Source organism: Diceros bicornis, chromosome 11 (genome assembly GCF_020826845.1).
Source record: "Diceros bicornis minor isolate mBicDic1 chromosome 11, mDicBic1.mat.cur, whole genome shotgun sequence".
NCBI lineage: Eukaryota > Metazoa > Chordata > Mammalia > Perissodactyla > Rhinocerotidae > Diceros > Diceros bicornis.
In genome coordinates this window covers 81,657,163-81,729,251 of record NC_080750.1, presented here as the reverse complement: position 1 = coordinate 81,729,251, position 72,089 = coordinate 81,657,163, and positions in this window count along the sequence as shown.

Here is a 72,089-nt window from a genome sequence, read left to right as displayed (position 1 = left end):
CTTCTCTGGCCATACTGAGGCTGCATTCCACATACAGCAACTAGAAGGATGTGCAGCTATGACATAGAACTATCTACTGGGGCTTTGGGGCAAAAAATAAATAAGTAAATAAAATTAAAAATAAAAAGGAACAGTAGAAGAAACATGATGATAGAGCAATAGAAATTATCCAGTCTGAACAAAAGAATGTAAAAATTTTGAAGAAAAATGAAGAAAGCCTTACCTGTGAGATGATTGAGTCCCCAGCAGAGAGGGGAGAGACAGAAAAATTAAATGAGGCAGAAAGACAAATCAATAAGTAATAGCATAAAACTTCCAAAATTTGGTGGAAAATCTAAAATTTTAGATCCAAGGAAGTCAGCAAACCCAGAAAATAAAATACAAAATAAAACCATACCTGGGCACATGATAGTCAAGCTGCTAAAATCCAAAGATAAAAACAAAATCTTGAAAGCAGTCAGGGAAATACATATATACAGGGGAAGACATTACATACAGGGAGAAATAATGTCATTGATGGATGATATATTATCAAAAACAAAAGAGACAAATCAACAACAAAATGACATCTTTCAAGTGCAGAAACAAAACCCAAAAGTCAACACGAGATTCTATATTTAGCAGATCTCACTTTCAAAAAGGAGGCAGAAGCCACAATAATATTCCGCACACCCATTAGGTGGCTGAAATAAAAAATAAAATTGCAAATATCGAGTCCTGGTGAGGACAAGGAGCAACTAGAACTGGGAATGCAACATGATAGTTGCATTCGGATAATGGTTTAGCAGGTTCTTATAAAGTTAAACATACACTTATTATATGACTCAGATATCCCACTCCTAGGGATTTACTCAAGCAAATTGAAAACTAATGTTTAAACAAAATCTTTGGGTGAATATTCATAACCATGTTATTCATAATTGCCACAAGCTGAAAATAAACTAAATGTCCTTCGTCAGGTGAATGGAGAAAGAAATTGTGGTGAATTGTGACATTAGAATACTACTTGGCAATAAAAAGGATAAACTCTTGATTCACACAACAACATGGATGAATCTTGGCTGCATTTCTCTAAGTGAAGGAAGCCCGATTCAAAAGGCTGTACAGTATGTGGTTTCATTTGTATGACTTTCTAGAAAAGTCAGCATTACAGAGATGAAAAATGATCAGTGGTTGCCAAGGGATGGAATGGGGGAAGGGGTTGATTACAGAGGGACAGTATGAGAGAATTTTGGGGAGTGAAAAAAACAGCTCTGTATGCTACTGTGGAGGTGGATACATGACCATAAAGTTGTCAAAACCCACAGAACTGTACACTACAAAGAGTGAATTTTACTCTGCAAATTTTAAAAATCAATCAGGATGCTGGGGAACTCAGATGAAATGCAGTGACAAATGAATCTCACTGTATTACAAGCATGTGACATAGCCACACATAATGGGTGGGGATGAAAGGTCCTGACCTAAGTTACAGTGGAAGACAGTGTTTTGATGGGATACTGTAAAACTAAAGTAATGTACACAAACACTCTACTCTAGGTGGTAAGTTTGTTTTTCATAAGGGTATGGATTAGCAATTCTGAAACTAGTTGACACATTAGGAAATATATTGTAGCTAACTGGAGTTAAATTTCTCACTGTTGGTCAAAGAAGTTAAAAATAAACAAAAGGAGAATGCTAGAATAAACTCTGTGGTGCTGGATAGGAGTTGGAAGTATCAGTATGAATCCATGTCACTTCTAATATATCTATCCAGATAGATGGATAGATTGATAGATGAATAGATAGATGTGTATACCTGTGTTTATATTCATACATACATTTCCAGGCTCTGCTGAGAGGGTCCAGAAGCACTGACACCCTAGTATCAATGAGCACACTTAGCTCCCAGATCTTGGTTTCCAAATATCATTCTCCAATAAAAAGAACCAGGTTTTCTTGGAGAAATGGCTAATTCTAGGGTGGAGATGGAAAATACAATATGAACCTGGACCATCTTGTAGTGTCAGAAGTAGGAAAGTGCTTTAAATAAAACACAGCAAATGATGAGATGTGTCAAAAGGAATCAATCTGAAAGACTTCTCAATGGCTCAAGCTGGAAAACTGTGAGCAACATAATAAATAATGGTAGCATTGGATTATTATACAGAGAATAAAATAAATATCCATGAGTCTATACTGACATAAAATAGATTAAATAAGAAAGGAAGAAAGAAAGAGGAATAAAAAAGAATAAGAGAAAGAAAGGAAGAAGGACGGGAGAAGGAGGGAGGGAATCTTCCTCACAGAATTCCAAATAATAAATGTGGCTGGATAGCATGAAATAGAGAATCGCCACTAGAACACCACAGTAATAATTATTGTGGGTAAGGCTGACTGATGAATGCAAAAACTGTGGGTGAAATTAAAAAAAAAGAATACATTTGCAGAGCCTCAAATCATCTGCCTCAAAATATATAACTTTTTTATGTTAATTACTTTAAAAGACCTATGACTATTGAAAGCAAAAATTATAACACTGTATTGTGGGATTTATAACATGAGAAGATGTAAAATTTATGATAACAATAGCACAAAGGACAGACAGAGGTAAATGGAACTGTTCTGTAGCAAGTCTTCCATATTTTACATTGATTAAACTGGTGCACTATTAAGTCTAGGTAGGCTGTGATATGTTAAAGATTCATATTGTAATCTGGACCAACCACTAAAAAATGCAAAGGTGTGTCACTTAAATGCTAATAAAGGAATTAAACAGCATACCAAAAAACGTTTGTACAAGACTGTTCACAGGAGATGACCTGCACGTCCCCAGGACGAAGAAGAGCCCACTGCGACGCATCCACAGAGCAGAACGCCCTCAGCTGTGCCGAGGAGCAAACGCTGACACACACATGCTGGGAGAGACTCATCAACCTCGTGCCGAGGGAAGCAAGCTGGACAGAAAACAATACACGTGTGATGATTTCAGCCAAGATGAACCTATGCTGAAAAAACCAGAACAGTGGTTGCCTCGGGGGAAGGAAGAAATTGCCTAGGAAGGAACAGGAAGGGGTTTTCTGGGGGTGATGGAAATATCCTGTTCTTAAAGGGGTGAAGGTTATATGGGCATGTTTATTTGCCAAAAATGTAAGGTTGAGATTTGTGCCTTTCAGTGTGCGTACTTCTTACCCCCCCACACACACAAAGGACTAAAAGAATAATAAAGTGATGTGGGAATGGGATGGAGTGTGGAAGAAACAAAAATGGCAGATGATTAGTAGTTGTTGAAGCTGGGTGACGAGCCTACTATGCTGTTTTGTTTATTTTGTATATTGTTTAAATTGTTCTGTAATAAAACACTTGTATAAGAAGACAAACTCGATATATAGTGTTCGCTGGTAAGGTGTCAGCTACCTTCGGGGAGGAAGGAGGGAGAAAGGGATTGTCGGGGCCTGAGTGAAGCTGGTGCTAGTTCTTGGTCACACAAGTGTGTTCACTTTGTAATAATTCTTTGAGGTTTACATGGATGACTTCTGCGTATATTTCTATACGCATGTTATACATCAATAAACATTTTAAATCTGGTATATTTGCAAAAAGATCCTAACTCAATATCTCAGAATAACAGCAGTGTTTTGTTTTAAAGTGGAACACGTTCACTCATGATATCATCAGATGGATTTTAATACTCCCAAGTATCTAGTAATGCCCTCACCCTTGAGTGGCCCCCCTGGGTGGTTCCATTTTTGCCTCAATTTGGCAAGTGGCATGGCTTTGAGTTTTTATGATGGGTATGGGCCCTTAAGGTGGGTGGGTTCCAAGGGGAGGATCTCTGCAGCGACCCTGATCACGAGGTCCAGAGGGAGGAACATGGCAGGCTGGATGGATGGAGGGGATGGTAGGACAGATGGCCTTGAAAAGGCAAATTCCAGGATCCCATGCACCTGGTATTTCTATTTTAGATATTGAATTTACATTTCAAATACTGGCCAGGGAGCTTCCACCAGGGCTGCAAGCAACCTCAGCAATAGCCAGGCTGGTGAGCCCCACCCCTACCTGAGTACTGGCCCCAAAGGATGCAGCCCAACCACACTGCACAACTCTGGGGGATTGGCAAGGCATGGAGAGATGACATTGTATAGAGAAGAGGCGGAGTAGAAGGTGGGGTGTAGAAGCAGAGGGGCGTGGGCCAGGGGTGGAGGGACAGGTGGGAGTGGGGTCCCCTAGCTGTGTATGCTTGGTGCTTTTGTCTCTTAACCATTCCCTGCTGGGAGCTTGCAGGACAGCAGGACTACAACTCCCAAGATGCTCTGGGCACGGGGCGGTGTCTAGCCCTGGGGGGAGGAGCAGGGCTGTGAAGGCTTGCCTGAGGGCAAAACCGCCGTTGACTCAGGACTCTGGTCCTGCACCCGCTCCAACTGGACTGAGTCCCGGAGGGATGTGACGGGACGAGAGGGACCAGGGAGTTAGGAGGGTGTGGCAGCTGCATGGGCAGCTGCGGGCCTGCAGCGTGCAACTGCTTTTGTCCAAAATTGAAGCTGAACTCATGCCTCTTCCCCACCGCCTCCCTCCGTTGCTTGATTCCTCCTCCCCCCTGTGTGCCTGTGGGTCTTTCCACAGCCTCCTACCTAGTCCAAGGCCAGGTGCTTCTCTAAAGTGCTTATGGGAACTGGTTTGACATCCCAGAAACTTTCCACTTTGCCTGCTGCCCTCTGCCTTCTCCAGCCAAAGTGCCATCATTTCATCAGCTTTTGGGAGACATTCGCCCTTGTGGCCCCTCTTGCAAGCCCAACTGAAGAGTTTGCAGGGTGGTAACATTGGCTGTTGCTTGCCTTTTTCGCAGATGTGGAAGTTGAGGCATGTGTGAGGTTACTCACTGGTTTCCCCACAATCCACTAAGAGCAGAGGAGAACAAATCAATTCCCAGGCAAGTATCTAGTAGGCCGTTTTCACCAACCCATTCCAGTGCAGAGGCCTCCAAAACAGCATCCTTAAGATGAGAATAGCTTAAGTATTTTGCCCTTTAGATTGATCACCTAATCTCAGCTCAGGCCTGAGTGGCCAGTCTCTCAGGGACATGGGTGGTGATTCTGATCCCTCAGGAAGAGACCAGTGGTCCAGCTTTGCGAGAGGGATATTCGTGGTAGACAGCACCTGGGCAGCATTTGAAACCCGTCAGCTTTAACATCTCTGTTTTGGATTCAGGCAAGTTTCCCAGATAAACACACCTTGGGATAGTCAGATGTACCGTATTCTTTAAAAATTGATTACATCAGTGAAAAGAACAGAACATAAAATATCCTGCTCATTTGCAAAAGATAAAATGCAAGCAAGACTTTCTTGTTAATTTTTTTCTGCTCATTCTCTTGGCTGTACTGTACGCTTGAATGCAGAAACAAAAAACTTGAATTGCCGTATTCTCTTTTCCTGAGATTAGTAAATTAACTTAAAAGTCTTATTGAAACCTGTGGAGGAATGATTAGCAGTTTTTCTGATTTATGTCATCCTTAAAAGTCTGGGCGTTGATTTAAATGAGAACAAGTCCTTGTTTATTTCAAACACCCCAATAGGTTACATTTCCGATTCCTGAATGTGTAATATTATCAAAACAACTGGAAAACCTGTTCATCGAAACTAGACCCTGTCACTTTGTCAAGAATTTGCCTCTTTATGAATTAATGACACATGAATTCTTCAACATTTTTGTAAAGAAAGGATGAGAATCTCTGCAGTGTCTCTGAATGTGGCAAGACAGGGAATTCTCGTTAGACCGCAACCTCGGGTTCTTCTCTCGTGTTCAACAGGCCCGGGTGGTAGTCCGTGTGGTCAGGTGCAGCACCGCTCCCCAGCCCCCAGTGTTCCATCCTACTCTGGCCTGTGACCTCTTCAGGGGGTTCTGATGACACTCGTCCACAAGTGTTGGAAGGAGACATTGTAACGTGAGGATATTCCTCATCTTGAAACAAGAATTAATTGAGAGGAAAGTCTCTGGGTCTGTGTGCTCCGATGCACTGCTGTTGGGGTGTGGCTGCAGTGACCACTGTGCTCCCAGCAGTCCCCACAATGGCTGCCTCATACATTTGATCTTCTGGTGCAACCACAGCAGCTGTTGACAGAGCTGGGCGCTCACCATGGTTAAGTGTCTTCCATCAATTTTGTGGCTCTGACCCTCCTCTGATCAGCCCCTTCTCATTCCTAACTGCTGCATTGATTGCTTTGTAGTTGTTTCCTAGGAGCCACTGTGTGTAACTGGATTTCACAGTGTCTTTAGGGACCCACCTTCACTACACGAGTCACTGTACAACAGCCACTTATCCTGGTGTAGCCCATGTTCGTCCTCTAAAGTGGAGCTGTGAAGAACCCTGCTTACTCGGAGCTCCTCTCATTCTCATGCTGCTGGGGCTGCTTATGAAGCTGGGCATCTCGTCTTTGGTCTCATCACATTATTCTTTTCATCGATTATTCTGAAGTCGGATACGACTTTGTTAATAATGTGACACTGGCTGTCACAGGCACTTCTATGTATCTTCCTCAAACAGCTCTGTGAAGTATGCCTGTGATCCCCATTTTACAGGGGGGACACTGAGGCTCAGAGAGGTCGAGTAGCTTCCTTCACACAGTTTCTTGGTGCATTTTGAGTCTCCACCTGGAACTCCGCCTCTCAGGTGTGTGCACTTAGCTGGTGTTCCACTTTGTCCCTCTCTGCCAGCCTCACCAAAGGCACACGGCCCATCCTGAGTCCATTGTCTGCTAGTTGGCAGTCACCCTGCACAAACAGGCCCTGGGTGGGGAGTGGACTAGCAGGGCGTGGTCGTCCGGCCTACCCTGGGCAGATTCTAGGTTTATTGCAAGAGCTGGAGTAGTGGAAGATACTGACCGTCACTCACCTGCAAGGTTTCTTATGTAGAAATACTCCACTGACTTTTTACAGGTGTCATGTCTTTTTGTCTTCATTGCTCCTCTGGGCTTTCTCCTACAGTCCGTGTTGTGCAGTAACATACAGTACAGAGACTGGTGAACATCATATTGTTGCCCTGCACCAAACGGTCACATCATTCATTTTTCTAATTATGAAAGAATTACATACTTCGTAAAAAAAGGCAAATTACACAGATCTATGTAGAGTAAAGTGAAACCTTCCCCTTCCATCCCCTTCCCTGCACACTCACTCCCCTACTCAGAAGGAACTATTGTTAAGAGGTGGCAGCTTATTCTTCTGGACATTTCCTATGAATTTATAAATACACATAAAGATTTTTTTAACATAAATAAATTACATAACTACATCGTTTTGCAGCTTGCTGTTTCCCAAAACATATATCATAGACGTCTCTCCTTATCAGTGCACGTCCCTCTAACTTAGCTTTTTAGAAGTTTTAGAGCTACTCCAAAGAACAGGAATACCATGATCTGTTTATTTCTTCTTTGATAGAGATGGGGTTATTTCCAGTTTCACTATTATACATAATGCTGCAGTAAGATCCTTGTATGGAATTTACTACACTGCTATTCAACTGCTCAATTTGCTTTGTTCCCTTTTAGTCAGAGACTATGATATATTTTTAACAATTTTATGGGAATTGTTTTATAGGGAAATTAATTTTATCTCTGAATCAAGACATTTATGGGGAAACTGGAGTTCAAGGTCATCCATCTCAGTATTCTGGAGAAAAATCATGAAACTTAGAAGATATTATGCTAGCTGCATCACATTCTAACAAGTCACGTTAACAATTTAAAGTTGAATGTTTGGGCTGGCCCGGTGGCGCAAGCGGTTAAGTGCGCGTGCTCCGCTGCGGCGGCCCAGGGTTCGCGGCGGCCCCAGGTTCGCGGGTTCGGATCCCGGGCACTCACCGACGCACTGCTTGTCAAGCCATGCTGTGGCGACGTCCCATATAAATTGGAGGAAGATGGGCATGGATGTTAGCCCACGGCCAGTCTTCCTCGGCAAAAAGAGGAGGATTGGCAGATGTTAGCTCAGGGCCGATCTTCCTCACAAAGCAAAAATAAAAAACAAAATAAATAAAATTGAATGTTAGTATAGCCTTACAGTCTTTGTTCAGAAGAAGGATGACATTTTCTTGTCTTGAAAACTTCTGACTCCAGGGGCTCTCAGTTGGGCTTCAGAGAGGATAAGATGTTGGTGTTGTATCTGTTTCTCTTCAGCTGTAGGCTGCATCTTCTAAAGATCATAGAATTGAACATGGTCCAATCTATATATATGATTTGGGTCGAAAATTCAAAGCAATGAACCCAAGATAGGAATCTATAACTTTGGTTCATTTTTAAAGTTTTTTATTTATTTATTTTTTCCCCCAAATCCCCAGTAGATAGTTGTATGTTATAGCTTCACATCCTTCTAGTTGCTGTATGTGGGACGCGACCTCAGCACGGCCGGAGAAGCGGTGCGTCGGTGCGCACCCGGGATCCGAATCCGGGCTGCCAGCAGTGGAGTGCGCGCACTTAACTGCTAAGCCACCGGGCCGGCCCTATAACTTTGGTTCTTAATGAAGAATTTCCTTTGATATCCTCAAGTCTCTGTGATTACTAGTAAAAACTCACCTGTGGATGAAGAGATGTGGTTCTGCTGGCAATGTCTGGCTTGAACATCTATAGTTAAGGCTGCCACATCCCTAGGTAGATTAGACTTGACCTCTCCATGACCTCTGCCCTTGTTCTTTGACGTGGGAAAAATAAGAATTTAAAAAAACTGTTGTTACTAGCACTGAATGCTAGAAATGCCCATTAAAGAGTGAGTTTGATTTGGTAAACCAAAGGGAGTATAAGCAGAAGAAAATCTTTAATATCTATGAAATTTCAAGAAGTTCTAAATTTTTTAAATGTAACTCTATTTTTGCAACAATGCAAAATGTATATATATGAATGAAATATCCCTCTGTCTATTTCTTAACTTGTTTCCATTGATTTGATGGATTTATCCTCTAATCAGGATTCCAAGTGTGAAAGAACATCTTGGTATTTCAAAGAAAAGAAGCCATTGATATTTGATTTGCTTTTAGCTCGGCATCCTACAGGTTTGAGGAATAAATTATCATGTAATGATACAATGATTCTGAAATCTAATTGTTAATTAGAGGAGTGTAAGGGATGATTGAATAGTGGTTCATCTCCATGGTCAGGGGTATTGTACACATGGACATGTAAACACGAATCAGGAAGCTGCTTCAGCCCCGTGACATCGCTGAGAACCACAGTGCAGGAGGATCTAGGGGCACAGCCCTTTGCCTCGATCTCCTGGGTTACATGTAGATCCAGAGGTCTTGACAGTGGCTTCAGAGCAGCTAACTTTTGTCTATTTCTCCCCTTCCTTCTCTCCAGCTTATCTCAAACAGTCCTGACTACCATGTTTTAAAGTAAGGCCAATTATAGTTATTTACATGAGCTTCTTGTTCATTATTGAAGAGTAATAATCAGGCATAACATTAAATATCATTTAATCTACCTAAATAAATTTGTTGTACCTTTTAATTGATTAGAACACTAAAGTTGGTTCAGAGTTTGATATTCACCAAGTGCGTTAATCTGCTTACAACTGCCATGTGCCTCACTCCTCTTAGAAGTGTATCATTGGCCCATCACAAGATTTTAATGACTCAAATCATCATAAATTAAGATAATGCACTCTCTTTTTGATGACCGGGAAGCACATGGGTCCATTTTGGAAATATGCCCATCTGTCTTTTCTCCCCATGGGAAGTTTCTTGTCACTAGGTCTCCAGTGGCTTGCACAAGCCCTAGGTCTGTAATAGCTTGGTGCCTCTCCTTCTACTTGGGGTAGAAATAAAAGAGGTCAGAGAGACTTATTAAAGTTTTGGTTGCATGAAGTCTTCTATGAAGACCATCCATACATATTGTTCTGGATAGCTCTCTGTTCCTAAGACTACTAGTTATTTTAAGGGCTTGTCAGAAACCGTGAAAGATCTGATGTTTTACCTTACCTGCAAACCAATAAGTTAGCCTACAATGGTCTTACAGATGCTGGCAAAAGTCAAGAGACCCATGCGTCAGAGACAAAGGACTTAATGACACAACAATAGCGGTGGCTAGAGTATCAGCATTTGCACCAGTTCAATAAATCTCACTTCCTACAGGGTGATACACAGTGGGCCAGGTGACATGCAGAGAGATGCAAGATCTCAGAGCCTAAGGAACTCAAATCTTTGATAACGGGCAGGATGTCTGCTAACCTTTGCCCTGGGGGCGGGGGGTGTTATTTTTATTATACTGGGCAGTAAGCCAGGCTGCCCTTTGCTCCAGAGGAGGCCACTATTTCTATCTTCCAAGGCTGACAGCTCTACACACATCCTTGAAAAGACAGCCTGGTTTTACTGGCTTTCAAAGATAAGCTTGAGTGAGACTTGATCATCATTCAGTTCTTCTGTGTCCTGTTTTGAGATTGTGCAAATATGTTCTTTTCTCTGTAAAGTTCACTAACTTTATTCATACATAAGAGATGCTTTTTGTTTTATTTATTAAGTTGAAATTTTCTTATTAGAGAAAATGATGAAACTATTATGGGTTGGATGTGAAAGTATGTTTTTTCAGGAAAAATGTGAAAGTAGATCGGTGCTCGCAGAACTTTGCCACAAGGAGCTGATAGCAACTTAAATGATTTTAATTTGAATACTGTTTTGTACAACTTTCTTCCATCTTACATCATCCTCTCTGCTTCCTGTAATTCCCATATGGGAATGGGGCAGTTTCAGGGATTCACTGAACTCATATACAGTATTCAAATGGTTTTGTCTGTTGTGGTTTTTTAATTGAGATAAAGTTGACATACAACATTAAATTAGTTTCAGCGGTACGACATAATGATTCAATGTTTGTATATATGTTGAAATGATCACCACAATAAGTCCAGTTAACATCCGTCACCATATAGAGTTACAAATTTTTTCTCTTGTGATGAGGACATGGCATATTTCAAGGTGCAGAAGAATCAACGATGATGTCATACATTTCCATAGACAGCTTGATGAATTTGGACTTAAGCATACACCCTTGAGACTGTCACCACCATCAAGGCCACAAACATATCCATCATCTCCCAAAGTTTTCTCTCACCTCCTTTATTACTATCATTCTGTTGTAAGAACTCTTAATATCTACTCTATTAGCAAATGTAACGTATGCAATACAGTCTTGTTAGCTGTAGGCACTATGTCGTATCCTAGATTTCCAGAACTTATTTATCTTGATAACTGAAACTTTGTATCTTTGAACATCAGCTCCCCATTTCTCCATCTCCCCAGCCCCTGGCAACCACCATTCTAACCTCTGCTTGTGTGAGTTTGACTATTTTAGCTTCCACAAATAAGGGAATATTTGCCTTTCTCTGTCTGCCTTATTTCACTTAGCACAATGTCTTTTAGGTGCATTCATGTTATCAAATATAGCAACAATTCCTTCTTTTTTCAATGTTGAAGAATATGCCATTTCTTTATCCCTTCATCCATCAGTGACGTTTAGGTTACTTCCATATCTTGGCTATTGTGAATTTGCTGCAATGAACATTAGAGGGCAGATATCTCTTTGAGACCCTGATTTCAATTCCTGTGGGTGTCTACCAGAAGTGGGATTGCTGGATCATAAGCTAGTTTTCACTTTTGGAGGAAATTCCATACTGTTTTCCATAATGGCTGTACTAGTTTACATTCCGACGAGGTTTCCTTTTCTCCACATCCTCACCAACATTTGTCATCTTTAGTTTTTTTGATAATCGCCATCATAACAGGTGTGAAATGATAGCTCATTGTGGTTTTGATTTGCATTCCCTGATTTGTGATGCTGAACAACTTTTCATACACCTTCTGGCCACCTGTATGTCTTCACTGGAAAAATTTTACTCTGGTCCCTTGCCCATTTTTAAATTGATTTGTCTTTTTGTTTTTGAGCCAAACAAAAAAAGAGAACAAAATTTCCAGGCGTTATGGGTGCTTCCCAGTTGATGCAGATGGCTTTGTATTTACAGTGGTACAAAAAGATCGTGTTTCGTGCTTTTTCTTCAGCTTGTCATAAGACCAGCAGTAGCTGTGGCACGGCAGATAATCGGGATGTTCTGGGTTTGGAGGTTTACAAAATAAATGAGTGGTAAGGAATTTTTTATTTTTCCAAGGAAATTATTGTGATCATAGTCCATGGAATCCAGGATTGATAGGTGTAGGAGGAAATTAAGGTGAGAATCGTTGATCTGGCATTACTACTGATCTTGAGGGACAGGTATCTACTGTATGAATGTTTGAATAAAAATATTAGAGATCAGGCATCTGTGATGGGTGAATATGTTTTCTGAGTTGTTTACTTTTGAACATAACCATTTGGATTATGTGAACATCTGGGATATGGGAGTAAGTTGCTAACAGGGGGTGGTTGATAACGTCACTATTGATTTAACCTCTATGAACACAAAGTGGTCAATGGATTAAGCAAATGAGTAGACAGAAAACACAGAAATGGTAAGATTTGGGATTTAGTAAAGGACTGGGGGCCGACTGTCCTGAGAGGGAGTGCCAGGACTTGTGCGGTTGAGAGTGACAAGGAAAAGAAGAGAATAGACTAACACTCAAACAAGGAGGGCGTGTTAACAGGATGGAGGGGGAAATGATCTGGAGGAGCCTTGAGTTTTGACCTTGAGCTTTCTGTTCTTGATGCAAGTCTGCCTGATGACATCCCAGGACACAGGTCAGATATATCCCGAGTGCGTAGAGGGAGGGTGGAAGTACAAAACAGCCAGGATAATTGTCCTAAAAAGGCAGGCCTCTTTTATCATTTGACCCAGTTTCATGGTTTGTTTTTATAGGGTAAGAGGAAAAGAAGGATGATAAGTCACGTCTTCACAGAAGAAGCAGCGTAACTGTGGGAACCAGTCCAAACCAAAGCCTGGTTTAAGCATTTCCATTCTTTTGAGGTTGTCCAGTGACATATTCAAGAGGCCAGTTACTAGAATCCCATCCCATCCTGGCAATTTCTGGTCTCTGAGAGGACAACTTGGACCAGCCCCACCAGATCTGCTGGCCCGAGAGACCGCAAGGACTCCAGGCCTGCAGCAGTGCATGACAACACGTAAGTCCTTTCAATCTTGCCAAAACGTTGTAAAAACTTGCACCTAGTCACACAGGTGAATCCCTGCCAGGTGTGCTCGCAGGTGGTCTGCATTCCAGGTCCCATTCCCACTCCTGCTGGTCTTCAGATTTGGCAGAGATGATTCCAGGAACTGATCTGTGCATTCCACAGCTCCACTGTGGAGGTATCAGGAAGGAGGAAAGGGCAGTGAAGAGCACAGGAGCGAGACTGGTGATAGCACTGATGGCGGACACACTTGCTAGCAAGGCAGAGAAAGTGAGGGTCTAAGAAGGCTGTCCTGACAGCAGATTAAATGGAGCAGGCACCTCAGTGAGGTCTCTTGGCAGCGTCCCTAATGTTTCCTTGCTTTGAGCTCTTGAAAGTTTAAAATATATTGATACTTTTCTTTTATTAAACTCTGCTTCGAGACATAGAAAATATAGACAACAGTTTCTTTCTGAGGTGAGAGGTTGAGTTTCAGGTGAGGAGAGAAAGATCTTCCTTTTTCATGCTGTTCTCTCATTTTCCTTTACTATGTATATTATTTATTTGTACTTTAAAGTCAGCAGCGAGTTATCAATGTCACGGGATGACTCAGTTTTTCCCCTCACAGTCACAGTAAAACCTACTAAAAATGGATTATTCTTTTTGTATAATATTCCAATAGATTCCAAAATATTATTTCAAACGCACTTTTGTGTCTATGTTCTCAAATTAGATATTTACTTCTTGGTCTCCATTTTTCTGTTCTCTGTTGCATGCTAATTCAGAGTTGCATCTAAGGAAATACCAGATTTCCCTTAGTTTTTTAGATCCATATGTGTTGGAAATTTGATTCATGGAGATGAACATGGCAGTTGGGGGATCGTGCGATTATCAAAAGAGATCTTTTCAGCATCAATAATGCGGAAAGAACCCACTGCTTGTTGGGATTTAATTGTCTATTTGAGGGATCAAGCTTTCACTGTTGGCTCTTCTCTTTCTCTTTGGAGAGAAAGTACAGCCTTCCCAGTCTTTCCGTTACCAAATCACTTTCCTGGGTGGCTGTGCCATGTCAGGAAGGGCTTGGGATGCTGGGAACCAGGATTCATTTTCAGCTTCTGGTTGTCCTGAGAAGGCTTCCCTGGCAGAGTGCAGCCTGTGTGTCTGGGTGACACTTGCAGCCATCAGAAATGAGGGGATAACTCACAAATGCCAAGCGATTCATCTGGTCCTTGTCTTACAGGGTGTTCCCAAGGGATGAGGTTCAAAATGACACTTGGTAACCATTTGAAAGCTCCTAGTCATGGGGTGGGTTCTCGGTGCGAGCTCAGAGCAGTGTCTGTTCACCACCAGATGGGAAGCATTTCAGTATTTTAATTGGTAAGGCTGTGTTCATGCACGTCCATGGACCATCGGTTCAGTGGCATTCCCTGCTGTAGCCCCCCACACCTCTGTCGTGCGTCATCTTTGAAAGCTCCAAACAGTGTTCACACTCCAGCAGGTGGTGGTAATGTAACCACAGCACAGGACTGGGGACAAAAACACAAAAACCCAGGGGCAACACAGTTTATGGGCTCAGGCCCAATTGCCCCATTTGGACGAGTTGGTAACACCAACACTTAGTGTGTAAACTGGAGGATTGTCCAAGACCATGGACCTCAGAATGACACGGGCTCAGAAGTCACCTTGGACAGCAAGGGACAGTGTGAGGTCACTCACTGACCAGGATTATGGTCCCTTATACTGGCAAAGTAGAGCTCACCCGGGATCCATCGAGGGAGGAGGCTTGGGGCCTTCTGGGGAATTTCTGCCCTAAAGGGAATTGCATAAGGAAGGCAGGGGTGCTGAAAATCCTAGTTCACAGGGAGCAGTCATGTTTATGGAACGAGACCCAGCAGTAGCCTTAAAAGCTGCGTCACAAATCTTTCCGCCTGGATACAAAACAAGCAGGAGAAGGAATTCAGAGTCCTGGACAAGGATCCCAGCAGGATTCAAATCCAGGTCAGGGGTGAACAGGGAGCTCCTAGAGGGGCCTCAGGAGCGAGGTCCTGCCTGCCTTTAGTCCATTTGCAAATGAGCTTCCTTGGGCCTTGTCCTCTCAACGTGAAAGTTTTGATCTTTTTACATTGTTTTCATCACTTAGAGCTGATGCAATTCCAGAGATTGAACTAGAAAACTACAAGTTCCTAAAATTTAGTCAAAAGAAATCTCAAAAAGAGGAGCAGAAAAAGTTCCCTGTTCCTCAAGAATGGAGAAAGGCAGCCCCTGCCTGTGGCACGACGTTGTCCTGGGTAGTGCTATTTTAAAGACACCCACATTTCAGTGGTTGTTGCTCTGCCTGTGAAAGTACCTTCAACCTTAAAATCCCAAGAGAAAGGGTGGGGGCCATGTCTGCTCCTGGAGGAGCTGAATGATACTGAAATGAACTGATCTTCGGAATTATGGGGACTTGGGAGTGTCCCCACTAAGCAGGGAAGGGGCTGGCCCTTCTCCCTTCGCCCACAGACAATAAGCTGATGAACCCAGAAGAGTTCGTGATTCAAGGAGAAATGTGAGATTCAGTGTCTCACTTACATGCCTACAGAAAGCGACAGAACCACACCACAACTCCCAGCTCTAAAGGGAACAGGACTTTAATATAATATTCAAATAGGGCATTTATTATTTACAACAAATAACTACTGTCCCTCCCCAATGGGTGAATAGGTGCTGGGGTAGAGACATCAGGGAGCTGGGGTGGGGTCGTCCCCTCTCTCTTGGGTTTCAGGGGACCTCAGAGATCAGCTTACAATGCTCCCCTTCCCGTCAGGTGGGAGGAGCTGGCCCAGTGCATCGAAAGCCTCCCAGCTGTGTCCCCGCTGCTGAGGATGGGGCTGTGATCGGCCACTGGTACAGGGCTCGGTGTTGGGGCCTGGGGACTGAGTAGAAGAGTCGGGTTACCCTGGGGGACCTCCCTCAGAATCATGGCCCCCACCCTGTCCCCACTGCACTGAGTGCTCCAGACTCTGTGCTCAGTGCTGTCAGCCACCAGTACCCCATTTGTCCCTGCCACGCAAGAGATCATTTGGTATCACCTATTTCACAGAGGAGGAAACGGAGTCTCAGGAAGCTGAAGAGAGTCACCCCAGTCACAGGACTGCTCAGTAGTGGAGCTGGGATCCCAGTGCCAGCTGTCCAACTCCCCAAGGGCACGTTTAGCCCGAAGCTTTACTGAACCCCTGGGAGTCAGTCACCACGGCCCAGACACTCACTCACCCCTGACCTTAATGATGGCGGGTTCTTCTTATCCTTGAGTATTCTTCTGGCCAACTAGGTCTGGGGGGTCCAACTGGCAGGACAGGCTGTAGCTCCAGGACAGAAAGGCACCTGTGAGCCTACCAGGAGACACACCTCAGGTGTCCCCCCACTGCCTGCCCAGCAGCTGGAGTCTAGGAGTCCCAGAGGTCGCCATGCAATAAGACCTGGGGCTGAGTGGGGGGCCACAGAGACAGGCTCTCTGGACTGGCCAACAGGGAGCGTCCACCCCTGCCCTCACCCAACTCCTGCCCGGCCTCACCTATCATTCTCGTTGAGCAGCTCCATGTCCTAGAACCAGGCCCCAAATCGCTCCTCGGGCTCTAGGTTGTAATTCTTTGCGGCCACCTGGAGCAGAAGGATCGCCCTCATGACTGGGTATTCCTGGGACCAGAGGGAAGGAGAGGATGCAGATAGGGCCTGGGTGGGGGATGCTTCATGGACCTTGTGGGTGGTGAGGAGTGGGGCAGGGGACCATCCTGGGAACCCTCCTTCCCTCCAGTTCCATCCAGGCTCTACCTGTTCTCAGAATGGGAATAATCAGCCCCTCCTCCAGGATGTTTTCCTTGATGTCATCTTCCCCTCAACCCACCCGCCAATTGGTTGGGTCTCCCACTTCTCTGTTATCAAACTCTTCCACTAAATGTAAGATACAGGGGGTGGAGCCAGGGACTGTTCTGCCCAGAGGGTCTCTGATTTCCTCCTCCTTCCCCTCCCCTGCAGGCAGTGCGGCAGCTGTTCACTTCAGTCCTCTTCTCAGGTTGATCTCATTCCCCTGGAAGGCAGAGAGCCAGAGTCCATCAGACAGGGCCCTCTAGCCTGACTAGACCCCTAGGCCCACCCCTTCTCATGTTGCACTACTGCCAGGTCCCCAGAGGGGGCCGGGCATGCACAGAAAACAGGACTTGGACCTAGGCTGGGATCTGGGCTCCAGAGAAGCAGGACATGGGGGAGAGGCTGAGGGACCTGGCAGCACAACCCTCTCTGATGACAGACTTGGAGGCTGAGGCCTCAGGCAGAGGGGACTGCTCAGCCACTTATGTGCTGCCTGACTTGGAGGGGTCTGACATCTCTCTCCCTCCATGGGCAGCGTGGGAGGGAGAGGCTGCGTCCAGCTCAGATAAAACCTCAAGCAGCTGTGCCGTCAGGCAGATCTGAGCTTCCCCAGCCTGAGGAACCGGAATGGGTGTCTCAGGTGGAGCCTCTGTTCACTCATCCCTAAGATGTGCCTGATGCCCCAGCTCCCAGGGGTGGCTGAGAGGCTCTTATGACAGGAGATGTGCCAAGTGCTGAGAGCTCAGAGCTCAGTTCGGGGGCTCCCCATCCCAAGGCTCAGGATCCTGGTCCTCCCTGCCTGGTCCTCAGGTGCACCCATCTCGAGATTATCACCCATCAGCAGGTGCAGCATCAGCAGGTGACCAAGGAAAGTGCCAAGATAGGGGACGACACTTTGTGATATCGGGGTGTGGGTGGGATGAGTCCTTGCTCTCAAGTCAGCCCCCTGCAGAGCCTCCCCTGAAAAGTCCTCACCCTCAGCCTCCTGGCCCACCCCAGGGTTCCCACGGGGAGCAGCCAAGACCCTTAGCAGCCTCCCCTCAACTCCTCCTCCTTTCACAGCCCAAGAAAACCACACTCCTCCTCCTCACCTCCCAGGGCCGGCTTCTGGCAAATCACAGGGTGTGCAGTCCCTGGCCCTCCCCACAACAAACCCATCCTGCACCAGCTCTTCCAGGCCCTCACCCCGGTCACTTCTACTGGGGGATTCAGGCACTGTAGCAGCAAGAGGAAGGGGCCTCCTCTCTTGATTTGAGGGCCTCCAGCTGGGAGGGCAGAACCCCTCCCCCACAGGCACACTCACCTGCTGCTGCTGCTGCTTCTCCTGCACTCTCTGGGGGCTGATCTGTGGGGGGGCAAACGTGGAGGGCCTCTGCTGCCAGGGTCGAGGTGAGTGTCAGTAAGACCATAGTCCCCTCACTCCATTTCTCTCCAGCACCGCTGGCCTCTGACCGTGGACATCTGACTCCAGGCATCTGGTACCAATAGCACTCCATCCTCCAAGGTGTTGTGATCCTAGAACAAGCCAAGCTCCAACTCTCACTCTGGGTGTGAGCTTGGGCTTTGGGCCAGGCCTCCCCGAGGCTGTTTCCTCATCTGGAAGGTGTGAGAATTCCAGCTACCTCACAGGTTCTCCTGAGGACTCAGTGTCACATGACACTGTTCTCGCCCTCACTCTTCCAGGTGGATCAGGCAGAAAGCTCCCACAGTCCTTTCTTCCCTCTTACCTCATCACCCCCTTGTGTGGCCTGCAACTGAGGCTCAACTTGGGGAGGACTGGCCCCCAAGTTCACTCTCAGCTTTCAGGGTTCAGTTTGGACTGAGAGCCTGAGTTTCTTTCTGTCTGTTGGCCTGGGCAATCTCGTGCTTCTCTCCTCTCTAGGCGTCCACATTGGGCAGGCCAAAAACACTGGTATTTGATTCCTCAGTTACAGGGATTCGACAGAGTGAGAGAGAGAGAGAGAGAGATGGGACATGAAAGAGGGAGTAAGAGGAAGTGAGAGACTTTTTTAGTTAAAATTTAGACAAGACATCCCATCACTCTGGCTGTTATTATGTTAAGAAGCCAGTTACTAACTACTTAGTGGTTCCACTGGGATGGCTATACCATGGGTGGCGCTTACTAGGTACCACTGTGGAGATTGCCCACCTCGTATGCGAAGATGAGGCACTTGGGTCACATTCTCCATTAAACAGGAAACAATTGAATGGTTTTATGCCACAGGATGGCAGTATCTAAATTTCCATTAGTTTCAACCCCCTCATGATGCTGACCTGAAAATGAGGCCAAGTTGGAAGCGACTGTTCCAATATCACATTGCTAGAACCCAGGCCTGTTTTGAGTGGTGTTCTGTGCTACCTGTCACCCCTTCTTGTTATTCTTCCATCTCTAAGTTTGTGCCTTACGTACATGTGACACCAGCCCACAGGGGTAATAGATATTATGTCATATACACCGGGTGACATCCCTAGGAAGTAGATTCTAGCCTGATCCCCATGGTGCAGGTTTAGAGACTGAGGAGGACCTGAGAGGTACAGGGACTTTCTCAGGATGAAGAACTGGTAAGAAAAAGGAGGTCTGCATTCGTCTCTGTCTCCTCAAAGCTAAGACCCGACTTAGGTTTCCAGGGAGCTGTGGCTAGGGCTGTGTAGGCTCCTTGTGTACAGTTCAAGAGATGACATGGGGGAGGAGGGTTAGCAGCCAGGGCACAGGCGGCAGCTCTGGACAAGTCTGATTGAGGGAAGGGGCCCAGGTAAAGGAATCTTGAAAAATGACCTCACTTCCTTGGTCATAAACCTCAACAGATCTTAGAACTCTGGTAACCAGGCACCCACAGCCCCCAATTCAGCTCACTTGACTGGAGACAGTCAACAGGCAAAAATATTTTGTTGTTGTATCCCAAATTTTGGAGGATCTAGGCTCAAAAAAAACCAGAAAGAGAAACTTTTTGGTCGTTGCCGACGTTGGCTCAGCCCTCATCCCCGACGCCTCTGGACATCTGGCAGGAGGCAGTGAAGGGTAACACGGGGCAGCCCAGGAAAGGCTAGTGCAGGCCAGGACACAACTGTGATCCCACCTGATCAGCCCCACACCCCTTACACTTCATCGTGTGTGTGTGTGTCTGTGTGTGTTTGTGCAGAGGGGAGAAGGCAGGGTATGAGGGGTAGGCCATTCTTGGGCAGGAGCTGGTTGTTAGGTGTCGGAAGCATGGTGGGCCTGTCATGTTCATAGCCCAGGTCATGGCTGGCAGCATGAGAAGGTGAGCTCCTCTACTCTTATGTTACTGAGCCATAGAGGTTTCATCTCTTTTCCTGCCTGACCACAGTTCTTTGCAGGGATGTCCCTCTGTGCCTGAACTGAGGAGCAGACTTTCTCTTGGGGGTTGACCCCAGTGGCAGTGTGCAGGCAGCCCCTGATTCCTTCTGGCCCAGCTCCAGAGCAGTCTTTGCAGAACTCCAATCAGAAGGTCATCGAGGAGCTGCCCAATGGTTTCAATTTCACCAACTCACTAGGCAAGGGGAAGGTGCCTGAGGCCACAAACACCATCCAGTGCTGCTCTGAGATAAGAGCAGGAGCAGAGGGTCTCCACACTCAGGACCTTGAGATAACCAGGTTGGAGCAGAACTAGGGCATGACCAGACTGGGGCTGTCCCTTTTTCAAGCTAAAGGGGATGTACACGCAGGTAACCTTGCCTGGTTCGGAGCTGAGCTGCCATGACCCTCTTACCCTTGCCCGGTTTGAGCTTCTGGAGGCCACTGAGACAGAGGCAGAGGGTAAGGGGGACTGCAGGCTGCATATTCCTGGAAGGGAAGTGGGATCTTTCCTGTGTTTAGAGGGACACATGGACAGTCAGCTATGTGGGTGAATCTTTCTCTTTATCCCACTGTAGCGCCAGCTGCAGAGCTCCAGCCAGTGGCAGAAGCAGAGCAGTGGGCAGTGGTGGAGGTAGAGCTGGCTACAGCTCCGTTGACATCACCCCTTCTAGCGTTGGAGCCAGCGTCCCCTCCATCAGCAGTGTTGGAGCTGGAGCAAGGGCCAACATCGGCTCCAGCAGGAGTGGGAGCTGCTGAGCTGGAGTCACCTGGACCATCATTTCTAGTGGGAAGTCTGTCTCCACCTGTGGCTGTTAAGGAGCGTGAGAAGAAGCCCAACCTCACGGCCTTCTCTCCTAAGCAGGTGGTAGAGCGGTTGACCGTGATGGATGCGGTGAGCAGCTGGGCTCTCAGGGCAGGGTGGAACAGGCCTTCCCTCTGCCATCGTTGTCCCAGACCTGATCCAGACTCCCATGATCTGGGCCCAAATCCCAGCTCCACCCCTTACTAACCGTATGACCTGGGCAACTTCTGGAACCCCCAAGCCTTTGCTGTCCACCTGCAGATCGTAGAGGTGGACACTAACAGGACCTGCTGCACAGAGTGGCTGTGCCGGCTCCATGAGGTAGAAGAGATGGAAAGCTGGACAGGGCCTGGCCCATCAGCGGTGGAGGGGAACTCACTGTGTGCAGCCAGGTCTACGGTGGCCCTGCCGTCTCCTCAGGAGGCTCAACAGCCTCAGGACTTGACACCTGATGTGTGCTTCACTACAAGGGAGACAGACAAGGCCAGTGGTTGTAGCTGCCACGGGGGAATGTGCATCAGAATGGGGAGTGGGATCAGAGCGGAGATCAAGGTGGTGGAAGATGCCTCCTTGACATGAGCAGAGTTGAGCCACCATCTGGAGCTTGGAGTTAGCCAGGACGGGCTGGGTGCAAATGCCCCTCTCCCTTCCCTGCCGGGATTGGGTCCTGGGTCATCCTGTGCTGGGCACCCTCGGTGGACAGAGAAGAAAACCCAGGGACTCTCACAAGGCTCAGGCCACATCCTGAGCTTCCTGAGCTCCAGCTCTAAACTGTGACACCTGTGTCGGACTTTAGGGGCTGTGGACACAGAGGTGACCTGTGGCAGGGCTGGATGACATTCCCCCTGTTCCCCAGGAGCTCTTCTGGAAGGTGGTGCCCTCTCAGTGCCTGGGATCCACCTGGCACAAGAAGAACAAGCCTGGCAGTGAGCACTAGACACCCACCATCCAGGCCACCATCGACCAGTTCAGAAGGGTGGCCAGCCTCGTCATCACCACCTGCCTCAGGGACGCGAGCATGACAGCCAAGGACAGGGCGAGGGTGGTAGAGCACTGGGTCCAGGTGGCCCAGGCGTGCCGTGGGAGGCCCAGTGGAGCCCCTCTCTGGAGACTTGGGAACTGCCTCTCCACCTTTATCAGCTCCCAGGATTGCAGTGTGTGGTCTAAGCTCCTGCAAGTCCCTAGGCGCTTCCTGCCAGGGGCCCACTGACCTTGACTCCAGGTCCTAGTGGGAGGATGCTCACTTCCTACCTGTCTAATTCCCTGGGTTGAGCTAAACTCCTCCTCCTTGTGAGTGTTACTCTCTGAGTCCTAAATGTCCTTCTGGGGCTCCCTGAGCATCTGTCTCATCCAGGAGGGGAGATTTAAATAGAAGGGGACTGAAGCTAGAGCAAGCGGGGCTCCAGTGCCCAACCTCACACCTCATTCTTTTCCCTTCCCCAGGAGTGTGAGATCTGGAAGAACTTCTCCTCGCCCTGCACTGTCATCTCTGCTCTGCAGAAAACTTCCACAAGCCACCTGAAGAACACATCGGGGGAAGTTTCCCCGTGGGTAAGCCTCTCTCCATAGGAGGACCAGGATGGATGGGGGATCTCCTGTATGACTGCCATTGGCGCCTCAGTCAGCTGGGAACTCCTGGGAGGCAGCAAATGCTGGGGACAGGGCCTGGGCGTCGGCAGTTGGTCTCTAAGTCTCCTGGTGTCCTTAGTGAACCAGTTCTGCTTCAGGACTCAGTTTCCCTAAATGTCAGGTACTGGGTTGAGCCACATTGGAGATTTTCAAGTGTTTATAGCAACAGAACTCTATGGTCAGTTGAAACTCATAGTGGTCAAAACAGAGCTGCTCTGTAGAGCTGGGGAGTGGAGACCCCAGTGACCAACAGGAGAGTCCCCTCCCAGTCCCATGAGACCTTAGCGCTCAGAGGAGCCCAGTGAGAACACTCCTCCAGGCAGGTTGAATCTCTTGGGTTGTCAAAGAAAAGGGATTTGCACTCAGACCCCTCACATTATCCCTAAATTTATCCTTCCCTCTTTCCCCTCCCCTCGGGTAAAGCTCTGAAAAACTTAAGGAGCTCTATAGCCAAGACGAGTCCTTGAGCAGAGAACTGATGACCAAGACAGAGTGGAGGCTGTGGGTCTGGAAAGAGAGGAGGGGAGTGTGGGGCAGGGGACTGAGTGGGCTGTGGTTTTGATAGTTTCTCACTTGAGCATTCTCTGAAACATTCCCATCTATCTTGTCCAGGTTAACAAGCAGAGGGATCTGTTCAGCCCATGGGCAGCAGGGTGCCATTTTTGGGCAGGAGGCCCTGGTCATGGGACACAGTGGTGTTGGCTGGGCTGTTCCAGGAGGAGTTGCCGAGCTGGTGCCATCAGCAGGTCTCTGGCTTCCGTGCTCGTCTATCCTGCTGGATGTAGCTTCTTCCAGGCTGTTGCGGTGGGTTTAGCCCTCAGCCTAAACCTGTCCTCAGGAAGCCAGGCCCCTGCTGCTCCTTCTGTGTTCACCAAGTCTGCGAAGACGTGACTATCATCCTTCTTATCATCTTTCTTTTCCTCTTACCCTAGATAAACCAATCATGAAAGTGGGTCAAATGATAAAGGAAGCCTGCCTTTTTAGGACAATTATCCTGGCTGTTTTGTACTTCCACCCTCCCTCGATCCCCTGGGGATAGATCTGACCTGTGTCCCAGGATGTCATCAGGCAGATTTGCATCAAGAACAGAAAGCTCAAGGTCAAAACTCAAAGCTACTCCAGATAATTTCTCCCCCTCCATCCTGTTAACACCCCCTCCTTGTTTGAGTGTGATTCTATTCTCTTCTTGTCCTTGTCACTCTCAACCGCACAAGTCCTGGCACTCCCACTCAGGACAGTCAGTCCCCAGTCCTTTACTAAATCCCAATTTTTACCATTTCTGTGTTTTCTGTCTACTCATTTGCTTAATCCATTGACCACTTGGTGTTCATAGAGGTTAAATCAATAGTGATATTATCAACCACCCCCTGCTAACGACTTACTCCCATATCCCAGATGTTCACATAATCCAAGTGGTTGTGTTCAAAAGTAAATAATTCAGAAAACATATTCACCCACCACAAATTCCTGATCTCTAATATTTTTATTCAAACACTCATGCAGTAAATACCTGTCCCTCAAGATCAGAAGTAATGCCAGATCACCATTCCTGACCTTAATTTTCTCCTCCACCTATCTAATCCTGGATTCCATGGACAATGATCACAATAACTTCCTTGGAAAAATAAAAAATCCTTACCACTCATTTATTTTGTAAACCTCCAAACCCAGAAGATCCCGATTATCTGCCATGCTGCAGCTACTGCGGGTCTTATAACAAGCCGAAGAAAAAACACGAAACATGATCTTTTGGTACCACTGTAAACACAAAACCATCTGCATCAACTGGGAAGCATCCATAATGCCTGGAAATTTTGTTCTCCTTTTTTTGTGTTGGCTCAATAACAAAAAGACAAATCAATTTATAAAATGGGCAAGGGACCACAATAGACTTTTTCCAATGAAGATATACAAGTGGCCAATAGGTCTATGAAAAGGTGTTTGGCATCGCTAATCATCAGGGAATACGAATCAAAACCACAATGAGCTATCACTTCACACCTGTTAAGATGGCGATTATCAGAAAAACTAAAAATGACGAATATTGGTGAAGATGTAAATAAAAGGAACCCTTATGGGAATGTAAACTAGTACAGCCATTATGAAAAACAGTATGGAGGTTCCTCCAAAAAAGAAAACTAGCATATGATCCAGCAATCCCACTTCTGGTATATACACACAGGAATTGAAATCAGGGTCTCAAAAAGATACCTGTACTCTAATGTTCCTTGCAGCTAATTCACAATAGCGAAGATATGGAAGTAACCTAAACGTCACTGATGATGAATGGATAAAGAAATGGAATATTCTTCAACCTTGAAAAAAGAAGGAATTCCTGCCATTTTTGACAACATGAGGGACCTAGAAGATATTATGCTAAGTGAAATAAGGCAGACAGAGAAAGACAAATACTTATATGTGGAATCTAAAATTGTGAAATTCATACAAGCAGAGGTTAGAATGGTGGTTGGCAGGGGCTGGGGAGATGGAGAAATGGGGAGCTGATTGTCAAAGGATACAAAGTTTCAGTTATCAAGATAAATAAGTTCTGGAGATGTAGGATACGGCGTAGTGCCTTCAGCTAACAAAACTCTATTGCATACGTCACATTTGCTACTAGAGTAGATACTAAGAGTTCTTACCACAGAATGATAGTAATAAAGGAGGTGAGAGAAAACTTTGGAAGGTGATGGAAATGTTTGTGGCCTTGATGGTGGTGACAGTCTCAAGGGTGTATACTTATGTCCAAATTCATCAAGCTGTATATAGAAAAGTATGACACCATCGTTGAGTCTTCTGCACCTTGAAATATGCCATGTCCTCATCACAAGACAAAAACATTTGTAACTATGTATGGGGACGGATGTTAACTGGACTCATTGTGGTGATCATTTCAATATATACTCAAACATTGAATCATTACGTTGTACCCCTGAAACTGATATAATATTGTATGTCAACTTTACCTCAATAAAAAAAACACAACAAACAAAACCATTTGAATATTGTAAATGAGTTCAGTGAATCCCTGAAAGTGCCCCATTCCCATATGAGAGTTACAGGAAGCAGAGAGGATGAAGTAAATGGAAGAAAGATGTACAAAACACTATTCAAATTAAAATAATTTAAGTTGCTATCAGCTCCTTGTGGCAAAGTTCTGTGAGCACTGATCTTCTTTCACATTTTTCCTGGAAAAGCATACTTTCAGATCCAACCCATAACAGTTTCATCATTTCCTCTAATAAGACAATTTCAACTTAACAAATAAAACCAAAAGCATCCCTTATGTATGAATAAAGTTAATGAACTTTACAGAGAAAAGAGCATATTTGCACAATCTCAATAAAGGAAACAGAAGAACTGAATGATGATCAAGTCTCATTCAAGCTTATCTTTGAAAGCCAGTAAGACCAGCTTATCTTTTCAAGGATGTGTGTAGAGCTGGGAGGCTTGGAAGATAGAAATAGTGGCCTCCTTTGGAGCAAAGGGTAGCCTTGCTTACTGCCCAGTATAATAAAAATAACACCCCCCCAGGGCAAAGGTTAGCAGACATCCTGCCCGTTATCAAAGATTTGAATTCCTTAGGCTCTGAGATCTTGTAACCCTCTGCATGTCACCTGGCCCACTGTGTATCAGCCTGTAGGAAGTGGGATTTAGTGAACCAGTGCCAATGCTGATACTCTGGCCACTGCTATTGCTGTGTCATTAAGTCCTTTGTCTCTGACCCATGGGTCTCCTGTCTTTTGCCAGCATCTGTAAAACCATTGTAGGCTGACTTATTAGCTTGCAGGAAAGGTAAAATATCAGACCTTTCACAGTTCCCGACAAGCCCTTTAAGTAACTAGTAGTCTTAGGAACAGAGAGCTATCCAGAACACTATGCATGGATGGTCTTCATAGAAGACTTCATGCAACCAAAACTTTAATAAGTCTCTCTGGTCTCTTTTATTTCTACCCCAATTAGAAGGAGAGGCACCAAGCTATTACAGACCTAGGGCTTGTGCAAGCCACCTGGAGACCTAGTAACCAGCAACTTCCCATGGGCAGCAAAGACAGATGGGCATACTTCCAAAATGGACCCATATGTCTCCCTATCATCCAAAAGACAGTACATTATCTTAATTTATGATGATTTGAGTCATGAAAATCTTGTGATGGGCCAAAGATACACTTCTACGAGGAGTCAGGCACATAGCAGTTGTAAGCAGATTAACACACTTGGTGAATATCAAACGCTCAACTAAATGTAGTGTTCTAATCAATTATAAGGTACAACAAATTTAATTAGGTCAATTAAATGATATTTGATGGTATCCTTGACTATCACTCTCTAATAATAAACAAGAATCTCACATAGATAACTATAATTGGTCTTACTTTAAAATATGGTAGTCAGGAGTGTTTGAGGTAAACTGGAGATAAGGAAGGGGAGAAATAGATAAAAGTTAGCTTCTCTGAAGCCACTGTCAAGACACCTGGATCTACATGCAACCCAGGAGATCGAGGCAGACGGCTTTGTGCCTAGATCCCCCTGCACTGTGGTTCTCAGTGATGTCACGGTGCTGAAGCAGCTTCCTGAATCGTGTTTACATGTCCATGTGTACAATACCCTTGACCATGGTGATGAACCACCATTCGGTCATCTCTTACACCCCTCTAATTAACAATTAGATTTCAAAATCATTGTATCATTACATGATCATTTATTCCTCAAACCTTTGGGATGCCGAGCTAAAGGAAAATTAAATCTCAATGGTTTCTTTTTTTTGAAGGACCAAGATGTCCTTTCACACTTGGAATCCAGGTTTGAAGATAAATCCATCAAATCAATGGAAATAACTTAAGAAATGGACAGAGGGATACTTCATTCATATATACACAGTTTGCACTGTGGCAAAAACAGAGTTATATTTTTAAAAATTAGAATTTTTTGAAATTTTATAGATATTAATGACTTTGTTCTGCTTATACTCCCTTTGGTTTACCAAACCAAACTCACTCTTTAATGGGCGTTTCTAGCATTGAGTGCTAATAACAGCAGCTTTTTTAAATTCTTATTTTTCCCAGGTCAAAGACCAAGGGCAGAGGTCATCAAGAGGTCAAGTGTAACCTACCTACAGATGTGGCAGGCTTAACTATGGATGTTCAAGCCAGACATTGTCAGCAGAACCACATCTCTTCACCCATAGGTGAGTTTTTACTAGTAACCACAGAGACTTAAGGATATCAAAGGAAATTCTTTATTAAGAACAAAAGATATAGATTCCTATGTTGAGTTCATTACTTTGAATTTTTGAACCAAATCACATATATCGATTGGACCATGATCAATTCTATGATCTTTAGAAGACGCAGCCTACAGCTGAAGAGAAATAGATACAACACCAATATCTTACCCTCTCTGAAACCCAACTGAGAGCTCTTGGAGTCAGAAGTTTTCAAGACAAGAAAAAGTCATCGTTCATCTGAACAGAGAAAGTAGAGGCTATTCAAAGATTCAACTCACATTGTTAACATGACTTGTTAGAATGTGATGGAGCAAGCATAATACCTTCTAAGTTTCATTATTTTTCTCCAGAATACTGACATGGATGACCTTGAAGTCCAGCTTCCGCATAAATGTCGTTATTCAGTGATAAAATTAATTTCCCTATAAAATAATTCCCGTAAAAGTGTTAAAAATATATCATAGTCTCTGACTAAAAGGAAACAAAGCATATTGAGCAGTTGAAAGCAGTGTAATAAATTCCATACAAGGATCTTATAGCTGCATTATGTATAATAGTGAGACTGGATGTAATCCCTTTGCTATCAAAGAAGATATAAACAGATCATGGTATACCTATTCTTTGGAATACCTCTAAAACTTCTAAAAAGGTAAGTTAGAGTGATGTGCACTGATAAGGAGAGAGGTCTATGATATATGGTTTAGGAAACAGCAAATTGCAAACGATGTAGTTATGTAATTTATGTTTAAAAAAAATTTTGTGTATTTATAAATTCATAAGAAATTTCCAGAAGAATAAGTCACAACCTCTTAACAATAGTTTCTTCTGAGTAGGAGAGTGAGTTTGCAGGGAAGGGGATGAAAGGGGAATGTTTCACTTTACTCTACATAGATCAGTGCAATTTGACTTTTTTACAGTGTGTATTTGTTTCATAATTAGAAAAATGAGTGATGTGACCATTTGGTGCATGGCAACAGTATTATGTTCACCAGTCTCTGTACTCTATGTTACTGCACAGCCTGGACTGTAGGAGAATGCCCAGAGGAGCAATGAAGACAAAGAAGACATGACACCTGCAAAAAGTCAGTGGAGTATTTCTACATAACAAACCTTCCAGGTGAGTGACGGTCAGTATCTTCCACTGCTCCAGCTCTCGCCATGAACCTAGTACCTGCCCAGAGTAAGCCGGAGGACCACTCCCCGCTAGTCCAATCCCTGCCCGGAGACTGTTTGTGCAGGGTGACTGCCATCAAGCAGACAATGGACTCAGGATGGGGCGTGTGCCTTTGGGGAGACTGGCAGAGAGGCATAAAGTGGAACACCACCTAAGTGCACTCACCTGAGAAGCGGAGCTCCAGGTGGAGACACAAAATATACCGAGAAATTGTGTGACGTGAAGGAAGCTACTCCATCTCTCTGAGCTTCAGTGTCCCCCCCTGTAAAATGGGGATCACAGGACTACTTCACAGAGCTGTTGGGGAAGTTACATAAAAGTTCCTGTGACAGCAAGTGTCCACATTATTAACAAAGTCATATCCGACTTCAAAATAATCGATGAAAAGAATAATGGCAATGAGACCAAAGACGGGATGCTCAACTTCATAAGCAGCCCCAGCAGCATGAGAATGAGACAGGGTACTAGTAAGCAGGGTTCTTCACAGCTCCACTGGAGATGATGAACACGGGCTACACCAGGATAAGTCACTGTTGTACAGTGACTCGTGTAGTGAAGATGGGTCTCTAAAGACACTGTGAAATCCAGTTACACACAGTGGCTCCTAGGAAACAACTACAAAGCAATCAACTCAGCAGATAGGAATGGGAAGGGGGTGAGCATAGGAGGGTCAGAGCCACAAAATCTGACGGAAGACATTGAACCACGAGCGCTCAGCTCTGTCAACAGCTGCTGTGGTTGCACCAGGAGATCAAATGTCTGAGACAGCCATTTTGGGGACTGCTGGGAGCACAGTGGTCACTGAAGCCACACCCCAACAGCAGTTGCATCGGAGCACACAGAACCCGAGACTTTCCTCTCCATTAATCGTTGTTTTAAGATGATGAATATCCTCATGTTACAATGTCTCCTTCCAACCCTTGTGGAGGAGTGTCATCAGAACCCCCTGAAGAGGTCACAGGCCAGAGTAGGATGGAACACTGGGGGCTGGGGGAGCGGCGCTGCACCTGACCACACGGACTATCACCCGGGTCTATTGAACACGAGAGAAGAACTCGAGGATGTGGTCTAAGGAGAATTCCCCGTCTTGCCACATTCAGAGACACTGCAGAGTTTCTCGTCCGTTCTTTACAAAAATGTGAAAGAATTCGAGTCATTAATTCATAAAGAGGTAAATTCTTCACATAGTGACAGGGTCCAGTTTCCATGACCAGCTTTTTCAGTTGTTTTGATGATATCCCACATTCAGGAATCGGAAATGTAACCTATTGGGATGTGTAATATAAACAAGGACTTTTTTTCATGTAGATCAACACCCAGGTTTTTAGGGAGGACATGAATCATGAAAGCTGCTAACCATTCCTCCACAGGTTTCAATAAGACTTTTAAGTTAATTTACCAATCTCAGGAAAAGATAACTTGGCAATGCAAATTTTTTCTTTCTGCATTCAAGCGTATAGTACAGCCAAGAGAATGAGGAGAAAAAAATTAACAAGAAGGTCTTGCTTGCATTTCATCTTTTGCAAATAATCAGGATATTTTATGCTCTGTTCCTTTCACTACTCTAATCAATTTTTAAAGAATACGGTACATTTGACTATCCCTGGGCATGTTTATCCTGGAAACTTGCCAGAATCCAAAGCAGAGATGTTAAAGCTGACGGGTTTCAAATGCTGCCCAGGTGCTGTCTACCATGAACATGCCTCTCCCAAAGCTGGACCACTGGTCTCTTCCTGAAGGATCAGAGTCATCACTCATGTCCCTGAGAGACTGGCCACTCAGGCCTGAGCTGAGATTAGGTGATCAATCTAAAGGGCAAAATGCTTAAGCTATTCTCATCTTAAGGATGCTGTTTTGGAGGCCTCTGCACTGGAATGGGTTAGTGAAAACGGCTTACTAGATACTTGCCTGGGAATTGTGTTGTTCCCCTCTGCTCTTAGCAGATCCTGGGGAAACCAATGATTAACCCCGAGGATGCCTCAACTTCCACACCTGTGAAAAAGGCAAGCAACAGCCAATGCTACCACCCTGCAAACTCTTAAGTTGTGCTTGCAAGAGGGGCCACAAGGGCGAATGTCTCCCAAAAGCTGATGAAATGATGGCACTTTGGCTGGAGATGGCAGAGGGCAGCAGGCAAACTGGAAAGTTTCTGGGATGTCAAACCAGTTCCCATAAGCACTTTAGAGAAACACCTGGCCTTGGACTAGGTAGGAGGCTGTGGAAAGACCCACAGGCATGCAGGTGGGAGGAGGAATCAAGCAACGGAGGGAGGTGGTGGGGAAGAGGCGCCAGTCCAGCTTCAATTTTGGACAAAAGCAGTTGCATGTGGCAGGCCCGCGGCTGCCACTGCAGCCGCCACACCCTCCTAACTCCCTGGTCCCTCTCATTCCCTCCGGGACTCAGTCCAGTTGGAGCGGGTGCAGGGCCAGAGTCCTGATTCAATGGGGGTTTGGCCCTCGGCCAAGCTCACATTGCCCTGTTCCTCCCCCCAGAGCTAGGCACGGCCTCGTGCCCAGAGCCTCCTGGGAGTTCTAGTCCTGCAGCCCTACGGGTTGCCAGCTGGGAGCGGTTAAGAGAGAAAAGCTCCCAGCATGCACAGCTCGTGGCCCCAACTCGTGCCTTGTCTCTCGGGCCCTGGGCTCCACGCCTCTGATTCTCCATCCAACCCTCTTCTCTATACCACGCCCATTCTCCATGCCCTGCCCACCTCCCAGAGTATGCGCAGTGTGGTTGGGCTGCATCCCTTGAGGCCGGGACTCAGGTAGGGGTGGGGCTCACCAGCCTGGCTGTTGCTGAGGTTGCTTGCAGCCCTGGTGGAAGCTCCCTGGCCAGTATTTGAAATGTGAATTCAATATCTAAAATGGAACTACCAGGTGCCTGGGATCCTGGAATTTGCCTTTTCAAGGCCACTGTCCTACCATCCCCCCATCCCTCCAGGCTGCCATGATCCTCGCTCTGGACCCGTGGTCAGGGTCGCTGCAGAGATCCTCCCTTTGGACCCAATCTGCCTGAAGGGCCCATACCTTGGTCAGGAGTCTTAGAAGGACTGCCCTGAGCCATGTCATAAAAAGGAGAAAACATCACATTGGACAGCCCCAATTCCTGCATTATACAGACAGGAAACTCAGGCGCACTGGTAAGTGACCCCTAAGCCACTTCAGGGGACCACACACATGTCCCTTTTCCCACGCTGCACACAGGCTGGTTCACTGGACTTCCTTATCCCAGTGTGGACCTCTTGGCCTCGTTAACATAGGCAACAACACCGAAACGTCCCTTTGGTCCTTCCCACAATGTTAGGCAAGTTTGTGCAGGAAGGTAATATGCAATTTCTGCTCTACTATAGGGCTGGCTCCTTGGGAACTAGTTTTAATATCCTTGTTTGAATATACCCTCAGAATCACAAAATAATTTGTTGCTGTGGGGGGTTATGGTGATAATTCTCTGAAGTCGTTTTTCCATTTAGCTTTTCTGATTGACTCCAAATACTACAGCACCACACACTTCTTAGACTGGTGGATGCACAGCTCCACTTCTTTGCAGGGAGGATGCACAACAGCAGAATATCTGTGGCCTGACTTTCTGGAGCATCGGTATTACTACAAGATTTGGAAGAAGAAATGTTAGGTCATTTCCAAGGTAAGAAATTAAAAACTTAACACTAAGATGAGGTGGGAAAGTCATATGCCATTAATAATTGTCAGTAATCTGTGCCTGAAATGTCAGACTTTCTCTGAGAAAGAACTCTGAGACCCTATTTCCCATTGTTTTAAATAGGAAAAATTAGAAGGCATAGCAAAGCTATCGAAAAACTCTACCAATTTCCTAAGTCACAGTATGGCACCTAGACATAAGTTACGAACATCATGAGCTCCTCATTTTGTTCCTCATCCAACCCAGTCTCACAGGTCTTCAGTGCATGCTGTGAACACGGCACTGTGCTAGGTGTCGAGGCCTTGGTGAGCATCGTGGTGGGGGTGGACCTTGCTGGAGAAAGATGGCATCATAAAAACTCAAATCCATGCCACTTACAAAACTGAGGCAAAAATGGAAAGACCCAGGAGCCACGCAGGGATGAGGGCATTAATAGATACTTGGGAGTATTAAAATCCATCTAATGGTGTCATGAGTGAATGTGTTCCACTTTAAAACAAAACACTGCTGTTATTCTAAGATATTGACTTAGTATCTTTGTGCAAATATGCAGGATTTAAAATGTTTATTGATGTATAACATGCGTACAGAAATATATGCAGAAGTCATCCACGTAAATCTCAAAGAATTATTACAAAGCGAACACACTTGTGTGACCAAGAACTAACACCAGCTTTACTCAGGCCCCGACAATCCCTTTCTCCCTATTTCCTCCCCAAAGGTAACTGATATCTTACCAGTGAACACTGTATATCGAGTTTGTCTTCTTATACAAGTGTTTTATTACAGAACAATTTAAACAATATACAAAATAAGCAAAATAGCATAGTAGCCCCATCACCCAGCTTCAACAACTACTAATCATCTGCTATTTTTGTTTCATTCACACTCCATCCCATTCTCACCTCACTTTATTATTCTTTTAAGCCTTTGTGCGTGTGTGGTGAGTAAGATGTATGCACACTGAAAGGCACAAATCTCAACCGTACAGTTTTGGCAAATAAACATGCCCATATAACTTTCATCCCTTTAAGAATAGGATAGTTCCATCACCCCCAGAAAACTCCTTCCTGTTCCTTCCCAGACAATTTTTTCCTTCCCCCGATGCAACCCCTGTTCTGGTTTTTTCAGCATAGGTTCATCTTGGCTGAAATCATCCCATGTGTGTTGGTTTCTGTCCAGCTTGCCTCCCTCAGCACGAGGTTGATGAGTCTCTCTCAGCATATGTGTGTCAGCGTTTTCTCCTTGGCACGGCTGAGGACGTTCTGCTCTGTGGATGCCCCAAAGTGCGCTCATCTTGCTCCTGGGGACGTGCAGGTCATCTCCTGTGAACAGTCTTGTACAAACGTTTTTTGGTATGGTGTTTAATTCCTTTATTAGCATTTAAGTGACACACCTTTGGATTTTTACTGGTTGGTCCAGATTACAATATGCATCTTTAACATATCACAGCCTACCTAGACTTAATAGTTCACCAGTTTAATCAATGTAAAATATGGAAGACTTGCTACAGAACGGTTCCATCTACCTCTGTCTGTCCTTTGTGCTATTGTTGTCATAAATTTTACATCTACCCATGTTATAAATCCCACAATACAGTGTTATAATTTTTGCTTTAAATAGTCATAGGTATTTTAAAGAAATAAGAGAAATAAGTTAAATGTTTGGAAGGAAATGCTTTGAGACTCTGCAATTGTACTGTTTCTTCTTTAAGTTTCCTCCACAGTTTTTGCATTCATCAGTCAATCTTTCCAACAGTAATTATTACTGTAGCGTTCTAGTGGCGATTTTCAATTTCATGCTATCTAGCGCATTTATTATTTGGAACTCTGTGAGGAAGATTCCCCACCCTCCCTCTCCTTTCCTTCTTCCTTTCTTTCTCTCTTTCTCTCATTCTTTTTTTTCCCTTTTTTCTTTCTTCCTTCCCTTCCTTTCTTATTTAATCTTTTTTATATCAGTATAGCCTCGTGGATATTTATTTTAGTCTCTGGGTAATAATCCAATGCTACCATTATTTATTTTGTTGCTCACAGTTTTCCAGCTTGAGTCATTGGGAAGTCTTTTAGACTGATTCATTTTGACACGTCCCATCATTTTCTGTGTGTGTGCGTGTGTGTGTGTGTGTGTGTTTTAAAGCACTTTCCTACTTTCTGGCACTACAAGATGATCCAGGCTCATTTTGTATTTTCTATCTCCAGCCCTAGAATTAGCCATTTCTCCAAGAAAACCTGGTTCTTTTTATTGGAGAATGATATTTAGAAAACAAGATCTGGGAGCTAGATGTGCTCATTAATATTAGAGTGTCACTGCTTCTAGTCCCTCTCAGCAGAGCTTGGAAATGTATGTATGAATATAAACTCAAGTATACGCATCTGTCTATCGATCTATCAATCTATCTATCTTTTTTGATAGATATATTAAAAGAGACATGGATTCATACTGATACTTCCAACTCCAAGCCAGCACCACTGGGTTTATTCTAGCATTCTCCTTTTGTTTATTTGTAACTTCTTTCACCAACAGTGAGAAACCTAACTCCAGTTAGCTACAATATGTTTACTGTGTCAACTAGTTTCAGAATTGCTAATCCATACCCTTATGAAAAACAAATTGACCACCTAGAGTACAGTGTTTATGTCCAGTACTTTAGTTTTACAGTATCCCGTCAAAACACTGTCTTCCAAAGTAACTTAGGTCAGGACCTTTCATCCCCACTCCTTCTGTATGGTTATGTCACATGCTTGTAATACAGTGAGATTCATTTGTCACTGCATTCCATCTGGGTTCCCCAGCATCCTGATTGATTTTTAAAATTTGCAGAGTAAAATTCACTCTTTGCTGTGTACAGTTCTATGGGTTTTGACTTTATGGTCATGCATACATGTCCACAGTACCATACAGAGCTGTGTTTTTCACTCCCAAAGTTCTCTCATGCTATCCCTTTGTATTCAACCCCTTCCCCTACTCCATCCCTTGGCAACCACTGATCATTTTCCATCCCTGTAATTCTGCCTTTTCTAGAAAGTCATATAAATGGAATCATATTCTATACAGCCTTTTGAATCTGGCTTCCTTCACTTAGAGAAATGCAGCCAAGAGTCATCCATGTTGTTGTGTGAATCAAGAGTTTATCCTGGGACCGACCCATGGCTTAGCGGTTGAGTGCGTGTGCTCCCCTACTGGCGGCCCAGGTTCGGATCCATGGTGCGCACTGACACATCGCTTCTCAGGCCATGCTGAGGTCGTGTTCCACATACATCAACTAGAAGGGTGTGCAAATATGACATACAACTATCTACTGGGGCTTTGGGGGGAAAAAGGAGGAGGATTGGCACTGGATGTTAGCTCAGGGCTTATCTTCCTCACACACAAAAAAAAGAGTTTATCCTTTTTATTGCCAAGTACTATTCTAATGTACCAATGCAACACAGTTTCTTTCTCCATTCACCTGATGAAGGACATTTAGTTTATTTCCAGCTTTTGGCAAGTATGAATAAAATGGCTATAAAGATTCCCACAAAGATTTTTGTTTAAACATTAGTTTTCAATTTTCTTCAGTAAATACCTAGGAGTGGGATATCTGAGTCATATAATAAGTGTATGTTTAGCTTTATAAGAACCTGCTCAACTGTTTTCTGAATGCAACTATCATGTTGCATTCCCAGTTCTAATTGCTCCTAGTCCTCACCAGCACGTCGTATTTGCAATTTTATTTTTTATTTCAGCCATTTAATAGGCGTGCAGTATCTTATTATGGCTTCTACTTCCTTTTTGAAAGTGAGTTCTGCTAAATGTAGAATTTTGTGTTGACTTTTGGGTTTTCTTTCTGCACTTGAATGATGTCATTTTGTTGTTGAGTTGTCTCTTTTGTTTTTGATAGTACATCATCCATCATTCACAGTATTTCTCCCTGTATGTAATGTCTTCCACTGTATGTGTGTATTTCCCTGATGCTTTTAAGAATTTCTTTTTATCTTTGGATTTTAGTAGCTTGACTATCGTGTACCTAAGTATGCTTTTCTTTTATATTTTATTTTGTGGGTTTGCTGAATTTCTGGGATCTAAAATTTTAGATTTTCCAACAAATTTTGGAAGTTTTATGCTATTACTTATTGATTTGCCTTTCTGCCTCATTTAATTTTTCTGTCTCTCCCCTCTCTGCTTGGGACTCAATCATCTCACAGGTCATAAGGCTCTCTTCATTTTTCTTCAAAATTTTTACATTCTTTTCTTCAGACTGGATAATTTCTATTGCTGTATCTTCATGTTTTTTCTACTATTTCTAATCTACCGGTAAACTCAAAAGTATTTTTTTTATTTCATCTTCCTATTTGGTTCTTTTGTGTAATTTCCACTTCTCTGCTGAGTTCCCACATCTGTTCATTCACTATGGGAATATTTTTCTTTACCACCATGATCACCTTTATAATAACTGCTTTCGTATTCTTGACTGCTAATTAGAACACATTGGGGAGAGTTTCTACTGCCTGCTTTTGGTCACATATGGATTACATTTTCCTATTTTGTCAAATCTCGTGCTTCTTTTAAATTGTGTACTGGAAATCATGAAAGATAGGTATAGAGGCTCCGGATTCTATTGTATTCCTTGGAAGAGTGTTGTTATTTTTCTAGCAGGGAATCAACTTGGCTAGACTGAAATTCCAATCCTATCTCATTTACAGTGGGCATAACTGAAATCCTAGTTTAGTTCTTTCATCTTCCAACTGCTATTTTTACACTAGGCCTTCTGGGGCCTACCCTGCATGTGTGTTGTTCAAAGATCTGCCAATTTGGAGTGTGTGGGGGAGAGACTTACATATATATTTTGCGATTTTCCTCTTTGTGGCTCCCTCCCTTCCAGAATTTCTCCCCTGACTTTCCAGCTACTCTGCCAGCCCAAAAATACATCCTCTAACATGACAAGTAAGACTGTAGTTTTTCCCCTGTCTAGGCCATGTGCAGATTTTGGAATGCTTTGAGGCAAAAGACTCAAGCTTGCAAATATCTCCTGGTGCAATTCCCATCATTTAAAGGAAGATTCCCTCTCAGTTCTGCTTGCTTTTGGAAGTGATTTATACATACACACAAGTACACATTTATTTTATGTGTATTACATATAGCCACACGAGTCTGTATAAATATATATAATATTTTGTGCAGATTTTATCATTGTTATCTGTGAGAGTGTTAGTTCAACAGGCTACTCCACCATTACTAGAAGCCAGACCTCGGTTTTGTTTCTTTCTTGGATTTTATATAAATGGAATTATAAAATATATAGTCTTTTGAATATAATTTCTTTTATGCAGCCTTATGGTTGTGATATTCATCCATGCTATCGCATGTAGCTAGTGTTTGTTCATTTGTTGATAATAATTAATTTTTTAATGGTCATAAAATATGCATAACATAAAATTTTAACCATTTTTAAGTGTACAGTTCAGTGTCATTCAATACATTCACATAGTTGTGTAGCCATAACCTCCAACCTTCCACAGAACTGTTTTCACCTTGCACTGAAACTTTGTGCCCATTAAGCAACAACTCCCTGTTATCCCTCCCTCTTGCCCCTGGGAACCACCATTCTCCTTTCTATTCCTATAAATTTGACTACTCTAAGTACCTTATATGAGTGGAATCATACAGTATTTTTCCTTTTGTGACTGGCTTTATTTCACTTAGCATAAAGTCCTCAAGGTTCATCCATGTCATAGCATGTGTCAGAATTCCTTCCTTTTTAAGGGTGAAGAGTATTCCACTATGTGTATACACCACATTTTTTTGTCAGTTCGTCCATTGATGGACACCTGGCTTGATTCCAGCTTCCGGCTATTTTGAATAATGCTGTTAAGAACACGGGTGTACATATATGTCTTTATACTTCTGCGTTCAGTTCTTTTGCGTGTATACCCATAAATGGTGTTCTCAGATTCACTTTTTCACATGTAGGAGGGTTCCCCACGCCTCCAATAAGCAATTCTTGGAATGCCAGCTGGTCGCCAGATAATTCAACTCAATTTGATGCTGACAACCCAGAGATACATCAGATTCCACAGGTTGATGGCTCCGTCCTATAAGTCTGCACACCCACCCAACCTCGCCTCAACTTCAGATGCCAGTTACAAGCCCAGGCTGTTACCTATACTTCTGACTTACTGGCTAAAAACCAGAGGTTCCCACAACCTTCTCCTTGGGTTTGATTAATTTGGTAGAGTGGCTCACAAAACTCAGAGAAACATTTACTAGGTCACCAGTTTATTATAAGGGGATATAATTCAAGAACAGCCTGTTGGAAGTGGTGCATAGGGAAAGGTATGGAGACGGTACACAGAGCTTTCATGCCATCTCCAGGTACACCAGTCTCCAAGCAGTCCTTGTCATTGCCAACCTGGAAGCTCTCTGAACCGCCTTCTCTTGGGATTTTTATGGAGGCTCTCTCACATAGGCATGATCAATTATTAACTCAATTTCCAGCTCCTCTCCTCTCTCTGGAGGATAAGGGGTAGGGCTAAAAATTCCAAGCTTCTAATCAGGGCTTGGTCTTTCTGGTGACCAGCCCCCATTCAGGAGGCCTCCAGGAGCCCACCCAGAGTAGCCTCAATAGAACAAAAGATTCTCCTAGTGTTCTTATCACTGGGGAAATTACAAAGGTTTTAGGAGCTCTGTGCCAAGAACTGGACACAGAGGCTGATAAATATGATTTTTATTATTTCAGAACCCATAAGTGGAATTTCTAGATCATATAGTAATTCTATTTTTAATTTTTGAAGGAACTGCCACACAGTTTTCCACAGTTTTATATTCTCACACTCAGAGCACAAGGGTTCCAATTTCTCAACATCCTTGCCAACACTTGTTATGTTCTGATTTTGTGATAGTAACTATCCTAATGGGTGTGAAAAGGTATCTCATTGTGGTTTTATTTCACATTTTCCTGATACTTAGTGATGTTGAGCATCTTTTCATGTGTTTCCTGTTCATTTTATATCTTCTTTGGAGAAATGTCTATTCAAGTATTTTGTGCATTTTTAAATTGAGTTGTTTTTTTATTGTTGAGTTGTAGATGTTCTTTATTTATTCTAGATATTAATCCCTTATCAGATTTGTGATTTGCAAATATTTTCAATCTTTCTATGGTTTGCCTTTTTACTCTGTTGATAGTATCTTGTGATACAGAAATCTTTTTCATTTTGATGAAGTAAAATTTGTTATTTTTTTTGTTACTTATGTCTTTGGTGTCATAAAGAAATCATTGTTACAATGGCATTTGGACCCAATGACACACAGCTTTTACCATGTGTTTTCTTCTAAGGACTTTATAGCTTCAACTCTAACATTTATATCTTTGATCCATTTTGAGTTAATTTTTGTATATGGTGTAAAGTAAGGGTCCAACCTCATTCTTTTGCATGTGGGTATCCAGTTTTCCCAACAACATTTGTTGAAAAACTGATCTTTTCTCCTTTGAATGATCTTTGTACCTTTGTCAAAAATCATTGGACCATATACGCAAAGTTTTATTTCTGGGGTCTCTGTGCTATTTCATTAGCATAGTGTGTGTATTTACGCCAATACCACACTGTTTTGATTACTTTATAGTAAGTTTTGAAATCAGGAAGTGTGAGTTCTCTAACTTTGTTCTTCTTTTTCTAGATTGTTTTGGTTATTCAGGGTCCCTTGAGAGTCCATATGAATTTTAGGATAGATTTTTCTAATTTTGCAAAACCATCACTGGAATTTTTACCTCTTTGAGTAAGTTGATTCTTAAGTATTTTACTCTTTTTGATGCTATTGTAAATAAAAATGTAAAGTTTTTAAATTTCTTTTTCAGATTACTTATTATTAATGTATAGAAGAACAACTAGTTTTTGCATGTTGATTTTGTGTCCCACTACTCTGCAGAATTTTCTAGTTCTAACAAATTTTTGGTGGAATTTTTAGGGGTTTCAGCATATAAGATACTATTTGTAAACAAATATAATATTACTTCTTCCTTTCCAATTTGGATGCTATTTCTTTCTTTTTCTTGCCTACTTACCTTGGCTAGAACTTCTAATACCATGTTGAATAGAAGTGGTGAAAATGGGCCTTCTTGCCTTGTTCCTGATCTTAGAGAAAAAGCTTTCATTCCTTCACCCTTGAATATGATGTTCTCTGTGGATTTCTATATATGGCTTTTATTATGTTGAAGTAGTTTCCTTTTACTCTGAGGGGTTTTTTAGTGGTTTTAGCATGAAAGCATGTTTAGTTTTGTCAAACGCCTTTTCTGCATCCATTGAGATGATCATGTGTTTTTTTCCTTCATTCTGCTAATGTGGTTTATTACATTGATTCATTTTCATATATTGAAACATCCTTTATTCCAGGAGTAAATCCCACTGAAAAATGCTGTATAATCCTTTTAATATGTTGATTAATTTAGTTTATTACTGTTTTATGGAGGATTTTTATATCAATATTCATCAAAGATATTGACCTATAGTTTTCTTTTCTCTTAGTGTCTTTGGCTTTGATATCAGGGTAGTGTTAATCCCATAGGATGACTTTAGGGGTATTCTCTCCTCTTCAACTTTTTGAAAGAGTTTGAAAAGAATTGGTGTTAGTTAATTAAAAAAAAAAATCTTTGGCCCAGGAATAAATTCAGCATAAAATAAATACAAATAAATATTTTTTAAAAATATGAAAAAGTTTTCTTACTAAAAGAAATTAAAAATTAAGCAAGTACATCACTTATCACTTTCTTTCTTTTTTTTTTTGATTTATTTATTTATTTATTTATTTTTCCCCAAAACCCCAGTAGATAGTTGTATGTCGTAGTTGCACATCCTTCTAGTTGCTGCATGTGGGACGCGGCCCCAGCGTGGCCAGAGAAGCGGTGCGTCGGTGCACGCCCGGGATCCGAACCCGGGCCACCAGCATCGGAGCGCGCGCACTTAACCGCTAAGCCACCGGGCCAGCCCTCACTTTATTTCTAAAAAGTTTTTTAACCTACTAGTAAGCATGAACAAATTGTTAGAATTAAAATGACTGAAGTGTTAATTTTCTTCATTGCAAATTTTCTGACAGAAGTATATGATGCCGTCATGTATCACATCTTTTATGAAAAAATGATCATTTTTTTGTAGTATTTGAAAATATTATGAATTTTCCCAGTGGCCTCTGACAATACTCTGATATGCAAAGTTATCTTTTCAACATGTATGTCTCATCATCATCTTTACCAAATTAACAAACTCAGGTGCTAATCAATCAACTACTTTTCATATGATTCAGGTTCTCCACCACCAACTCCCCTAAGCATCAGGAAATTCTACAACTTCTGCAAGATTAACAATTTTACCTTATATTGTATTCATCTCATGTGGTTTAAAACATCCAAAAATCATTGATAAACTGACCCTGCCCAGACAAAAGCATTGTGAATTATAAAAGATGGTCTCTGTTAAGTGAGGAGGGATTTCAGGTTGAACTTAATATTATGAGTGGTCAATTTATTACAGTGTATTGTTCTGTTATGTATTTCACTTCTTTTCTCAAAAAAAGTGATAGTTGAGGGCACTTAGATAAAAATTTGAGAAAATAAGGAACTGTTACACACTGTAAGCTTCAAATGTTTTCAAGCATAAGATAAAATAAGAACTAAAACTATGAAATGACAGACGAAATAGAGATAAGGGGATGAAATTGCAAAACTGAATCTATAATAATATCTCAATGGCTAATGTTGTGGTGCCAGAAAGGTGGTGAAGTCAAAGAATTCGTGAAGATGATAATAAACACACTACAAAGAAAAAAGATTGAAATTTTCATAGAGAGAATTTTTACAGTGATATGACAGAGAACAGGGAAGAGAAGTTGGCGTGAGAGACTATCTGCTTCTTAAATTATTTCCACTGTTGAGAACAAAAATCCAATTTGCTGAAATCTTTATTCCCCTCTATGACCCTATCTTTACCTGCAAAGTCTCAGCATTGAATCGATGTCACAGTCCAGCTTTTCCATCCCTAGGGAACAAAGCAATTTATCTCATCTGAAACCTCAATTGCTCAGGCTGTGAAACAAGGCCGGCCATCCATTCTCACAGAGGAGCCAACTGGAGGTAGGATTTTTGGTTCTGAATTCAGCTAAACATCTTCAAAGAATTGTATCTGGCCTTCCTTATCCAGGGCTATCAGTGAAGTGCTGGCTGGCTTTCAGAGAAGAACAATTCACAGTCAGCGGAGATATTTTCTGTTGAGCTCTCTAGAGAAGGCTGTGGGGCTTGTCAGTACGAGTTAATTTATATGCGGGTTATAAATTTTTATTGTATTCAAAGATTTATAAAGAAATTTACATGGTAAGTATTATTATCAACATAAAACGTTGTCTATTCTCTGGTCATTTAAGCAAAATTTTCCTCTCAGGGTCCACCCATGGACAAAGCCCAGATTTAATCTCCAAGAGTCAGCCAGGCACTCTGTGGTCCATGGGAAGCCCTCAAGTTTGCAGCCTGTTTCCTTGTGTGCTGTGCTGGTGTTTAATCTTCCATCTCTTCCGGGTACAACTAGACAGATGCTTATCAAATCATCAAGGGACTTGACATTCGAAAAATGTACTTTTCATTATCTTTAGACTTCTGCACTTTTCAAAAAGACTCTCAGCATTTCCAGTAATTGTGCAGCAGTTTACCCAACACTAAGGTTCTCACTATTAAAAGTTAAAACAAATAAATGTTGAAAAGGAAAAAGTGATCTTTGCAATTTTGTACAGAATCTATATAATGGGTGCATCCTTATAAATGGAGGTGATGGTGCTCAGGGCAAGCTACCCCAGGAGGCACCACTCTGGTATGCAGATTATTTCGAGCTGAAGACAATAAGGACTCAGAGAACTCACGAAGAATATTTGAGTTTCCCTTCCCAAACTGCCTAAAGAATTTAAAACAAAAGATCTGTTTCAGGAAGGAGTTATTATCATGATGGCTGTAAAGATAATGTAGGATAGAGGTTACAACAGGAAAGGCACCAAGCCCCTTTTATCAAAAACTCTCTCTCTCCCTGACCACATTATCTATAGATGACCCTGAGAGGAGTTGTCAGGCAAACATTTGCATTTCTATCTCCATGTGAGTTGTCTTCTTGCCTTCTGAGGTCCCAGACCACTACCCATCCCCAACACCTTCCTCGTCTTTAGCTACAATACTTAAGCGGGCAGCTGAGACAGAGGGACGAGTTGCTCATTTCTGAGTTTCTCCCATGTATACATGTTATTAAACTTGGTTTTATTTTCTCCTGCTAACCTGTCTTGTTAATTATTTGGCCAGCCATAAGAACCTTAAGAAAAGGACAGAGGAAGATTCTCTCTCTCCCCCAACAGTTTTTGTGCCCAACGTGGGGCTACACTGGCTGGCAAGTTGCGTTCTCTGGCTGGAAGAACTGCCTTCTCCCTGGATTACTTCAGATGATGAGATACGGGAACGCCTGACGAAAGTCGGCAAAATATAAGACTTCTTACCACGTCAGCCTCCCAGAATCTCTACCTGTGGAGTCCGGTGGAAGGAAGTGGTGAGAATTTTTTTCTCTTTCTAAATTTAGATTGGCAGGAGAAAATATTTGGGAAACGAGTTTCTTGTGCTTTTAGTGACGCTGGTACATTTGGTAGAGTACTCTTGGTTTTGATCTTGATCCCTTTTCCTCCCAGAGATAGTCTCTGTTTTTCTCTTTTGTCTTTGTCTTTTGTATCGTGTGTCATAAGAAGGAAATACCATAGTGTAGGACGCAGGCATAGACCCTATAAGCCTAATGTCTGGGCCGGCCCCACAGACTGGTGAGTTTGTGGGTCTCACCAGACTGGCGTCTATTTAGACAAACTTTGCTGTGGGTTAATATGCACATGAAGTGAAGGCCATTGCCAAGGGCATCTTGGAAGCCAAAAAGGCCACAAATTTGGTGGGCACGGGTCGAGCGGTTAAGAGCCATTAGGGCGCTCGCCACTTTCAGGAAACTCCCGTGACAGGATAAGTTGGGTCACGGAACGGGGTAGATGACACAGGTCCCCCGTCAACTGCAAGAAAATGTCCATGCAATGACGAGGTACTCTGTAAAGCACACAGTCCCCAACCCCGTGACACCTCCCCTCCTAGGTATTATTCTGGCTCCAACAGACCTAAGGCGTGGCTAAAGCTGTCATTGTGCACATAAGAAAAAAACCGGATGAGGTTTTTCCTTCTGTCTTGTTCTGTGTCCTGAGACAACTTGGCTTTGTGCCAAGTGAGAATATCCTCCCTGGTCTCCACCATATGGAAGGTGCATTTACTGGGGTGCCCCTTGGTGGCCAGTCGAATAGACTGGGGTTCTGAACTGTCTCTTTGTCTGGCTGTGCCAAGCTCTCAGGGGAGTTTGTCATAAAGGGCCCAGTCCATAAGTGCTTTTGTCGTCTTAACCTTCGTTGCTTGTTAGTGCTGGAAAAATCCCATACCAGTATCACCTGCCCGATGTCACAGATTAGCGTAGCGGGTCTGTGACTGGAGGCGTCCCACACTATTGTGGGAGACCGGAGACACCGTTTTCACTACACCATCCTTACCGCCTGTGCAACGAAGGTCTTTACTTTCTCTGAATATCTTTGGGAGTGAATTCTGTGGATCATGGGGGCTACATCATCTGCGCCCTCACCAGGGACGCCTCTTGCGTCCACGGTAAAGATTTATTCTAAGCGTGGAAAGTTACCTCTGGGTCTTTCTTAAAAAGTCTTATTGGATCGAGTCACTATTGGAATAAATATACAAATGAAGATCCTACTCGTCAATGGCCAGATGACGGATTCTTTGAATTGGGAAAACTTCTAAATTGGGGGAAAAAAATATGTTTTGAGAGCTCTCACACAATTGTTTAATTGGTACCTAAAAAAGGGCCAGAAAAAGGAGGGGAAAAATTTAAATAGCCTTAAGAGCTTGACTCAGGTTACAATTGAATTGAGAACATGTAAAAGTGTAAGTGTTGATAAGATTATAAAGGTTGGAATGTTTGAGCTAATTTTATATAAAGAGGTTACATCAACTTTGCCTGAGTATATTTTAAAATGTTTGACTGGGAATTCTTCCCTTGTCCAAAATCAGAAGACCCAGATCTATTAATAAAAATCTTAATGATAACTATGGTTAAAGGTATAAGAGGTGATGAAATTTACATGAAGTTTTGTACAAAAAACTGATGTTATTTCTATTACAGAACTGGTTAACAAAAATAGTAATTTAAATGATGGCTAATTTTATCTAATGTCTTATGAAGTCTTATAGACAATCTAAATAATTATTGGGAACAAGTAACTAAATAGTTGTGAAAAAGATGAATGTTGGGTGAACTTTAAACAATAATTATGTGTTATGGTGGTTACAGCTTCCAAACTCTTTTTGGTGACATAAAACTTTAGAGTTTTGCTAAATTTTGTGATAAAAATTCACTGAGTATTATCATTTCCAAATAAGATAAGATATTAGACATTGATTGCTAGACTTACGTTTGTCTACTTTTGGCTTTTCATTACAGGAAAACTAAAAGGTGTTTTGGGTCTATTGGTAAACGTGTGTTTTATTAAAAGATTGTACTATAAAGGAACATATTTCTAGAAGTTATGAAGTCTTTATAAATTTTCCAAGCTACAAGATCCTAATGTAAAAGAAAGTTTATAATTGTTTACTTAGTTTTTACTTACAAATTGGGGTTTCTAAGAGTTAAAATTTCTAATTAGTATATGTGATTGAAGCTACTAAATATTAAGAAAATTATGTCTGTGTCCAAGGAAAGTAAGATGTATAAAGAAGGAACAAAGAATGGAGATATTTTATTTGATTGATTAAGAAAGATAAATTTGTCTTCAAGAACTAGGAGGGAAAAGAAAGACATGGGACAAATTCTGAATGTAAAAAGAAAGTTATAGGTTTGTGGAAGAGGAATTCTGGAAAAGCAGTTTTTGTATGGTCAAGTTGGCTCAGATTGAAATGAATTTAATTAAGTAAATGAGTTTTAATATCAGAAGGAAGCTGGTACAAAATTATAATTTGGTCTTCTTTCTCTTAAAAGGATAATTTTCTTGAACTTGATAAAGAGGTTATAAAAGATTTTTCTTTACCTTTGGGTAAGTCTACCTAAAAGACGGAAAAAAAAAATCTGTTAAAATGATTTCCTGCGTTCAAAAGACTGAGGTCTCTCTATTAAAATGTTTGGACTGTCAATGCTCTCTTTGCTTTAACGTTTTCTATTTTTGACAAGCTCCCCAAAATTCATATAAATAAAGTCTTTTTTTTAACTTTTTTTCTTTGAGAATTTTCAAAGGGCCCTGGAACTTCTCAAAGAAATTTGCTCTCTTCCTACAAAGGGAAAGATACTAAATTTATTAGGCTTATTCCGTATGTTAAATTACATGGAAAGCATTGTCAGACAAGTGATGGTAAGTCTGCTTAGGCGCTGTTATGTGGGCAAATGTTATTGACATAGGTGTTTTAAAATTGTATAACATTACTGAAATTCTGATCTGTCCTGATTATCAGTCATAATTCTGGTTATTATTATTTTAAAGTGTTGTATGTCACAAAATTAACCAAATTCCTCTGTCAATTGCCATTTTGAGGTCTTGTTTACAGACTTATTTCTTTGCTCTAATGCCCTTGCAAAATGTTTCAACTTCAGAAAAATTCATGGAAAGGACTCTGACATTTACACTGGAGTACAGGTTTCTGACAAACTTTCTGATAATAAAACTGAACTTGGTAAGAAATTACAGAAAGCTGATGGAAAGACTGATAACTTCATGAAACTGCTCACAAAAAGATTGGGATCAAGAATGGATTACACAGGACTGAATGAACTGATAAGGATGATTATAATTTTTATTATTTTTCATTTGAAGTATTGCTGAATTTTTAATATTTTGTTTTTTTAGATTTAAGGAAAACTTTTTCTCTTTTCTCCTGAGCTAGCTATGACTTATAACAATTTGGTAAATAATATTTTTGTAAGTAAAATTGAAATATTTATCTTTCTCTCTATCTGATCCCTCGAATTTGGAAACTCTTAGTGAGTATTGTTGTTTTCATGGCAATATAGTTATTTGCATAAGTTCAATAAGAATCTCTTCTCCTTATAACAGGACACAATTGGAAACACTGGTTCTATTACCAAGGCTGTGACTGGAACATCATATTTGCGATATAACCATACAGCTTTTGAGGAATGAAGATTGGACTTTATGGAATAAAGCCACGTGGAAACATTGCCCTGGTACCTTATGTTCCAAGCAGCGCTTACCAGGATAAGTAAAGAATGTCACTTATCTGGCAAGCACAAGGAACCTCGAAATATTTTGGGGGAACCTCGGAAGAGAGGAGTTCACCCAAATCTGTAGGTATTACAGGCAAAGTCTGATAACAAAATTTTGGCTTGGCTTTCCTGGCCTGGAGAGGCCTTTAAAGTTCAATCTGAGATTCCTTATAAAAAGTTCCAGCAAAGCAGATTTAAAAGAGCCTATGTGATCAATTGCCATTCTTGCTGTACTTATGTAAATAATTGGGCCAACTCTATTGGAACTAGACTTATTTTGCAAACTACTTAGTTTTAATTTGTCCATCTTTGATAAAAATGAGGGTGATTTTAGAAAGAAAAATTATATTTCTGTAAAAACTATAGTGTAGATTTGCGGATATTAGATCCTGGTTTTGTTAATTGTCTTTTAAGGTTTTTGTTTTATATTGTTGACTTGACTGGATCCTGATTTCTTCTAGTCTCCTAAAATATCTGGCTACAGATGTCCAAACTAACGTTTTTTATTTTTTCCATCATTTTCATTTGGAATCGCTGAAAACTGAACCTGCCCTTTTTCCTGAAGCCTTTCAAACTGAAGCTGATGGACTTGCTATAAACTTAAGAGATTACCCGATGACATCATCAGAGACATTTTAAACTGCAAAAGCTGCTTTGACGCTGACATCTAAAAATCTTATCTGGCTGTCCTCTAAACTCAGAAACTGCTTTACAACTTGCTCCAACCATTAACCTTGTTTTTCTTTCGTTTACATAGAAATGCTTCCATTAAATACTTGATTGCTTGCTTCCACGATATAGGTGTAACCTTGAGAGCCCACCTGCATCACCACCTTCTAAAATGTACTTAATTGAACTATCTATTATCAGGACTAAGTAATGTGCTCAGTGAGATGAAACAATCTACCAACTCAGCTTTTGGACTATGAAACGTCTTTAATTTTCAAAAGGACTGTGAAACTTCTAGGAAAGTTTCAGAGGAGGGAACTGATGGTGCTCAGGGCAAGTTACCCCAGGAGGCACCACTCTGGTATGCAGATTATTTCGAGCTGAAGACAATAAGGACTCAGAGAGCTCAGGAAGAATATTTGAGTTTCCCCTCCCAGACTACCTAAAGAATTTAAAACAAAAGATCTGTTTCAGGAAGGAGTTATTATCATGATGGCTGTAAAGATAATGTAGGATAGCGGTTACAAAAGGAAAGACACCAAGCCCCTTATATCAAAAACTTTATCTCTCCCTCCACATTATCTATAGATGACCCTGAGAGGAGTTGTCAGGCAAACATTTGCATTTCTATCTCCATGTGAGTTGCCTCTTGCCCTCTGAGGTCCCAGACCACTACCCACCCCCAACACGTTCCTCGCCTTTAACTGCAATACTTAAGCAGGCAGCTTAGACAGAGGGATGCGTTGCTCATTTCTGAGTTTCTCCCATGTATACATGTTATTAAACTTGTTATTATTTTCTCCTGCTAACTTGGCTTGTTAATTATTTGGCCAGCCATAAGAACCTTAAGGGAAAGGGCAGAGGGAGATTCTCCCTCTTCCCCCAACAACAAGATTATCTGATTCCCAGAAAAAGAAAACAGTACTATAATATTAAGGCTACAACTGTCAAAATGAAGCCAATATACACTCAAGTCAAGCTTTTGCTCAAAAGTTAATTGGCTCCTCTTTGAAACTTTATCATGTTTATTATGTAAGCATAATATAGAGCCTAGAATATAGAAAGTGCTTATTGGTAAGTTAACATTGTGATCATTTATTTTGTAAATGTTAGTATGAGAGATGTAATTCGTTTTCTAGTATATTCAGATTTTCAAGTTCTGCTAAACCTAAAGCCACATTACTGGCAAGTTGGGATACCTCTAGACATCTGAAAAATATGAATCCTAAACAGAAGCATATAAATTCTCTATTCATCAGGTTCTAAGTTCTAAAACATTCTAAGGTGTTGGAACAAATCAATGGCATTCCAAATTTACAGTAAGGCTACATGTGCCACACAGGATCCTACAGGAAGACAAATCCAGATTTTAAATAGAGGAGATTATGCACAAAAATAAAGTACGTTTTCAAGTCTGAAAGGGGATTTCAAGAAAGAAGAGACTCTCAGAACATGTGGGAAGTGGTAAATAACTTATCAAGGGCTCTCTAAAGGAGAACATATTGTGGACAAAAGAGCTTCACACCAGAGAGCTAAAATGGCATCTCTGGAATCCTTACGATGAAATAGATGCTGAACTACTATTTCCTGAAACTTAAAATGCACCTTGGGCCGGCCCCGTGGCTTATCAGTTAAGTGCACACGCTCCGCTACCTGCGGCCCGGGTTCGGATCCCGGGCGCGCACCGACGCACGGCTTCTCCGAGCACGCTGAGGCCGCATCCCACATACAGCAACTAGAAGGATGTGCAACTATGACATACAACTATCTACTGGGGCTTTGGGGGAAAATAAAAGGAGGAGGATTGGCAGCGGATGTTAGCTCAGAGCTGGTCTTCCACAGCAAAATGAGGGGGATTAGCATGGATGTTAGCTCAGGGCTGATCGTCCTCACACAAAAAAATAAAAATAAAATGCATCTTATCCTCCAAACAAATACCACCTCCTGCCTTGCAGCTTACCTGGACATAGTGATGTGTTGGAATCATTTTTCTAATTCATTGGTTCTTTTTTTTTTTGAAGATTTTATGTGTTTATTTTTCCCCCCAAAGCCCCAGTAGATAGTTGTGTGTCGTAGCTGCACATCCTTCTAGTTGCTGTATGTGGGACTTGGCCACAGCATGGCAGGAGAAGTGGTGCCTTGGTGCGCGCCCAGGAACCGAACCTGATCCACCAGCAGCAGAGCGTGCGCACTTAACCGCCAAGCCACGGGGCCGGCCCCTAATTCATTGGTTCTTAAACTTGATGGGCACCAGAAGCACCTGGAGGCCTTGTTGAAACCCAGATTGCCAGGCCCCACCCCAGACTTGCCAGTTCAGCAGGTCTGCAGCAGCACCTGACAATTTGCATTTCAGCCCAGTTCCCAGGTGATGCTGATGCTGCTGGTCCAAGGACTCCACTTTGAGAACCACAGCCTGATTTGCACCCTATATATGGTTACCAAATCCATTATTTTATCCTTTGGCTGCTACTTTTCCTTTATCACATCAGCACCTTAGCTCCGAATCTCCTCACCTAGCAATGGGAATACGTGGAGAGTTTAACAGCTGGTTCTCCTTTCCAGATCAGTTCTCCCTCTTCCTCTCAATACTACATTCTCTTGCCAGGTAACTGTTCCTTAAACATCAGTGCATCATAGATCTTCCTCGCTCAAAAACTCATGACTCTTATGCTGAACACAAGACATTTTAAATTCTCCACTTGGTTCACAATGTCTTTAATAGCCTTACTTTAATAGTAAAATGTGGACACCCTGTTCCATACCCTGCCTGCTATAAAGGAGTATGTGAGGATTACATAAGATACAGTCAGTTCTCTTTCTGCACAGTGTGACATTCTATAAGGTCATTGTGTACACTGAATCGGTGAATATGACCCACTGCTCCTACGGGAAATGCAGTGTTAGGTTTCTGTAAGCCTTAGTCACATTTTCTTCAACTCATCAGTACATTACCTTGTTCTCTGTGTGTTCTCTTTAAAGTCACCTTATTTAATATATATTGTTGATATATTAACATTGAACTCACACCAACAGCACTGTAACTCGTGTCTGATAGTAGCTTGTCGAACACACATACTTTCTCAGTAAAGGCGCGTCACAGCCTCTTGCCCTGAGGAACACCAGGCAGCATTGCAGCACTACACATGGGGGACATATTAAATGGCAAGGTCACCAACATAATGCACAAAAAGATAAGAAATGAGGCACTAAATAGACTGCAAGAAGGACACTTGTTTACAATGTGGGCTGAAACAAGAGGGCAGAGCAGCACCTTGTTCCCCCTCAGCTGGGAACATGCACGTCGAGTGAATCAAATTTCTCACCACTTTGTGCATATCTGCAAATGGACATGAAAGCCCTGAGAGTGTTCATTTGGGGGCTGCCAGTACATTTTAGCTAGTGGGCAAGTGTGCAAACACGGAATCCACAAATAATGAGGAGCAACTATATTATGAAAGCATCTTTTCAAAACCAGAATATTGCTTATATATAAGAGCAGTAATGATAACATAACAGCTAACATTTAAGTGCCTACTATGTGCCAGGAGCTCTTCTAAGTACTTTACATAAGTTAATGCATGTAAATCTCACTAAAACGCTACAAGACAGGAGTTTTCAGTAGCCCCTTTTGATAGATGAGGAAACTAAGGTTCAGAGAGTAAATATTTCCACAGGTTCTCCAGTTAAAAGTGGAATAACTGGGATTGATGCCCAGACAAACTAGTCCAAAGCCCACAGCCTCAACCACTATGGTAGGAATGTGAGCGAATTTTCTACCACTCCCTAAAAAGCCCCTTCTGATCCAGCCTGTGTGGTCTCACACATACTTATTCACTCATCAAACATTTTCTGAGTGCACCAAAGGTGTCAGGTACGGTGTTTAGATACTGGAGGGACAAATAGAATATCGTCACAAATAATCCATAACCAACCAATAAATCAAAATTGGGGTGAGTTTATTATGAGCCAAGCTTTGAGGATCATATAGCCCAGGAGAGTCTTTTCACAAAGAAATGGAGCACTGCAAAGAAGTGGGGTGTATAGTGTGGTTATATACCATCAAAGAGCATGTACCACATGTGATTGCAATGTCCCTTTTACAATAGCCACGACATTGACCTGTTGGCACGTGGATTGATGGACACTATGGGTATCAGGTGTGCTGTCTCCATGGGCGTGGCTGTTGTCTCAAGTTTGGTGGTCACGGAATGATCGCAGCAATCAAATCCTAGCCTATGGAGAAATGCTTATCCTTAAGGAAATGCTAATGTGGGGGAAGTTGCATTTACACCTTAAGGGCATTGCTTTTGTCTTTGGGACACGTTAATTGCTTAAAGCGGATATACAATGGATGAACAGAGGCTACAGGCCCCTTTTGGGGAAAAGAAAAAAAAAACAAGGTCAGGCCCAATTAGTTTTACACCAAATGGCTTCCTCATATGCTCCAATGTATCCTGTTGCTGGCCATTTATTCATCAAGAAGAAGGATCGTCTCAGATTTAAGGAGCTCACTGTCTATGAGACAAGAATAAAACAACAGTTATGGAAAAGGAAATAAGTACAGGGTCCCAGAGTGGGGACATCAAAATGGGTCTCTAGATGGAGACCTCTCAGGAAATGTCTCCAAGAGGAAGGAACATTTGATATGAGTTTAGATCAAGAAATAGGAATTAAGTTGATTAATAAAGGAGGTAGGAGTGCAGAAGAAACACATATAAAAAGACAGATATAAAGGATGCTAAAGCTTTCAGAAAATGGGGGTATTTTTAAGGCTGGAACAAAGCGAACATGTAGGACACAGTGGGTGATGAGGCTAAAGATGACGACAGCAAGAGAAAGCCTGCGTGTCCAGCTCAGGAGTCTGAATGTTCTCTCGGATGCTCTGAGCAGTCATTGAAGGAGTCTAAGCAGATATCAGATTTAAGCAAATTTGGATTCTAGAAGGTAACTCTGGAGGCATTGTGAAGGAAAGATTAGAAGAAATTAAGACTGAAGGAAAGGGACCTGTTGGAAGACTAGGCAGCGATCCAGATAAGATAGGTCTTGGCCGGCCCGGTGGCGCAAGCTGTTAAGCATGCGTGGTCCAATGCGGTGGCCCGGGCCTCGCCGGTTAGGATCTCGGGTGCGCACCAACGTAGCGCTTGGCAGGCCATTCTGTGGCAGCATCCCATACAAAGTGGAGGAAAGTGGGCATGGATGTTAGCCCAGGGCCAGTCTCCCTCAGCAAAAAAAGAGGAGGATTGGCAGATGTTAGCACAGGGCTGATCTCCTCACACACACAAAAAAGATAGGCCTTGGCTCAACCACGGAGTCTGCAGGTGGAGGAGGCCAGGAGGTGGGAAGCAGTGCTGGGTTCCTGCAGGAGGAAACTGAGCTGCCTCTCAGTCACGGGAAGACTGTGCCTGTCATGGCCTCCCCACTCCCATGCCCAAATGCCATGTTCCTTTCTGCTTCAGTACCTTTCCTCTCTTCTCCCATCTGAAATCCTCACTCTTTCTTCCCTCCACCTGCTCAAAAGTGGTCCCTTTGAGGACTTGATCTAGTCTACCTCTCCTAAGAAGCTGTCCTTAATTACAATTTCTCGATAACATTCTCATTTTTTTAAGGTTCTGTAATACAACATACACTAAATACCTTGGCAGAATCAAATTATATCTTGCAAACAATTTCATGTATGTGGAGGAGCTTGGAACCGTATAATTCTTTATATTTCCTTCGATACCTACCACAAATACCTTGCACATAGAGGTCAATGGATGTCCAGTAAAGTTAAATAGAGTGGAAGCACACTTTATAAGCTAAAAACTTTTATGAGTTCAGTTATTCCTTTAGATCAGCTGCTTGAACCATTTGTTTTTCTCCACAGGTCAACAGTGTTGCCCAGCACAAATGAATTTTACACCTTCTCAAACTCAATAGAGCAAAGATGGAACTTCATTCCCCTTGCAAGTCTTACTGCCCCAGAGGAAAGCAACAACATGTGACGTCTAATTCTTTCTTCACATTCTCGTCTCAAATTGTATCTGTTTCCCAGTTGCTAATTGGTTTTCATTATTAAAACTGACAAAAAAGTTTCTCATTATTTCTTTCTTTCTTTTTTTTGTGTTATGAGAAAGATCAAACCTGAGCTAACTTACAATGCCAGTCCTCCTCTTTTTGCCGAGGAAGATTGGTCCTGGGCTAACAATTGTGCCCATCTTCCTCCACATTATATGGGATGCCGCCACAACATGGCTCGACAAGCGGTGCATTGGTGTGCGCCCGGGATCCAAACCTCTGAACCCGGGGCTGCCGTAGCGGAGCGTGCTCACTTAACTGCTGCACCACCGGGCTGGCCCCTCTCTTTATTTCTAAAGCTAAAATGTCTAAATCTTTCTCTGGGCTAGTTGGAGTTTCCATAAAATGAAAATGTACATTCCAGAAAAATCCTTAACTTTCCAGAATAATCTTGAATATGGTAAACACCTTGGCAAAAATGTCACTGATTTTCAATGTCAGTGCCTCCACAAGGGTATCCTTGCATTGTCTCCCCTCCCAACCACCTCTCACTTTGGCCCTCCCCAGGCTCATGGGGTCAAACTCTTTACTGAGCGCTAGGAATGATCAGAGTCTGAGGGAGACTTCAAGGATGACTAAGCCATGGTTTCTGACCCCAACCATCTCTCTCCATCTCTGCTTTAACCTCTATTTTTCTTACTCTGGTTTCTACTTTAGTTGTTTACTTGTCTTGTGAATTGTTGTTTTGTGGTTTATAATTATCATGTAAATTCATATTACTTGTTGCCTTAGAGTTTAGAAAGAACTTACATTAAACAATGTTTTTTCCCAGCCCTTTGATGTGTCTAACACCTTTCAACGAAATTCAAGTGGCTTCTTGTTTTTACGTCTCCATCATTATTTAGAATTATGTTCACCCCACACTTTTGAACTGACTAATGCTGCTTTATTCTTTAAACTATTCTATGACAAGACTCACGTGAGGAATCCCTGAAGCACCATCAGCTAGGCATCCCCACATTCCTCACATCTGTTTCCTTGATTTGTTCCTAACTAAAGATGTTTCTGAAACTAATACTGAATTGTACCAAGTGGTCATTGCATAAAAAGCACTATCACAGATACCTTAAAGAGAAGAAATGGAAAAGAATATTCAATTCCTCAGATAAGTTTGCAATCCAATGAGGCATTGAGGGGACCAGGGGGCACTGATCAGAGCAGGAATCTAAGAGAAGAGTTTTAAGTCAATTTCAAATGAGGTTAAAACTGGAATGAGATAGTATTTTACCGGTTATCTGAAATCATAGGCATTTTTCTGACCTATGAAAATTTATTTGCATATAAACTGTACGTGTGGGGTAAGAGAGTGCTGATATTTTTTGATTTCTTTTTATTATTCACCACTTTGTAATAGATGTGGCTATTCACAATTAATAAATATCATAACGTGGAGAGACCCAATTGCCTCTTGTTATCAATTCTTACACAAAGCTAAAGTTTTAAAGATCAAACTTCATTCTAGTTACCTTGCAACTAGTCTATTTATATCAGAAAGATGCTGAGTTTTAGGAAAATACTTCAAAACACAAATTTTATATGTAATTTCAAAAGCAAAAAATGAGTTAAAAATTGGGTGGTAACCAGTTTTGCTGCTATATATTAAACTTTAACATGGGAGCAGACATTTTTAGAGAATATAATTGATATTTGCCTATTTGTATATTGTAGAATGTTAAAGGATTTACAGTTTTAATAGTATTTCAAATACCAGAGAATAAAAAACAGAACTGTTTCAGTTTTACGAAATAGCTTTTTAGACATAGCAGATTTTCAGAGCATATTACTTGAAAATAAAATAATCAGTTAGTGAGGTTTAAGCCATGTGGTTTTATTTTGAAATTGCTCATTCCATAGGAGCATCAGTAAAAGCCCTCCAGGAGTAGCTGATGCTCTTTCCTTCCGCCTGAGCACCGGCTGTATTTTCTTTAAGCCTCAGACTCTCGGGCAACACCATAGCCCTCAACTCTGTTTAGTTGAGAAAAGGCTTTATGAGTCATATGTTTTTTCTAGGGGTATGGAGCTCCCAGACTTATTAAGTACAGGGAGAGAGTAAGAGTCTGAACACATTCAATAAACTCCAATGTGCTCAGGTGAGAAGACAGGTGCCTGAACTCACATGTGAAGAAGAACTTAAGAGGATGCTTTCTGACTCTGGTTCGTGCCTCTGACTAAGCAGTCCTGGACATCCCCGTTACAGCCACGGAATAACACAGGCAGTCTTGATGGAGCAGAAGTCCTCCTATGTCCATCATTTGTGCAGAGCAAACTGGCTTAAGATCTCTCATTTCCTGCTGCAGTGGTAATTTACAGAGATACAGAACTGCCATCTAGTGACTAAGAGAGCAGCAAAGTGCTTTACATGAAAAGTGAAATTCTGAGTTTTATAAAACAGAACAGTGAAGCACTAAAGTTGGTAAAGTTGATACAATGTGGCACACGAAAGTTATAGTAAACCTGAAAAATGTGTAGGTGAACTAATCAGTTGCTCTCTATGCCTCTAAAACATGTCTTGACATCCTACTCATAAATAGTAGAGTTTAAATATAATAGAATAACTTTGGAAACAAACTTCTCATCTCATCTCATCCACTGCTGTTGGCAGGAGCCGGTATTAAATAACCAGATGGTGAGAACCCATGTTGAAGCACCATTTTTATCACAATGGAGAGAATATGAGGCATAACCCAACGGACTGATGTTCACATCTTCCCTCTTACCCTTGATCAGTTTTGTAAACATGGTTTTCTTTATCAGTTAAATATGAATTATAACAGTTACTTTAAAGGATTACTGTAAGAATTGCATAAGGGAATACAGTAAAGGAACTGGCGCACAGTAGATTGATAGTTAATTCTCCTGCCCTGTCTCTCTTCTAAGAAACATACAGAAATAATCTAAGAATAGAACCCATGTATAAAGTAAACTTATGACAAACAGTCAATGGCTCCTGAAGTAAGGGACATCATTGTTGAGTGCTTAACCTCAACTGCCTCCAAATACTGTTAACTCTCAATTAATTTTATGTGTTTTCTGTCTTCCAGACACTTCACTGGCTACAAGGAAAGGAGAAGTGTGAAATTGAAATTAATTTCACCCTTGAATGGCCTAGCTGTAACAACAGGTGTTTTAAATCACCTAGTTCTTCAGGTTTTCTGCTTATTACTATATATTTTAACATGGTTCACAGCCAGAGAAAATAAGAAAATCATTATAATTTTACACACGTGAATATATGTCTTGACTATTACAGCTGGACTCTTAATATATAGAGCAATGTTGTACATGTTTTGTGCTTGTTGATAGTACAGAATACTTTTGTCCAGGCTTTCTTTGGCATTATCATAAATAATGAAGATCTCAGTAATATAAGCCCAGGAGAAAAGGGTTTATAAAAATCTAACATACTATCCTAGTCATGCCTCAAAAAAAAAAAAGCTATAAAAATAATGAGAGGATATTTTGAAGGCACTATTTTTCTTAATTATTTCCAACTTTATTTCCCTTTACCTCTTTTTAATCTTTCTCCGTCTTATTCGCTATTGGCTAATCATCTCACAGTAATTAAATCACCCTCAGCTGAGTCCACCATGCCTCTTCAAGTGCCCCAGCCTAATGTCTGTCTCAGCTCTGACAAAAAGTAGCTGGGAAAACCTGTTTTGTGGCACTATTCTTAAGAATATCTTTACTCTTGGGCTGGCCCCGTGGCTTAGTGGTTAAGTGTGCACACTCTGCTGCTGGCGGCCCGGGTTTGGATCCCAGGCATGCACTGACATGCCAGTTCTCTGGCCATGCTGACACCGCGTCCCAAATACAGCAACTAGAAGGATGTGCAACTATGACATACAACTATCTACTGGGGCTTTGCGGGGAAAATAAATAAATAAATAAAATTATTAAAAAAAAAAGAACATCTTTACTCTTACAATAATAGCTATATGTTTGAAAGGCACCAGTGGATTACAAAATGAAGTACTTGACCAATGTTGTATCCTCATTTTCCCTCCAGGGAGAACACAACATTCGTGTGTAATGCAGGGCTGCTGCTTTATTGTTCTCTCCTTTCAAGACATTTTATTACTTGTAAAACATAATAGGATTAATGGTGATATATGAGTAACAATATAAACTTACAGACAGCAAAAAGATACTATTTCAGTGTCATCATTTTATGTACTGTAACAAACAGTAATATTTTCATAGTGTAATATCTTGATTGATCATAAATTTTTTCCTGGCTCATTTTTATGCTAATTCATTTATTAGATTACCAAATTTATACTTTTATGATCTTTATTTTCAATCAATATAATTGAAGGGACATCAGTTGTTCTTGGTAAGTGAAAGTTCAGAAAAAATTTTTGATAATGTATAAGTTTGAGAAGGATCTTTTTGTTTTTTAAAAGAGAAGTCAGGCCTGGCCCTGTGGCTTAGTGGTTAACTGCGCGCGCTCCGCTGCTGGAGGCCCGGGTTCGGATCCCGGGCACGCACCGACGCACCACTTCTCCGGCCATGCTGAGGCAGTGTCCCACATACATCAAGGATGTGCAGCTATGACATACAGCTATCTACTGGAGCTTTGGGGGAAAAATAAATAAATAAAATTATAAAAAATATAAAAGAGAAGTCATTTAATATTTAGAAAAGTTCTCAAAAATCATCAAACTCTTTAATTTTACAGAAAGGAATACTACGTTCCAGAGAGCCTAAGTACGTTGTCACACACTAACTAGAAACAGACCTGGGCCTAGAACTCAGGTCTGAGTCACCTGACTTCTACTGGACCACACTCAAGGGAGCACACCCTCTTCTTACTGGTAATTTCTAATACTAAGTTATTTTCAAAAGCACAGTTGAGAGAAATTGTAAATAAATAAAACATGATTTTATATAAAAAAGTAGCAATTGCGACCCACAATTTCTATTCCATATGAGTGTTTCCTTTCTTGTAGGTTTCTTGTTTTTAATACCAAGTCCATTTTGGTAACAAGAAAAAAGACATAATGTTTAGTTTCTTTAGTAACATACAAAAAGCTTCTGTGGAAATTAAAAAGACACTAACTAATGTCTCGTCTACTAAAGCAACTTAAGAATATTATTTGATTTTGGGAAAGCTCTGAGAGATTTTTTTAAAAATCATATCCACGTGACTATTAGTCCAGCCAGGCACATCTCCACATGACATCTCCTAGAGTGCCCAGTTTTCTGCTGGATCCAGCTATTGTCAGGCCCAATGCTCTGGCTGAGTAGAGAATGATGCCGCTTCTGAAAAGCATGTACTCAGTTCCACTTCAAGGCTGATTGATGGAGACACTAGGAAAGGAAAAGATGAAAATATTACCCTAATCAATGATGTAAAACACAAGCTATGAGCAACCGTTAAAAGAATTCTCTATGAAATTGATCAAATCTACTATCACTACACCGGGCTATTTCCTATCAGTAATTTGACACATAAACAAATAGAATAGTGTATTTAATGATATCAATTCTTTTAGTTGTGTGCTTTTCCTTTTAAAACTACATATGCTTTTATGTGTTTGCTTTATTTTCAGGTGGTGTCACCGTGTCAAGGCCTCGCGGGCAGGTGGGGCTTTCACTGAGGACCCCCAAGGCCCCCCCTAGGCCCGCTGGCTGTGCACGTGCCCTTGGCCTCATGGGTTAAACCCAAGGCCGCAGGGCTTCCATAGCGAGCGGCCAGAGAAAGAAGGGCCCATGAGAGAGGTAGGCGAGGGGCGCGGGCTCTGCCAACTTCCTCTTCTCAGGTCCCTGAGAGAGAGAGACACAGAGAGAGAGAGAGAGAGAGTGAGAGAGCGAGAGAGATCCCTGACCTCTGCATTGCTGCCTCCACCGCTGGTGCCATGTCACACACCATCCCCCTTCCCCCAGCATCCCCATGCTACCCCTGGGAAGGCACCACCACTGGGAGGCCTGTTCCTGGTCACCTCCCTGTCGTCCCTTCAGGACCAGAGCCCAGTGCAGGGGAGTTGGTTCAGACAAACATTTACATGTCCCTCTCCATGAGAATTGTCTTCTCCAGTCTCACATCCCAAACCCCACCCCCAACATCCTCCTTTGTCTTATCTGAAGATAGTATTTAAGAGGAGCATCTCTGCCATTCTTTTGAGAGACTCCATTTCTCATGTGTCTCCCATGTATACATGTTATGAGCCCAATTTAATCAAGCATGGATTCTTTTACTTGCCTATTTGCATCAGGAACATAATTACTAGCTAGAGAATTAATTAGAGAATATTCATGGTGAATGAAAGATGTCATTTCTAATAACATAATGGAATTCCTTGAGGCTTTATTCTGGGGATATGTGTAGGATTAAGTCAGGACACACTGTGAGAGTGATAGATAAGTTCTATATATTTTTCTTCTTCAAGACCATGAATTTCAGCCACAGTTCATACCCATCTACTTTGCAACAATGAAAAACAAACAATGACCTTGAATATTTTGCCCTCAGATTCATTAGTCTTTAAAGTATTAATTGAACAATTTAAATCTAGATGAGTGAAAGACTATGGAGACTTCTAGAATGTCACGTTAGGTCCTTTAGAAGTGAAGAATTGTTTTTATAAAACATTTCTATTCCTTCTTATACCTTGACAATAATGTTACTCTGAATCTGTTTTAAAGAGGATAATGGCAGATTTACTTTAATTTGCACCCTTTTTTAAGTACATTTACCTAATATTTCTCAGTCTCTTGAAAACTTTTATCTTTAGCTCAACATTCATTTAAATCACCAGACCTATTTGATGAAGCCGACATGAACATTTACTCGAAAACTCCTCAGAAAATTACTAATTTAACCTGTACTCTGGACGATCCATTGTAAAACGCAAACTGGATTTGCCAGGCCCCTCAAAACGGCTCATAACTCTGTTTGTACATTTATCTGGGCAGATACTATCTGAAGGTAATTGTTCTTCCCAAATGCTTTCTTTAATTCAATCAGCAATACTTCCAAAGTCTTAATGAAAATGTGGCCAATTTTGTGAAATCCAAGTGACTTTTTTGTTTTTGCATGCCAATGAGATTAAGAAAATAAGTGTTTTAATTATTGTTATTGATTTTAAAAATCAGAGACGAAGAAAACAAACTTCTTTGTCCAAAGACATTTCTGCAAATGAAATCGTCTGAAAAACTGACAGCTAGCCCCCTGTTTTAACCACTAAACCATAAGAAATGTAATACCGTGGGCAAACACTTGAGAGTTGTCACCTGCAGGAGTCCCCAGCACTGTTGCCCCATCAGGGCCATGGATCAGGGGAAGGAGCCAGTGGAGGGGAGTCAGCTGGGCCCTCAGCATCCTTCCTTCCTTGGTCAGAACCCGGTCCCAGCTGCTCCCTGTATCATCTTCTGGGGAAGCAGAGAATTCTTCTGGAGACACAACACATTGGGTGTTAAGGATGTCATTGTTCTTTTATAAACAGATGTTAGATCGTGTAACGGGCTTCTCAGCACAGGAGAAGCCACCTCAAGGGAAGGCAGAACTTCTCCAGGAGCTGAAGGTCATCCAGGGAGAGCAGAGTCAAGGGCTGCACAGCGTCAGCCGGCTCCTGCTCTCCATCTCATGGACACCTCGGTCCCCAATCCCCGACACCCCTCCCAGTGCCCCCCCCAAGGGTTCCCATTGTATCCTCAGAGTCCCGAGCAAGCGCAGGACCGGTGCTCAGAGTGGCAGAGGGGCCGCCGAGCTGGAGAGCCCCGGGGCGCAAGCACTGGGGGCGGAGTCCCTGATGCGGAAGTGGCGGCCACTGGAGTTTGTGTGGGGGGCTCAGGCAGTTTCTGGATCCTTCCTCCAGGATTTTCAGCGCGGGGAGCTCTCCTTTCTGCAGTGTGGAGGAGCGCTGGGCAGGAGCGGCGCTGAGGTAGGCGGTGGGCAGCGGGCTCGGCGTGGAGATCGCCGCCGCGTATGGCGGGAGCGCGGCGTCCGGGGCGGCGGATGGGACCGGGGGCCGGGGCTGCTGGCGGGCTGCTCCAGGCGGGGGAGCCCAACCTCTGTCCCTTGGAGGAGCAGAAGAGCGCCGCTTGGCCAGCCTGTCCCTGTGCCTTGGCGGGGCCCCACCTCAGCGGGGTCACACCCATCCGTGGTGCAGGGGGCGGCAGGGAGTCGCCTGCCCTGTGCGCCCGCCCTTGAGTTCGCGCCCCCCGGGACCCCGTCTAGGCCAGGTCGCGACATCTCTGGGTGAACGCTTTCCTTCGGAAGAGGGCCTGTGCTCAGCGCTCCTCTGCCTGACTCCGCTCAGGCTATTGGGCTCCTCATTGCCTTCATTAAACAAATGAACGGTTTCTACATCCTTGGGACCACCTTTATTGAAAAGCCTGATCGCATTCATGGTTTCTGATAATTGACTCTATATTTGCAAGGGGAACTTTGAAGCCTGTGAATTGTTGTAAACTGCATTTAATGAAAGGAGCTTTAAACAATCTTTGGTGCAAATTGTGTAGCTTCCTAATACTAACTCACCTTCTGTTAACATAGACTGATGACTGATCAATTGATGATTGACATAATGTGTATGGAATTTTGGTTTCAGTTGAAAAGATTTTCTTGGCAGTCGGTGCTAAAATTAAAATCGGATAAAGAGGAGGATTTTGGAAGCTGTATGTAGTGTCTGTTTTGTCTCCGTACTCATTTAGAATTGTAAGAATTTAGATTTGGAAAGCCCATAGAACAAGAAGTTTGAAATTTTGATTTGACTGACAAGGGGAAAGGTCAAAAGGTCAAATACGGTAAGATGTCATTTATATAATATTCTAGAAAAGATAAACCATAGGGAAAGACAACAGATCGTTAGTTGTCATTAGTTTTCATATTTAGTTAATCATTTAGTTCAATAGTTTAATCATTAGTTTTAATATTTCTTATTAAAAAATACATTTTAATGATAGCATCCTAATTATGCTTTTGGGTGATACCAGAAGTTGATAACCTATTAAATTCTGCAGTAGGAAGAAATGACATGTTGGTTATTGGCGTCTTTGAAGTGTAAGTATTGGCGGTAATGAAACTTTTAAATGAGCTTTTTTGGATTCTGAACTACTGATTTTTTTACTAGATCCTGTTGGACGTGGCATGTTACAAGTTTCAAAAGGCTCTTTAAATTATTGTAGCAGGCTGAAGCTATTAAATTATAATGTAAGCTCTTTATAGATGAAACAGGCAAAAATACAAAAAGCCATTCATCAATTTATTTTTGTTAAAAAATCAAGTGAATCTTACCATACACATGAATGACTTTTGGCTAGACAGACCTGAACTTGACAAGATGGACTCATTGGTATGGGGAACTTCTTTTGGAATGTTAAAATGGGAGAGGATATATAAATTTTACCTGAGGGTGACCCAAGTCGATATGGCAGGTTTAGTTGCTTTTACACTCTTTCTGAGTTATGATCTTGATTAAAAACCTGGTCATAGACATTCCAAGACATTTGGACCATTTTATGTATCAATATAATAAGATGTTTTATTTCTCTGATACTTTCTGATTTCAGGGTGTCTGGGAAAAACAGTTTCTCAACATAGGTACTTTGGAATATAATTTTTGATTGTTGACTTATTGAATCATAGAATTGTTGAGTTGGAAATAATTTTAGTGGTTTAGAGCCTAACCTCTTCAATTTCCAGGAAATGGAACGTGAGGTTTCTTGAGTTAAGTCGTCCACAGTCAGACTGCTACTTTAGTGGCAGAGTTGGAACTAAATGCTCAGATGCTTGTCTCCAGATTCCTAGTACAGTGCTCTCTGTGCTGCGTACTATTAAGTAGACAAATCAATGAGTTACCTTCTCATATCATATACATAGCCAGCAGGGTCGATTATTTCCCATATGCATTTCTTTCCTTTCTTTTTTAAGTAACTACTAACCACAATTAATTTATTCCCCTGCCATGTTTAATGACCATCCTTGTGTGTGTCTCCTCGAGCACACGTGTGAACTCCCTAGAATGGACACCTGCCTGTGATTGGATTGTTGGGCCAGAGGCTGATGTGCATCAGCCTCTTGATGAGCTGCAGCCAAATCATCCTCTGAAGTTTTAACAATTTCCATTCCCTCCAACAGTGTTTGAGTCATCCTTGCCCTGGGAATGGTCAGATTGGCATTGTCAGATTTTTAAATTTTTGCCAATCTGATGGGTGAGGAATGAAGTATTTGTTTTCCTCTTTTGACAAACGCATGGAGCTGTGCAACTACCAAAATTGAGATACAGAACAGTTCCAGCACCCAGAACTCCCTTGAGCTGCTCTTTTCTAGTCAACTCTTCCCCCAACCTTAACCCCTGGTGGCTAATGATCTGTTGTCTTTCTCTATGGTTTGTCTTTTCTGGAATATCATATAAATGGAATCCTACAGTATTTGGCCTTTTGAGTCTGGTTTCTTTCATTTAGCATGATACATTTATTTGAGTGTTCATCCATGTTGTTGACTGTATCAGCAGTTCCTTCTGTTTTATTGCTGAATGTAGTATCCATTGTATGAATTTACCACAGTTTATCCATCCACCAGTTGAAGGACATTTGAGTTATTTTCAGTTTTGTCTTTTTTGACTATGAATAAAGCTGCTATAAATCTTTATGATTTGAGAAGGCAAACAAGTTTTTGCATGAACATGTCTTCTTCTCCTGGGTAAGCACATAGAAGTGGAATTGCTGGGTCATATGGTATGTGCATGTTTAACTTTATTTTAAAAACTCTTTGTGGTAGCAAAGTCATGGCCCACAAAGATGTCCTAATCCCTGAACCTGGGAATACATTGGTTTACTTGGCAAAGGTGAATTAAATTTGCAGACAGAATTAAGGTTACTGATCAACTGACTTTAAAATAGGGAGAGGATCCTGGATTATCCAGGTGGGCCCAGTGCATCACAAAGGCCCTTAAAAGGGAAAGAGAAGCAGTAGAGTAGAAAAAGATCCAAGGGAAGCAGGGCCAGAGAGATGCCGAGTTCTTGGTTTTGAGGGTGGAGGAGGGGGGCATAGGCTAAGGAATGTGGTGGTCTCTAGAAGCTTGAAAAGGCTAGGAAATGGATTAAGCTTTAAAGTCCCCCCAAAAGAACCTAGCTCTGCCAACACCTTGATTATAGCCCAAAGAGACCCGTGTCAGACTGCTAACCTACAGTACTGTAAAACAATAAATCTGAGTTGATTTAAGCCATGAAATTTGTGCTAATTTGTTACAGCAGCATAATAAACTCCACTTTAAAACTGTTTTCCAAAGAGGCTGAACCACTTTGTGTTCCCACCAGCAATGTAAGGGTGTTCCAGTTACTTTCCATCCTCATTAACACTTGGTATGCTCAACCTCTTTAATTCTAGTCATTCCAGTATGTACATAGCAGGATCTCAATGTGGTTTTTATGTGCCTTTTTCTCATGATTAACGACCTTGAGCATCTTTTCATGTGCTTATTTGCCATCTGCGTATCTTCTTTGGTGAAGTGTCCAAATCTGTGACCATTTTAAACTTGAATTTTCTTATTGCCGAGTTTTGAGAGTTCTTTATAGTCCTGTCAGATATGTGATTTGCAAAGGTCTTCTCCCAGTCTGTGGTTTGCCTTCTCCAGCCTCCCACGAGTGTCTTTGTAACGTCCGTGTAACATAACTCGAGAGGTTTCACATGACCTTATCTTCCTTCATTGGGAAACAGAGTGAAGTTGGAGCACTTGAGTCCAATCAGACCTTGATCAGAGTTGGGTCTGGGTCTCAGTTTTAGTAAACCCAGGCCTTCCACTTTCCCCCTGTTCCTGTTTGCGGTGCTCCCCTCCCCCGCACAGGGGTCTGGTCCTAAGTCTGGTAGATCTGTCTCCTCAGGTTTGGGAGCCCACAGAAAACTTAGCTACGCCCGTCAGACATCTCAGCGTAGCTCTCCAGCCTCCTACCTTACATTGTTCACAATATGGCAAATTCCCAAAAGGTCACACTAGCAGTATGTTTGACTTAGGCCACTTCCACCACTTCTGGAGGTTTCGCTTTGCTTTGTGGAAGCTTTTGGCCTATTTCCCCAGATTCCTGTGTGGCACCAAAACTTAACACAGGTGCTGTGAGGAAGAGCAGTTGTGTGTCTGAGAGCCTTCAGGTTTCCTCTGCCACACCAAACTAGAAGTTTGGCTAGTTTCTCTTTTCCCTAGCCGAGGCTCTGACTGAGCAAGCCAGAGTCTCGGCAAGCACCTAGAATCAGAAAATGCCTGCAGGGGAAAGAAAGATAAAAATCCCTGCTCACATAAAAGAGTTTTCTTCTTTCTGGAATTTTAGTTGGTTGGTTCTGAAGTTCTCTGATGCTCTAAAAATATATTTATAATTTATCTGGCTTTGTCCAGTTTTGCAGCAAGAGTGTTTTCCTGTCCTAGTCTCCTCTAAACCAGAAGTTCCCTTGTCATTAGTTTTTAACTCCATCAGTTATACCCTGTCAATATTATTATTGTTTGGTAAAGTCATGCTTTCAATGATTTATTCAGACGTTTACCCTTTTTTATCCTCACGATCCATTTTTACATCTTAGCATTTCTTCTTCTATCAATTTCTTCTTAAAGTACATTCTTTTTCACTTTTTAAATTTTTTCTTTGAGGAAGATTAGCCCTGGGCTAACATCTTTTCCTATCTTCTGCTATTTTGCATGTGGGTCACCACCACGGCATGGCTGATGAGTGCTGTAGGTCCACACCTGAGATCCAAACCCATGAACCCAGGCAACCAAAGTGGTGCGTGGTGAACTTAAACCAATACACCAGGTGGCTGGCTCCCTTAAAGTACATTCCTTCGATGTTCCTTAATGAGCATTTGTTGGTGGTAATACTCTTAGTAAATGTTTGCATAAAAATATCTTTAATTCACCCCAGTTCTTGAGATATGGTTTGATTGGGTATACACTGAAAGTGATCGTCTCTCTGTACCCTGAAGAATTAATCCAACTCTCTCTTGCCTTCCGTTGTTAAGACACGTATCATGGGTCTAAATGTAAGTCTCCATAAGTGTTCTGTCCCTCTGCGGGGCTTTGAATATCTTCTTTTGTATTTGGTGTTCTTTGGTTTCCCTGGATGGATCTGACTCTAGATTTATTTTTTTAATTCTGCTTGAGATGTATTCAGCTGCCTGAAGCTAGAGTAGAAGAATTTTATCAATTCTGGAAATTTCTGTTATTATGTCTGAATATTCCTTTAAATCATATATATATTTATATTTTTTAATTCAAATATATATGCACATACTTATTTATACACATTCAATATATATTCATTAAATATATATTTATATTATTTAACTCAATGTATTATATTATTCAATATAATGATTTATGTTATTCAAAAAATACATATATTATTCATATATATAGTTTCCTTTACTTGACCAAACTCAAGCCAGGCTCCTTTGAGCCCTCTTCTTCACTAGGCCTTGATCTTGGCCTATAATAACTACAGCCTCTCAGCACAAATGGTTTCACCCCACACACACACATTAAAGAATTAAACACTGACATAGTTTCTAACAGCTCAAATCCACATCCCTACGATGACCCCTGCCCCCTTATAGTGCCTGCCTGAGAAAGCTCAAGGCAGCCAAAAGAATTGACTGTTTGTTCTGGCCAACACTCGATCATTGGCCCCTGACATCCCTTTCTTAGAGCATTTACCCAAAAGTGCTTACAACTGTGAATCTTTCCTCTGTCTTTTTGAGTTGTGTATGTGTCTCCTATAACTGCATTTCTCAAGGTTCTGAGAGCCATTCCTTGAGAGGAGGACAGGGTGTCTGTCTCCTAGACTCTGTGAGAGGAGAGAAGTTAAACTTTGATCATTTCCAACTAGCAGACACAACTGGCCAGATCACACTGCACTGACCAACACTCTGTAGCTGTTCCCTCCCTGACTCTACTGAGCCCCTGCTCACCCCTCTGCCTGCTCCCTCATTCTCCCTTTCAAATGCCCCGTCACCTCTGTACAAATCAAATTGAATTCAGCCCTGTTCCCTCTTCCCTACTGCAGTGGTATATTACTGATTAAAATCTGTTTTGATCTTTTTAACTAGATTCTGGCTTTGTGTATACTCTACATTTAACACACATCCTGATAATCTCATGCATATGCATATATATGCATATACCAACACAACCATGGGCCCTCCAGGACCAGTTCAGCTGACCCCATCTTATCAACAGAGTAGTTCCGCATTTTCTTTCAGGAACTGACACCCCTCGTCCAGTTCAGGCCAGTTGAGACCACCAACCCATCAACCGGGCCTGCGCAAATGCTTGATAAGTGACCTTTTTGACATCGAGCTAAAAGCTCCATCCTCAGATCATGGTAACACTGCCAATTTGTGAACACACATCTGATGAAGAGCCATGAAGCTTGACTTTGCTTGCGCAGATCATCAATTACCTCACTTCTCCTTACTTCCAATCATCTACCTCCACACATCAGACCACCCTACCCTTCATCCCATAAATTGTAACCCAAGCCCTGGATCAGGGAGACAGATCTGAGACAGACACGTGCCCCATCTCCTTGCAGATCAATCTCACAAAATAAAGCTACAATTCTTTCCCCAAAAGCTAATGCCAGAATAATTACCTTTTTTAATGTAGATTGGGCAAGAGAACCTCAATATTGTGCGGTAACATCAATACATATATATATACTTAATGGATGTTTTATCTTCTTTTTCTTTTTCTTTGCTGAGGAGGATTCACCCTGAGCTAATATCTGTTGCCAATCTTCTTCTTTTTCAAAGGAAGATTCACCCTGAGCTAACCTCTGTGCCAACCTTCCTCTATTTTGTATGTGGGTTGCCACCACAGCCTGGACCACTGATGAGTGGTGTAGGTCCATGCCCAGGAACTGAACCTGGGCCGTTGAAGTGGAGTTCTCTGAATTTAACCACTAGGCCATGGGTCTGGCCCATCTCTAACTGTTTTGAAGATGTTACTAGAGATGTAATTGAAGTTTCACTATGATCTCTGGATTTCCTTGCTGCTCCTTTAGTCCCTCACTTCAGTGTATGTGTTTCTTGCTCCATCTTTCATGCTAGAGGAATTCCTCAAATATCTAGTGGTCCTTGGCTACCCATTCGTATTTCTGTGATGAGGAGGAAACAGCTGAGTATGATCTCTGTGGGCCTGATGGGGCCTGTGTCTGTCTGGACTCAGTGTTTCTTCAGGGGTGTAGAGTGTTGACATAAACAAGCAAACAATGTTGGTACCCACACTGATCTCTAACAACATACTTATTCCACACATTCCCACAATGACAGACATCCTCTGAACACTTGGAAATGCTGACAACACACACACACACACACACACACACACACTCTATTTGCAAATGACCAGCAGCATTCAGCCTGTAAACTGCACCTGATAATGCACACTGATAATCAGAACATACACACAAACTCACACACATACAGACCACTCACTGTCTCAGAGCCCACAGTGACTTGAACTCTAAACACACACAGACATCAACAAAACACACATTCACATAGATGCTATAATAGCCATGCACCCTGTGACCATACAGAATTGCTGAACACACACACATCCACACAACAAGGAACGTGGCCATGCACGTGTGGGCTTGATCAGGGGTTTTTTCACACCTCAGCATCAACATGGACACCCCGGGGCGAGAGGGAGAGGCAGAGGGAACAGGGAGAACATGGGGGGAGCAGACAGGAGGCACTTGCATAAAGCAAATATGACACCTGCAAAGCTGGTTCCTAAATGACATATGACTCAAGGGTATGAGGAGCCAAGAGGGTCTGAAATGGTACAAAGGAGGTGACTGATACAAACCCATCACAAGATATTGAAATGTAAGGGACAGTGATATTTTAAAAGGCACTGAGGAGAGTTCATCAAAGCTTAGGTATAATTCCAGACCATGAGTGACATGGAATTCTGGCCAAAGAACAGCCATTATTGCTGTTAAAATTCCTATTTAAATGTTTCTTATAAAATTATACTCATTGAAAAATGACAAATATTCATTGGTTTAAAACATTTAAAACATTTCAGGATAAAATTACTGCAGGTTCCACTTTTATTGAGTAGCTTTCCTTGGGCAGCTATAAAAGCTGGATAAAGCACACAGAACAGCTGCTTGAAGGGTCAGAGAACATGCCGTGCAGGCAGGACTTGGGGGTCTATAATCTCTGAGATGAGGGAAGCACAAGATTGTGAGCACCAGCTCCATGCAGCTTCTCCCCTAAGGCATTTGCTATTTCAACAGTGAGAGAAGAGAGTCTGAGTAGAAAGAGGAGGAAAAATGAAATGAAATTTGGTTCCAGCAAAGTCCAGTAACTTCTGCTTCCAGTCAGATGTGGTAAAGGCAGAGCAACAATTAAACATTGATTTAATAAATACAGTGTGTTTGAAAACACCAAAGGGATGTGGAAGAAACAGGACTAGATGAAATAAAATTTCAAAAAGTTAAGAGCCTTTTTAGGTGAGATTGCCAGACATACCCTCACCCGGGGGAATTTGCGTAATCTGGACTGTGGTAATCAGACTTGTGTTAGCAGAAGACAATAGTAAGTATAATCTGTCATATTGATCTATGTTAGCTTTTTAATATCACAAGTTTTGTTTCCCTGTTAAATTTTATTGCCTCCACTAGAAGACTCTGTGAAGGGAAGGACATTGTATCATTTGCCACGTGATCTCCAGAACATTCTTCAGTTGGGGCTGCATGACTACTATAGATATTTGTTAATTGTTGGTTTCATGAATGCTATGGACTGAATGTCTATGTAACCCAATTTCATACGTTAAAATCCTAACCCCTGACGCGATGGTATTTGAAAGTGGAGCCTTTGGGAGTTAATTAGGTTAGGTGAGGCCATGAGTGTGAAGCCCCCATGATGGGATTAGTGCCCTTATAAGGAGATGGAGGGCCAGAACTCTCTCTGCCAGATGAGGGTAGAGCAACAAGCTGTCCTTCTGCAAAACAGGAAGACAGGTCTCACCAAAAACAAATCAGCTGGAACCTAGATCTTGAACATCCCAGTCTTGAGAACTCTAAGGAATGCATTTCTGTTGTTAAAAGTGCCCAGTCTAGGGACAGCCCAGTTGCGCAGTGGCTAAGTGTGTGTGCTCCACTTCGGCGGCCTGAGGGTTTGCAGGATCGGATCCCGGGTGCACACTGACGCACCGCTTGTCAAGCCGTGCTGTGGCAGCGTCCCATATAAAAAGTAGAGGAAGATGGGCACAGATGTTAACCCAGGGCCAATCTTCCTCAGCAAAGATGAGGAGGATTGGCATCAGATCTTAGCTCAGGGCTGATCTTCCTCACACACACACACACACAAAAACCCAAAAGTGCCCAGTCTAGGGGCCTGCCCCACCACCTAGTGGTTA